Source organism: Miscanthus floridulus, chromosome 6, assembly GCF_019320115.1.
Source record: "Miscanthus floridulus cultivar M001 chromosome 6, ASM1932011v1, whole genome shotgun sequence".
Taxonomy (NCBI): Eukaryota; Viridiplantae; Streptophyta; class Magnoliopsida; order Poales; family Poaceae; genus Miscanthus; species Miscanthus floridulus.
Window position 1 is genome coordinate 126481407 of NC_089585.1, and position 66824 is coordinate 126548230.

General features: G+C 45.9%; 3 protein-coding genes and 1 pseudogene across 11 annotated transcripts; all 4 read right to left on the bottom strand.

The window, feature by feature from the left end:
• Nucleotides 1-626: 626 nt before the first annotated feature.
• Nucleotides 627-24680, bottom strand: LOC136456898 (serine/threonine-protein kinase Nek5-like). 8 transcript variants are annotated; one of them, XR_010759601.1, is made up of 17 exons: nucleotides 24379-24680; nucleotides 23826-24062; nucleotides 23674-23740; nucleotides 23513-23578; nucleotides 23384-23430; nucleotides 23254-23299; nucleotides 23087-23167; nucleotides 22968-23010; nucleotides 22828-22877; nucleotides 22554-22635; nucleotides 22429-22478; nucleotides 21239-21312; nucleotides 21017-21068; nucleotides 20301-20915; nucleotides 18802-20216; nucleotides 15386-15904; nucleotides 627-921 (listed from the first exon to the last, which is right to left on the bottom strand). XR_010759601.1 is itself a non-coding variant. In XM_066456899.1 (16 exons), the coding sequence occupies exons 2-16, from the start codon at nucleotides 23921-23923 to the stop codon at nucleotides 903-905; spliced, it is 2805 nt and encodes a 934-aa protein (XP_066312996.1). In that variant the 5' UTR covers nucleotides 23924-24062; nucleotides 24379-24679; the 3' UTR covers nucleotides 632-902. The 8 variants fall into 8 exon arrangements, 7 of the variants coding, with proteins under 7 accessions (XP_066312996.1, XP_066312994.1, XP_066312995.1 ...); XM_066456899.1 differs by lacking the exon at nucleotides 15386-15904 and having other exon boundaries at nucleotides 632-921; nucleotides 24379-24679; XM_066456897.1 differs by lacking the exons at nucleotides 627-921; nucleotides 15386-15904 and adding an exon at nucleotides 14859-15126.
• A 10778-nt stretch (nucleotides 24681-35458) lies between these two features.
• LOC136459511 (uricase-2-like) lies at nucleotides 35459-39303 on the bottom strand. Its single transcript, XM_066459358.1, has 8 exons — nucleotides 38965-39303; nucleotides 38762-38854; nucleotides 38585-38660; nucleotides 37211-37320; nucleotides 36650-36741; nucleotides 36178-36351; nucleotides 35985-36075; nucleotides 35459-35792 (listed from the first exon to the last, which is right to left on the bottom strand). Exons 1-8 carry the CDS (start codon nucleotides 39163-39165, stop codon nucleotides 35709-35711), a joined length of 921 nt encoding a protein of 306 aa, XP_066315455.1. The 5' UTR covers nucleotides 39166-39303; the 3' UTR covers nucleotides 35459-35708.
• Nucleotides 39304-42899: 3596 nt separating this feature from the next.
• On the bottom strand, nucleotides 42900-48638 carry LOC136459512 (uncharacterized). 2 transcript variants are annotated; one of them, XM_066459360.1, is made up of 9 exons: nucleotides 48503-48638; nucleotides 48145-48234; nucleotides 45965-46053; nucleotides 45666-45729; nucleotides 45174-45251; nucleotides 44074-44150; nucleotides 43929-43995; nucleotides 43734-43841; nucleotides 42900-43214 (listed from the first exon to the last, which is right to left on the bottom strand). In XM_066459360.1, the coding sequence occupies exons 2-9, from the start codon at nucleotides 48214-48216 to the stop codon at nucleotides 43185-43187; spliced, it is 585 nt and encodes a 194-aa protein (XP_066315457.1). In that variant the 5' UTR covers nucleotides 48217-48234; nucleotides 48503-48638; the 3' UTR covers nucleotides 42900-43184. The 2 variants fall into 2 exon arrangements, with proteins under 2 accessions (XP_066315457.1, XP_066315458.1); XM_066459361.1 differs by lacking the exon at nucleotides 48503-48638 and adding an exon at nucleotides 48443-48477.
• A 15757-nt stretch (nucleotides 48639-64395) lies between these two features.
• LOC136461195 (serine carboxypeptidase-like 51) overlaps nucleotides 64396-66824 on the bottom strand; it is a 6557-nt pseudogene continuing 4128 nt past the window's right edge.

Here is a 66824-nt window from a genome sequence, read left to right on the forward strand (position 1 = left end):
GCCTACGTAGAAATTGACACCATACAACAGCGTGTGTGTGGTATATAATAGTTTTCCACTTTGCCTTGGCTGGCCAGTGGCCAACGAATATCCATCCCGACTGAACATGCATGGATGCTTGGTCGTTGGGTGCACGAGCTGCGAATTAACGGCACGCAGGCCAGGCTAGCGCTTGCGGCGGTCAATGACAAACTCCATGACCATGAGCCTCATGATGGACTCATGATGTTGGCACTGAGAATTTTGGGGATGAACATGAGTTATGAATACATAACTTGTCAACAAACTCTATAATGGTGGCACACAAATACAGCTAACAGCTTGGAAAGAGATATCGAGGAATCCTCGACCTCTGTTTTTTTTCTTTGAGATTAGAAAGTTAACACATCGATCTCACGCGTCCCATTTCCCTGGAAGATCGATCAGATGAGAAAGGCTAGCTTGCCACCTTTGTTTGATTTTGTTTTAATATTATATAAGCACTAATAGTTAGTTGAACTGAGATATGAGTAGAGAGGTATCCATGAGTATCACCAATCTCAACTATAGTATTAGTCAGCCAACAACTGACGTTTATGTAACTGAAACCATCTAATAGGCCCATCATGCATGAAAGGCAGTAGTTTACAAGGACGGCGCATGCAGGGACGGATCTAGGGGCTGAAGTCCTCGTCTTCAACCTTCAACCTCTCTTCCTCAAAGCAACCATGACAAAAATTCTTGAAGGGGCTCTAGGGGGGCTTGAGCCCCTCCCGCCCCACCGTTAGATCCGTTCCTGGGCGCGTGTGTACACGAACTTCCCGTAGCGAGCCCCATTTCAAATAGATTGGAATGTTCATACATATGAGGCACCAATACTAGACAGTTCTTGTGTCAAAAGAAAAATACTAGACAGTTCCCAGCTACTTCAATCGCCATCTCCTGTTGCACAAATAAAGAAAATATATATTATCGTGAAAAGTAATCGGCAGCATGCAGTTCTAGATATCTCGGATGTCAACGAGGGTTGAAACGACAACGGAAACATAATTGCACGATCGAGCTATACATGGCCAGAAAAAAGAAATAGGCAACACTTCCTCAAAAAATTAAAAATAGCATATAACCATGCATGATGACCGATCAATGATTTAACTCCCTCCTATAAAACAGGGAATAGCTGCCACCATTCCACACACAACATGCACTCCCTCCTAAAGTATGTACACAACACGTACTTTGGGTCTAGAGGTGACATCACTAATGGTTTGGGAGGCGACATCACTAACATGTACTCTAGCTGCCACCATTCCTCAAAAAATTAAAAATAGCATATAACCATGCATGATGCTGATTGGGAGTGCCGTTGCGTGCTCCCCGTCGACTAGCTTCCCTTGTTAGGAAGGACAGAGAGTCACTTGTGAGACCACACACAAGACAGCCGCTCTAAAAGTGTTTTGCCTTTCTCCTCCCAATCGGCCGACGACGCGCTTGAGGAGGACGGTGAAGCTAGGACCTTCCATTCGGAGGAGCAAAGCTATTCAAGGTGAGCATCCCCAATTCTTGATTTTTTATGCTGGGGTTTTCTGGTCTCGCTTCTCATGAGGGTTTTGTGCTAGAGCTATGCTCTACCGTCACGGTGGCACTGGCGCCGGATGTGCTACTATCACCGGAGACGGAACCTCAAGTCCTCGACCATTTGGGTAGGGGCTAATGCGGCAAGTCGTGAGGGGTCAGTGCTCAGCGAACGGCGTCGCCGCGGCAAGAACGGATTTTATGTTTATTTTTGGACAGTAGAAAGGAGGGGTTTTGGGGGGGGGGGGGGGGGGGGGGGGGGGGGGGGGGTGTTATGATGCGACACGATTGAACTCATTAATTGGTCTGGAATGTGTTTGGTCGTCTACAGGGGTGGATCCAAAGGGGGGCTGCCGGGGCTACAGCCCCCTAGTGAGCCTGAAAATTTCCATTAATTGGTCTGAAAATTTCTTCATTAGACCACGGTTACTTACCCTCAAATTTCCATTAATCTTAGGTCTAGCCCTAAATCTTTATTATTTAGCCCCCCTTCGTTCCCATCCTGCATCCGCCACTGGTCATCTAGATTTGGAATCAAACATTCAATTCTGAATGCCCCATCTCTCTGTTAGCGCAGATTCCCCAGAAATCGAGCTCGCCGCCTCGCGCCCTCTCGCCTTTCGCCCCGACCGTCTCGACCCTTATGCCGCACTTGTGCTCCTCCGCTGGACGAAGAGGTCCTCCTCAGTGCCAACGAGATCGATGAGCCCCTCCCCTCCACCCCCCCTTCTTAATGCCTCGTCGGTGACTCCGCCATGTCTTGCACGGACACGGGACTTAAGCCCGTTGCGCCGTCGCGCGCGGCGCATTCAGGACGCCCCCACGAATCACGTCCAATCGTTCTTCTCTGTGATGTAGTTGTTTGCAAATTGCAATTCAAATTATTTCTTACTTGATTGTGCTATGGTGAATTGAATTTTTATTTCAATTCCAACTTGTATTTTCCATGGTTTGATTGATGCCATTTTTTTTGGTTTCTTCAGATGGATATCATGACTCTGAGGGTCACTGCACTTGATGACAAGTTTCTGAGGTTGCCATTCCAACTTGTCCCTTCAGCACTGTAAAACGAACTATCTTCATTGGCTTCAGTAAACTATACACCAAAGATTATTTTTTTGAAACGTTACACCAAAGATTATGAAAATGAAGAAAATAAGCTATAAAGATTATAGGAGACAAAGATTGCATTTCTTATCAGTGGAATTTCTTTTTTGTTATGTCCTTCAGGTTAGGAGGATTGCTAATTATCTGTACTCCAATGGCCAATGGCAACTTAGTTTTTCAGTTATATGGCTGCATTAGGTGTCATGGATTGGTGTGCCCGTGGTTTGCTCCCCTTTTCTGCTGACCGGGCAGATGCCAATTTGGATTCCTTTTACCTTATTGATCCTGTGTGTACTGGTATCAGTTACTTGGAGCCTTGTATGGATTATTTGTCGCAATCGTCTCTTAAATGGTTTCAGATCCACTTATTTGCTTGTCATATTTTGAGCAAGGAATGCCTTGTGGCTATAGTATGCTTGCTTCTAAATTGTGAATGGTATCAGATGCTGTTACTGGTGCTAGTGAGCCGGGGTTGTCAGTTAGATTTTTAACACTTTTTGTAAACTAATTTTAAATCTAACACTGTTTTTTTTTTCAAAACTAACACTTTTGCCGTGCCTATTTCCCTAGCGCCGCGAAATGCCTGTGCCGCGCATGCATGGTGGCGCGGCGAGAGGGTTGACGTGGCGACGACCGGGGCGCTGACCGATGACGTGGCAGGGTCTGCCGGGCCACCGATCTTGGCGCGGCAGTGATGCGGCCTAATCGGTGGCGCGACAGAGCCGGCTAAAAGGGCCGTGGCCCAGTCCTACCTGCCCGTCGCGCCTGCCGCTGGCCGCGGCCGCATGCTGCCCACGCCGAGCGCGCCACTCCCGCCACGCCCGCACACGCCGCCCGCGCCAGCCGCACCACGAACGTCGGAGCGCCACGGCCGCCGGCAGCCCGCCGCGCCCGCACGCCGGCGTGCCACCCCCTCCGGCCGCCCGCCGTGCCCGCCACCGCCCTCACTATCGCGCCTTCGCCCTCATTGCAGGGCCCATGACTGCCGCCGCCGCTGAGGCTAGTGCCCGCGCCTCCCGGCCCGGTCTAGCGCGCCGCCGCCACGAGGTACTCCCCTAGTGTATTTGTTGATTGAATCGATATTGTTAGTATTGTAAGTTAGTAAAATAAATAAAGTTAGTATAATTAGTAAAGTATAGTTAGTAAAGTTAGTTAATTTAGTTAGTATAGGCAATATAGTAAGTTAGTATAGATAGTAAAGTTAGTTAGTTTAGTTAGTACAGTTAGTGAGTCTAGCTATACATTAGTTGTTGTTGTAGTTAGCCTTGTATAGATGTTAATATTAGATTAGTTAGTATAGTTATAGTTAGAATATGTATTAATATTACTATGGACATTACGTACGACGTTTTCGATGAATTGATGAAGTTTCTTGAAATGCTTTTGTAGATGGTTGTGTTAGAGTTTTTTACGGAGGAAGTGTTAGGAGAGAAGATGGTATGTTTGAGGATATGGAAGAAGAATTAGAATGGTTTGATGAACCTCCTAGCTTCAAAGACCTTTGTGTCCGTTTGAATGCAAAGTTTGATGGTGATTTCACACTGAAGGGGAGGTTTGATACTGGGAAGACTAGGGCACATTATGTCGTCATGCCCTTGCGTGACCTTGCTCACTGGTCCCGCTACACTAGGGTGCTCCAAGATTCTAATGTGCCCATGGCTGAGGTGGTGGTGGAGAATAGGTATAGGATGCAGGGTGTCTAGGATGGGTCGTCCATTGACGGTGTTGGAGGCAATGAACAAGAATTGGGGGTCAAAGGGGAAGCAGCTCAGGGTAACATGGATTTGGATGGTCAGTTGATGCAGGAGCAGTTTCATTCAAGTCAAGTAGGCTGCATAAGCAATGATTTCGATGTGAACAAGTTCGAACTAGAAGAGGAGGAGCAGGAGGAGGACAGGATCGGTGATGTAGTTAGCAGTGATTCAGACGATTTAGATGGTGACCAGGGAGATAGACATGCTATGCCCACACCGGTTGATGCCATGGCAGTACCTGTTCATGGTATGCCATTACCAGTACCAACTGAGGTTTTGCATGTTATCCAGGCTCAGGGTAGACTAGTCATAGATTTGCCAGCACATGATACCCCCTATGATTCATGGGGCAGAATTAGCGAAGCGCAGTAGTATGTTCCACCACCACCTTACACAGCAACTAAGCTTGAGCAACTAAGGTCGATGAACATACCTTTCAGGGGCATTCCAAACTATAGGGATGTCAGCATGACAGATATGGCAGTTTGTGACAGAGGTCTCTAGATGTGTAGGAAATCATTGTATGACCATGAGAAAGAAACCCTTAGAAAGGGGATGATATTCAATGCAATGTCAGAGATGAAGCTCTTCCTTCAGGACTGTGATGTGTATCACCATAGGCCATATAGCATCACTCATTCAGACTAGGACTTCAGGTACCACGTGATATGCAAAAACGGTTGTATGTGGAGGTTAAATACACGAAAGAGACAGAGTGATGGCAAGTGAAGGATAAATAAAGTTGTTGAACCCCACACTTGCCTAACAAATAGGGGGAAGGAAAATCATCAGTAGCTCACTGCATGTTACCTTGCCTGTCGTATATTGGGCCTCGTTGATGACAATAATGACATTTCAGTGTCTTGTTTACAACGGTCCATATCTAGATTCGTTAAGTCTGATGTGAAGTATGGAAAGGCTTGGCGTGCTAAGCAAATTGCCCTAGCGATTCATTGGGGTAGTTGGGAGGAAGCATACAACAGGGTGCCCCGCATCTTATGTGCAATGTATTACTACAATCTTGGCTTGAAATGGTTTGTGGACACCGAAGGGATGTGTTTTCAGGACCCGTTGAGGCATGTCCTCTATCGTGTGTTCTGGTCGTTCTCGCAAACAGAACATGCATTCCAGTTTTGTCGGCCAGTCATACTTGTTAATGGCACTTTCCTGGCAGGAAAGTATAGGGGCACCTTGATGATGGCTGTTGTTGTTGATCCTAAGGACCAGATAGTACCCATGGCATTTGCTTTGGCAGAGAGAGAGAACAATGAATCGTGGTCATGGTTCATGTGGCTTCTACATGTACAGGTGCTAGGCCCATCTCAGACAATATGTTTTATCTCAGACCGTCACCCAGGGATTCTTAATGCTACAACTGAGCATATAGATGGGTTCCCGCCTCTAGTGCATAGATGGTGCATGAGACACTTTATTACTAATTTATGGCGGCGTCAGAGGAAGCAGGAGGTATGTGACAAGGTAAAGGCTCTATGTTGTGTACGTACAGAGCACCAGTTTAAAGAGACAAAGAGAGAACTAGACAAGATGGTAAATAAAGCGAGACAGGCCTGGTTAGAGGCGTAGATGGAACAGAAGGCTCAGTGGGTGTTAGCATATGACGAGGGGGTTTCAGGTATGGCATCATGACCACTAACTCCTCGAAGTCCTTCAACCATATATTCACCAGAGTTCGATCCTTGCCTATGTCTAGAATTTTTGAGTTCTCCTTTCATAAGTGCAACAAATATTTTGTCAAGAAGTGGGAACTTACGAAGAGGAATATAGCTGAGCAGGTGCATTTTGAAAAGGCCAAAGCAGATCATTTGAAGGAGGCCAAGGAATTGGCCAAGCAGCACACCACCGAGCCATATGGACCCAACCGCCATATCTTTAGTGTACGGGGCAAGGGTGGCACAAGCTTGGGTGGCGAACGTTATGGTGGATGAAACTATAGAGTTGATCTTGAAAAGGTAGAGTGCAATTGCAACATCCCTCAGATCATGCATGCCCCTTGCTCTCATATGATCATGGCCTGCAGGGTTTGTGGGTACAACTATGAGGATTTGTCATATATGTCACCCTTGTATCTCCGTTTGAACACCGTTAGTATTTAGGAGATGAGCTTCGAGCCATACCTTGACCTGACACAGTGGCCACCTTATAATGGTTATGTCGGGTTCATAAACTCAGGGTCCCTCATGAACCGGCTTCCAAGCAAAGGCTTGGCCCAGCAGACAACGTTGTGAACCAACACACAACTCTTGGTCTGGCCCAAGTACCTAAACGATAGGCTAGAAGGCGATCCGATCTCCGACCGGAAGGCCTAACCAAGGAGGAACGATGTCCGCTTCTGACTCCGACCTGCCTCTCTGATAGGAGCGCTCGCTTTGGTCTCCAGCCCATCTCCGGATGACCTCTCTGACCGGAAGGCCTGGCCAGAACACCACTTCCAACTCTGACCCGCTTCTCCGACCAAGAAAACACCGAACCCTTGCTTATAGCTCCTCTCCAATTGGCGCAATCAGAGCCGACTAGGACCAACCGACCAGGAATGCCCGCTCGGTAAGGACTAGGAAATAGAAGGAGAAAGTAAGGTAGGGCGCATAAGTTAAACCGTAATACCAGGGACCATACCCTATGCACCTACCAGATAGTACCCTGTGACCCTCCCTGGCATGATAGAACCCAAGCAGTGTTGTAGGCGCCGACATTTCCCCTATAGTGTTGTGGGCGCCATCAACTCCCATACCAGACAAATACGGTAAGGCTCCCCCACATGCCTTTGGGCATCAACAATGTTGTGGGCGTCGACATTTACTGTACCAGGAGAACATGGTAAAAACTCCATGCATGCCTCTGGATATCAACAGTGTGGTAGGCACCGACATCTGCCATACCTGAAGAAGATAACGCAACCTCCCACGTGCATCTGACATTAAATAGTATTGTGGGCGCCTACCATCATCTTGTACCCACCGGCATGGGCAGCAAGACTTAGCAGCATACGTACTCTCTCCCTCTCACTTGTAAGGCCATCCCCTTCATCTATAAAAGGGGATGCGCTCTCTCCCAATAGGAAGATCGATTAGTTCACCTACATTGATTCACCCTCTATAACTTTAGACGCTCTAAGGTTATACTGAGAACATGCTCGAACACTTAGCACATAGCAGGGCTCCCGTCACTCTTGGCCCTTCAGACCAGAGTCTGATCGAACCTCTTGTACCCCCCCCATCTTTCTCCTTCTCGTTTGTAACCCCACTGCAAACTTCGAGTACCTAGGCTCAAGAATAAAGTCACCGACCGACTCAAACTGGACGTAGGGCATGTTGCCTGAACTAGTATAAACCCTGTGTCATTGAGTGCTAGGCCACCTCCGATCACAACATACGGCAAAACTACAAATATTTACGTGTTGGTCACTTTCTGCACCGACAGTTGGCGCCATCCGTGGGAAAGATGATATACGTTCAACACTTTTTGGTCATTGGATGGCCCACTTTTCTGCCACCTTCGCCATGGCGGGCTCAAGCGATATGACTCGCTTTGGCTCACTGGAGTTTCCTGCACTCCCACCTGCTGGAATACGGGCTCCACCCATCTTTGAGCCATCCCAGGCCTTCCTCTTCAGAAGCCTAGACTTCGTCGCCGACCGGCTCAGCGTACTACACCTCCGCGAGGAGGCACTTGTTCCATGCGACCATCGGAGGGCGCCCTCCTTCGGCTCTGGGACGCACAATGACTTCAACGACGAGGTGCCTGTGCTTCATTCCGAGCAAACTCTCTGCTCGAACCCCGTTGTGAGTAATGTACATACTATTATTCACTCACTATTTGCTATCTTCCGCCGATTGTCTAGAGGGACCCCGTTGTCCCTACCGCAACCGCCATGCGATTGGTTCCCCTACGGCCTCATGTCCCCCGTTGATGCATACGCTCGAGGGCTCTAAAGGATGCCGATGCCGCCCCCTCTCATGTCTGAATTCGTGGGGATGGCGAGCTATGCTCCCACTTGTTTCCTCGACCTCACGGATGATGATATTGAGAGTGATGGCTCTAGCATCGGTGACATGGCACCTAGCCACCGTCCATCCTAGGAGTGCGCTATGATGGACGCTTTGGGACAACCACCGGTGGTAGCAGAGTCCTTGCAGACTCACACCCCTCTAGACTCTCGTACGGTGACCCTCGCGCTCACACAGGAGCATGGCGAGGAGCCATGACAATGGTGGCAGAACCAGCCGCCACCTGCACCGGCGTGCTCGACACGCCACACTGCACCCCATGCACATAAACCGGCGAGCGGTGCTCGAGGTCGCGCCCGCCAGGTCCAGCGCAACATCATGGATGGGCGGAACGATCCCCCATAGTTTGCTCGGGCTGACCAGAACATCGCTGATGTGGCAATGCTTCTACGTGGCCTTCCTGAGCCGAACGACCCCAGGAACAGGCGATCCACCGAAACCTCCGGGCACTGGTGGAAATCGTCGCTGTTCAATAGGCGGAGAGTTCTGCATCATGACATAGACTCGTGGCTTCTCTCCCCACCGGGGGAGTGGGGACACACCAGATGAATCACTCCACCCGCTCACCACTACAGCCACCGAGCGTGGCATAGGAGGCCGCATCTGTGCCCTGGTTTGACCTGGCGCCTGCTCTGCACCGACCACCTGTACGCAAGAGGCTCGAGCCTAACTAAGACGCTCGTAGCATCATCAGCAACCGATATCGGTCCCAGTATGATGATGATGTTCATCGAGCGGCAGTGATGGCAGGCGACACAGACCCTGGGCGGACCTTTGCGAGTGGTGAAACACACCCCAGGCGCGGTCACCGACCGGACGACCGGAGTCCTAGCCCGGATGGCCTAGGACCACGGGCCTTTGCTCAACGCATCCAGAGAGTGCCACTCCTACAATGCTTCAACAGAGGCCGAGGCAAAGGCAAGACCAAGCGCGAGGCTCAGGATGAAGGCCCCTCCATGCAGAGGGACAAAATGAATAGAAAAGATCACCGCCGGCCAGCCAACTCCGCGTTGGTCGCCATGGTTGATCACACGAGCAAGCAGCCCCAACAGGGCCTTTCGGACCACTTCAATGAGCTCATGGAGAGCCCGTGCACCAACCACACCTACCCCATCAAACACCTCTACAAGGACTGCGAGCTCCTCAAGCGCCTCCTACGACAGGCTGGTAGGCCGAAGGAAGAAAAAGGCGAAGAAGCAGTGGCCAAGAAAGAGGGCATAGCGGGCAAGGATCCGGATGACTGAAGGTCGAGGTGATCTAACTGGACGCCTACTGATTGAAGGACGACAACGAAAACATTCTCACCAACGCTTGGAACAGCTATGTCGTTTCTTCCCCTAAAATTTAGTCTTACCATTGTTCACTTAATGTTTGCCCCTCTAAAAGTGCCCCAACCCAAACACTTTTGGCCCGGGTTGCTCGGGGGCTCCATGGGGGTGCACTACCACCTCTCTTTTCGTTTACTATCATATGGTAAAACTCCTTCCTACCCGAATAAAAGGATAGTTCATTCCTTTAAATTACCTTATGTAGCTTTGCTTTAAATACTCCGACCGATCGCACCCCGCCTCTACCTACGGTTACGAGCAGCTAAGCCTCGCGGGCCACGCCCAGGCTCCTAAGGTTGTAGCCTATGGGACAAATGGGTAAGTGTGAAAAAGAAAGAATAAAAAACAAAATTATGCTAAGGTAAAACTAAGGAACGAATGGGACAAGCTTCTCTGAACGGAGTGATTCCATCACAAAAATGAAACTGATTGTATTCATTGAGTACATAAGAATGTTTACACGGGGGCTCCCTCACGAACTTAACTTTTTACATCTGCTGAACTACTTATACTTTACAAGGGCTGCCTGGCGGCATCTGTTGTCGGTGCGACCGGCAAAGGCATAGGCTGCTCGCTCCTCGGCTAGACGACATTTGGCTCTGTCGGAGGTAGGGCGACGTCCACTTCTGACCTAGGCTCCACGCCATCCGTAGGCTGGGCGACGTCCTCCTGACGCGTGCTTCCGACCATGTCCGCACAGTGAGCATCCATCACCCACTGTGCGGAGACTTGCTCGGCTACCAACTTTGCGTGTGGTAGCAAGCTCTCCCTGAGCGATTGGATATCCTCTGTGCTCAAGCCGTCGGCATACCCGTTGTAGATGGTGGCGAAATCCAGGTTCGGGCGGTACGTCGCTACCGAAGTCAACACCCTGATGCTCCGTAGAATAGCCCGTGGGTGATGAGGGTCTAGAACCTCTGCCTGTCGGATGGTGGGCGCTGGTACTTGGCGCCGACCCGAAGACCTCTGAGACAACAAGCTAGGCAACATTGCGGATCTGGTCAAGTTTCCCTTCGAGAGCACGTCGCTCTTCAAGGGACTTGGCCAGCGCCTCCGCATTTTGGCCAAACGTTGCCTTAGCCGTCTCTAGGTCCCGCTCCAATGACTCCACCCAGCTCTAGAAGAAGGGCGACAAGCTCAAGAACAAGATAAAGGAAGAAACCAACACGATGAAAAACAGAAAAGGTACATACCGAGGTGGGAGTTCTCGAGGGTGGAGAGTGAAAGGACCTAGGATGCCGCCTAGAGGGGGGTGAATAGGCGTTTATGAAAATTAACACCTTTAAATGTGGAAATGATTAGTAAAGAGAGTTTTCAAAATGGAAACTCCAAATTAAGTGTAGTACCACCCCTCACAAGTTAGCCACAAAGTATACAAGGTATAAAGAATATATATAGAAGTTACAATCCTGCAATACAAAGTTAGAACAGAGAATGAATATATTCAGTACAGGCAGGAAATACCGGATGTGTCCGGTATGCACGTGTTCTGCAGAATAGCCTGGCACAGTGATCAATACCGGACGTGTCCGGTAGCTATACCAGATGTGTTCGGTATACACGGTTTTAGTGGAACAGCCTTAAACTTGCTTCTTTTGATTTCTAACTTCAAATCAAATTGTAGGTACCTACTAGATATGACAATATACACAGATAACCTATACAAGAGCAAGAGCAACACAAATATCGAATGAAATGCGAATTGAGACACGATATTTATTTTACCAAAGTTCGGACTCGTTCGAGTCCTACTCTCCGTTGAGGGGGCTACAGCGACCCAGCAAAGGTTAGCCCTAGAGGATACCACGAAGGTCACTCTAGCCGGAGTCTTTTCCAACTCCTTTTCCTCCTTCCACTAGTTGATTCCAAGGCGGTGGAATCGACCGTTACAAACTTTCCGAGGCACACCACAATCTCTTGGGCGCTCTCCGATGACACCTAACCATCTAGGACCGAAGAGTCCAAGAGTAACAAATACGAATCACAAAATAGACAATATGCACAAGTGCTCGAGTGGTGGCTTGCTCTCTTTTTCAAATTCTCTCTTAACCCACAAATGGATTTTGCTATTTGGATCACACACTCACTAAGAGAGGGTTTGGGAGAGTTGGCAAGGCTCAAAACGTGTATGTATATCAGCAGAATCAGCAGCCTCCAAAGGTGGAGGTTTGGAAGTATTTATAACCCCCTTGGAAAAACTAGTCATTTTATAGCCGTTGTCATACCGGACACATCCTGTATGACTTACACTACGCCAACGGTAACTAAGTTACAGTGTCAATGTGAGGTGTCGGAACTCTCGATGAATGCCGGAACTCCCGACAGTCAGAACTCCTGACTCACGTCGGAACTCCCAACCCTCAACATATTTGAAAACTAAGTAACTAAGTTGAAGTTTGTGAGTTATCGGAACTCCCGACTCATGCCGGAACTTCCGACCATCGGAACTCCTGACTCTCAAGGCATTTGAAAACTAGCCGTTGGCCTCTGGTCGTCCATACCGGATACGTCCGGTATGAGTACCATAGTGAACTCTCCAAGTCAGTTAAAGCGTGAGACGTCGGAACTCCCGACCATTGCTGGAACTCCCGACCGTCGAAACTCCCGACGAACCAACCCGAGAACAATAATTTTACCATTGCTGGGCAAATACCGGACACATCTGGTATGAATACCAGACACATCCGGTATTGCTAGACCAGCAAGAAATCAGTTAGCTCTTTTATCTCTTAAATACTCAAAACTCACATGGGTTGGCTTGAGCACTTATGAAACATTATCTATCAACATGATGCATCTCTCTTAATAGTACGGCATACCTATTAAACTCAAAATTAAAGGAAAATGAATTTATACCGCTTGAGTTGACCTCTTTTGAATTAATGCCGTCTCTTTCAATCTTCATCAAGTTAGGGTGCCAACATGTTGATATTGATCTTGTCACTTGAGCATAGCCATCTTGAGCACATGACTTGATTCCATTCATCAAATATGAATAACTCCAAATGCATCAAGTCACTTCAAACACTTTGTCCAATATAGATTTGATCCTCCACATCAATAGTACCATCGTAGCTTGATTAGTACCTCAACTAAATGCAAGTACTTCCTTCTTCACCCTAGCTAGGTTCTTCAGCCACCAAGCCGTCGCTTGCCCTTCACCCTTGCTTAGTACCTCGAAGCCTTTCCTTGCTATCTTCACCATCTCAAGCCATCAAGTCACATCTTGTGTTGAATCAACCATTCATTTGTATTGTTATCTTTTTCATTTTAATTTAGCAAGCTTCAAATATGAGACTATTTCATATGCAATCCCTCATGTCTCATTAATTAATTCTTATGAGCTTGTTTTCACATAGAACATGGAAATCCCACAATAAATAAGCCTTTGCACGAATTTCATTTGCATTGTTGTATTATGCTTGAACTAGATTGTTTTATACAACAACGCATCATTTTGGCTTTCATTAAGTACCTGTGAGATAACCTATTACCTGTCCACACTTAGCAAACGTGTTAGATCTTTAATTACGTTGTCATTCAACTATCTAAAACCCACTAAAGGGCTAGATGCACTTTCAGAGAGTTCCTCCGCCTGTTGGGTCACCTACTCGCGCAGCCGGGTGTTCGCCTCCTCCGTCCCCTTCACCCGGCCCTAAAGCGCGTGCACTTCCTGATCAGCCTTCGATTGGGCCTTCCGCTCCAACGCCAGGGCGCTCCGCTCTGCCTCCAAGGTCTCTAGGGTACCTCGGAGCGCTGCCTCGGTGTCTGTCAAGGACTTCCACAGCGTTGCCTCTGTCTCCGCCTGACGGGTCTTTGCCGCCTTAAGCCCCCGCTCGACGGGGTCGCCCGCTCCACCGTGAGCTGCTCTGCCGCCCACGCCTCGGTCACCTCCGCCACCCGGTCCTAGGACTCGCGGTGGGCAGACTCCAGCTGGCGCTCAAACTCGGCCATCCGGGCATGCTCTATCCGGAGGAAACGGGACTTGCGGCACGACATCTCCTGTAGACCCTACAAAAATGAGAAGCAAGCATACTGAGGCAACCAATGAGAGACCAAGGGGTCAAGGACAAGCGCGGGAAACTCACCTCCGTGGCGTGGCGTAGGTCGACCATGACCTACCGCTGGATGGACTTAACCCGCTCCTGGGCAGCCTCAAGCTTCACCAACAGCTTGGCGAGATCGAACCCCATGGCGAGTCCTCTCCCCCAAGGATGTCCTAGAGCTGACACTCCTGTGAATCCCAAAGGACGAACTGAACCTTTGACGGGTCCTCAGGGTAGGGCCACTCTAGGTCGGTCTCCTCCAGCCCGCTGGAGGGCCTAGCCTCCGATCGGACCACCGGTAGCTCCCACGACAGCACCGGTGGCTCCACCTCGTCATCTGCTTCGTTGTTAGAGGTGATCTCCACCTCCTAGGTCTCACGAGCCACCGATAGGCGTTCCAGCTCCGTCTCGGCTGCATCTCCCCCCAGCACCTCCAACGCTGACTGGGAAGGTGAGCCATGCAGCCCTCTGCCTGGCGAGGTAGGAAGCCCGATCTCCCTCTCCTCTTCCGCCACAGTCGATGGAGGAGGGGCCGTAAGGGAATGACGGGGCACGTGAAGTGGTGGGCAGGCATGCGGGGCGTCGAGGTGGACGTGTGCGGTGCTGCCGAAGGGGACGCTCACGGCGACGCGGCAATGGTAGTGGCCGTGGCCGTGTATCTGCAAGGATGCGCGGTGCGGTGGCTGACGACGGTTTAGTCGCGACGGGGGCGGGTTTGCTGCTGCCGCGGTCACATCGCCGGAGCGCCACACTCGTGCCGTGTCGAGCTCGCCAAAGAATTCGGGAGATTTCGGTTTTGCAAAGGAGCGGGCGTAAACAAACCGATCCACAATCTAACGGTCTACATCACGAGTTTGCCCGATCTAATGGTTATCGGGTTTGCGAGCGACGTGGCATGATCTGCTAGCCTGGTTTTCGGGGCAGGATTCGTATAGTAAGAGATTGTTCCGGTTCCTTCGCGTTCTCTGCTTCCTCTCTAGTCTGGTCTCCCAACCTCTTATCCACCCTTACGTACGTGCAGGAGATGCCTGATTCTCTCTTCTTCCTCGTTCAGCATCTTCGTCCGTGGACTATGGATCGTCTTCCGGACCGAAAGTTTGGTAGGTTGCGTGGGCAACTTGATAGCTTGATCAAACAACCTGCACCACGACTGAACTACAGCTTGGTCCTTGGCATCCTGGCATTCCATTGCATAGCTTCAGCTTTGCAAGATACCAGTGATTGTCTTATGGTTAGAGCTTCATCTCGGAAGGGTTAGATCGAGCTTCATCTCGGGCCATGTTTAGTTCCCACCAAACTTCTCAAAAATGCACTATGTAAAAAGAAGATTCCCATCACATTAAACTTGTGGTACATGCATGCAGAGGCGGGCGCAGGATTTGGACCATGGGTATTCAAAATTGCAGGTGGCAAGAAAAAAAATTGACAGCCTAAATTGGTAGTATCATTGGTTAATAAAAATGATCACAACTTGAAATTGTTCGGCTACTAATGATCAACATATCAAAGTGGCAACATGTGAAATAAATAGAGGATAAAATAGTAAAATGGTAACAAAGCTTACAACTTACAAGCTAGAGGACAACTTTCTGATCCTTAATGCTTTGAAAATGAGTGACGATGTCCTTATCCTTAGCTTGCATGAAGAATTCCCTTTCAATCAATGTGACCAAGCAACCATTCAAATATTTCTGCCCTATCTTACTTCTTCTCTCGTTCTTTATCAAATTCATTATAGAAAAGACCCTCTCAACACCAGCAATTGCAACAGGGAGAACAAACATCAATTTGAGAAGTTTATAAACAATTTCATACTGAGGAACCTTTTCTTGTTTAACTAGCATCATAGACAACTCTGCTAGACTTCTCAAATTTTTGAAGTTTTCATCATTTCTGACATCATTGATATAGTGGTGCAACTAAAAATGAAGCTGGTTCATTTCTTGAAATTCAAAGTCATGTGGATAGAGCCCATCAAGTTTAACCAAGTTCTCAACATTAAAAGCAGAAAAGGAATTGGTTGGCCTGAATGATGCCATGAAAACCCTCAAATCAGTAGTGGCACTATTCTTCTTCTCCATGTTTCAGACCTAAAATAAAAGTTACACAAGTTTCAGAGAATGCTCACTACCTGCTACTGCTATTAGATATTCACATTGTCCTAAATTCATGAGCATCGGCATTTTGCAAGTTGTTGTGCTATCTCAATTTCACAAACAATTGGAAATGCTCACCTCAATTTCATAAACAATCAGAAGTTAGGACGCGGTCGGGGACGCGGAGGCCCGAGGCCACGCCCACGCGGCGGAGCGCGCCGCCGGCCGTCCAGTAGCGGCGGCACGAGCGGCAGAGGTGGCGTGGTTGCCGCCGCCGCCGCTCCACGCAGGCCGCGGCTCCATCTCCGACTTTTAGCGGCGCGCCGGCGTGCGTCGTTCGGCCGTTGTCGTCGATTCGCCGGGCGAAGGACGAAGGGGATTAGGGGCCTCCGAGCTCCGCCCTCCCCGCCGCCGCCGGCTAGGTTAGGTTTCGCGGACGGAAGCCTGGTCGCCTCGCCTGGATGTGTGACGTGGTCTGTGACCCAATGGGAGGCCGAGTGGGCCAGTTGGGCTTGTGACAAATTGGGCCAGGGAGAGGGAAGGTGTCCGGTGGGCTTTTTTGTTTGGATTGACGGTGTTAGCTTGTTTATTTTTGTTTTTTCCATACATATACCTAGAAATACACTATATATATATGAACTTTTTTTTGCAAAAATAATGGGTATTCAACTGAATACCTTTGAATACATGTGGGCCCGCCCCTGCATGCATGGAGTACTAAATATAGACGAAATCAAAAACTAATTGCACAGTTTGGTTGTACTTTACGAGTCGAATCTTTTAAGCCTAATTAGTCAATGTTTGGACAATAATTCACAAATACAAACAAAACACTACAGTAACACATTAATTATTTGGCTACTCCAAAATCCGAGAACTAAACGTGCTCTGGGAAGATAGCGGCGCTTCTCCGCTTCCAAATTTGCCAGGAGCATAGGGCGATGAATGTACTGTACTGGGCGAGTGGGCGTCAGGGATGCCACCGATATTGGAGATACATTGTAGGCTCCTGGTTGAGTTAGGCTCCGTTTAGATCCAAATTTTTTTGGATTTTGGCTACGGTAGTACTTTCGTTTGTATTTAATAATTAATGTTTAATTATGAATTAATTAGGTTTAAAAGTTTCGTCTCGCGATTTCTCACCCAACTGTGTAATTAGTTTTTTTTCATCTACATTTAGTTCTCCATGCATGTGCCGTAAGATTCGATGTGACGGATACTATGCAAAAAAAAATTTGGCAACTAAACGGGCCCTTACCTGGACTCTGCTGCATCCAAATTGCTGACCAGAAGGGGACCACAAGTATTGTTGTCTGAAGGTAGTACTCGTAGTCGTAGCTCTGCTAGAGGGGAAGAGATCTGGCACGTGCTGAACTGATAATATGAACTTGACGCGTGTAAGCGTGTTGTGATGTGCAGCGGGCAAATCAAGGGGTGCTGAACGGTCTGCATTATCAAATGCAGCGGTCACCCGCTGAATAGTCGTTCCACTTCCGGTCTACAAGGCTGATGATATGCGTGAAACTGTGATGACATTTGAAGACAAGACGGACGATACGTTCCAGAGGCCCTTCGGATCTCCCATAGAAGCCATCCGTTGATGCCGATTGCCTGTCATCAGGAATACTAAAATTTGGGCAGTTGGCCATTGCTCTCTGCCTTTTTTTTAGAGAACGTATTGGGCAGGGCACGCATTGCACTAGAAATACAACTAGAGAGCGGCCTTCACAAGAAGCCAAGGAGGCAGGGCCCAGGGCTACGGGGATGAGATGAGATTATTACTGAAAAAGAAACGGAAACGACGACGCCCAACAGCATGAAAACTGGCACTAGGAAACGACACTGTAAATGCGACAATGTGCAATTGCCGGCTAAGCTCCAGTTCTCAGTGTGCACTCTGATATTGGCTCCTGTACACTCGTCGAGCCGTTTTCTGACTGTTGTTCCTCTGCCATTGCTAACGACCGAATAAGGCTATCTAGAAAAGGGAAACTTGCAGTTAAATGGAACTTTCCCCTTCCAAAGGTGTTCTGCGCCAGGCAATGAGGTTTGACCATGAAAGAACCCTCTGTAAAAGTGACTACGAATCGTGACTCCTGGCCAATGTGTCCATCAGTCCATGATGACTAATGACATTACTCAGCACTAATACAGAGCATTTGGGCTTGGTAGCAGACTACCAGTAGCAGTGGTGGCAGGCAGCCATTCAACAGCAAGAGGTTCAAAGCCAGCGGGCCACACGGGCCGGCTGAAATAGCAAAGTTGCGAAGCTGCTTGGGAACAAATGGAGCTCCAACTGCAACCAGGTAGTAAGGTTACAGCTCGTGTGAGCATCACTTACAAGGGAAGACTTGTAAGCTTGTATGGTGTAGGTTCTGTGGTTTCAGTAGTCGGAAATGAAGGAATATAATTACTGCAGAAAAAATGCAACTCTGCCTGAACAAAAAAGAGTTGTGTGCGTCTGATGCTAAAATCAGCTTACTAAATGGCCACAAACTGTTATCAAAATGCCTATATGTGGGGTGTTCTAAGAATAGTTGATAAACTAATTATACTGACAACAAATGCAAAAACACAAATTTGTACATTTTCTTGGTAGAATTCGGATAGTTTCAGAAGAGAACGCAGGCAAAACAATAATTGATCAAATTAGTCTTTCTATTACTTCAATCGTGTAAATTTTAACACCATTTCTGGCATGTCTTATTTTCTGTTCACAAATCTGGGCTATTTACAACATGTGCTGTAAAGAATGAACAACTATCGATATGGAAACAGGGGACACACGATACCAAGAAGCCAAATATGGACAAGACAACCATTGCATATTCAGAGCACAAACAGAAATCAACCAAAACAAAAAGGGTGGCGCAGAGGCTATGTGTACTCACGTTGAACTGCGGCTTGCTTCGTCATTCATCATGCCTTTGAAACTTTTAGCCAACCATATTGCTGTTTCTCGAGGGGACACCTTGGCCTTCCCAAATGGCTTTAGAACAATCGCAAGCTCCTCCAGCCTACTGTGTTCCAGTAACTCTGCAGAAAGCTCTAAGAGCCCTTCGAGAGCCTCAGCTCGCTGCCTGAAGGATGTCACATCTAGTATTTCCTTAGCCGGAGCTGCTTCCTGCTTAAACCCATTGTTTGTCTCCAGAGTACTAAAATTTCCTTCCGGTATGGTGGGCAATTTTATCGCATCTGTACTGGCTGATTTCTGAAAGGTAGTATTAGCTTCTGCTACATTTGGATTCACTGTAGCAGAGTCTATAGGTCCAGAAGGTATCAGATTTGGCTCGATACTTCTTACACCTATCTCTTCTCTTACCATGTTAAGACGCTTGTCAACAGCAATGCTCTCTGATCCGGTTTCTTTTACTGCCTGCTCATCATTGACACGGAAACTGCTGTGGCTTATGACATGTATAATGTCCTCAACTGGAGAAGGGTTTAAATGAGGACCTGATGGTTTCTCTGATGACTGAGTGGGAGTGGATCCTCTGCCTGGTTCAGTGTTCATCGCTGTTGTTGGGACAAAGGAAGAAAGATCTGGTACTGATGAAAGCAGTTCCTGCACTGTGAACTTGTCTTCATCACTTGGCACAGTAACTGTGTCACTGCACTGACCCACTTCACTGGAGGGCATTCCATCCTTGCAAATAATCTCTTGTTCAGTAATATCAGAAGATTGCACCATGGCTGCGCTTAGACTAATAGCACCATTACTAGTAAATTTCTTCTCACAATTGGTTGTGTTGACCTCTGAACTTGCTTTACTTTTTATGTCATGCTTTTGTATGATAGTGTCAGGTATCAAACATTTGCAGGATGGGACCAAATAGGTTGGCGAGTCAGGTTCAGACTGGTTGGTATTTTCAGCATAACCCGTCGTAGAACTGGAGCAAGCACTGCTGTCTTCCTTGGTTGCTAAAGCCCTAGGTGGAGCAGATTTTGCTCGTGAATTGCCTGTTTTTCTCTGAAGATCTTCCAGATGACTTGGAGGAACAATTGGAACACTTGGAAGTTCCACAAGAGCATTGCTTGGACTATGGGTAGGCCGACAAGGACTCCTTGGATGCTCTGCCATGACCTTATTGTGAGCTCGCTTTACCCCAGTGTGTTGACGGCTTGGACTTGCTACTCCTTGCCTCCGAGCAGGAATACTGGTGCATCTAATAAAAATGGGTGGTGTTCTGTTCTTAACCTTCCCTGCAGCTGCATCAACAGATTCTCCAACCTGCTTGGCAGGGTGTGGATGTAGCAGCTCATCTACTTTAATTTTAACCTTCGGAGAATGCTCAACAATTGGTGACTGCAAGATGGAACCAGAAAAGAATTAGCAAACACAGAGAAGTGAATTTAAGGCTTTTAGCACAAGAAAACCATTTATCCTTACCAAATGCTTCAAGGGAGGAGATGTGTGTCCTCGTTTCACAGGTTCACAGCTTGCATTTGCTGATTCATGTGACATAACTTCACTAGATCTTGAACTGGAGGAAATATCACTTTGCTTTGAGTCGTCAGATGAGCGTTCTCTATTGCTAGGTGAATTTAGCTTTACACGGCTAGCTCTCACAGGAGAATTGCTTTCCCTAAACTTGCTCTCCTCTCTTAGAGTTGTCAGTATCTTCTTAATTATCTTTGGCTGCTTATTCTCATGTCTGGGATGATGATTATCTTGTACGGATTTTGATGAATCTTGTCTCTCGAGTTCAGGACAGGCAGTGTCTTTATGGCTCTGAAGATCAGTAGTTTCAGCACCCTCAGTCTCAATAGTGTTGTTGGAACTTGAAGCTAGTCCTGACGTATTTATTTCACTTGATTGTATACTATCCATATCACTGCCAGTTCCAGAAATGCTACTACACTGACTCCCAGACATACTTCTCTGACTGCTCCGTGAATTGGTGACAGGTTTCTCTGGTGATCGACCAGGATGTAATATATCAGCAAATGGACGGTACTGATTTACATAAGGTTGCAGGTATGGATTTTTTATAATCTCGGATGCCTGTTAACAAAAATGTAACAAATACTCTAAGAATCTTATAAATGTGCGTGGCAAACAAGTATTGCAGCTGCAGGGGAGGTATCTATTGCATTGTAGCTTACAGTAGGCCGATGTTCAGGACTCTTCCTCAACATGCTTTTGATAAGTGTTTTCCTGCATTCAACAGTAAAATGGGATCATTAGCTAGCCATACACTGGATAATGTTTCCAAACATTAGAGAAACTGCTATGACCTTGAATTCATGTCCAAACAAGAAAGATGGATGGAAAACTTTTATATATGACCAATTTCATTGCCAAATGTACAGTTCAGGTGTACTTACATAGATGAAGAATAGCAAGTAGGCAAAGGGCCAATGGAGGAGCGATTTATCTTACTTATCAGTCCAGCCATATCCTGAAAGAAACATGGAGTAATCTTAAGCTTACCTCAACTTCTATAGTTTTGAAATTAATAACACCACATAGTAAAATACGAAAAGGCTGAGAGATGAGATGAAACTGAGGCACAACAGCAATTTGATAAAGTGCAGTCGAAAGGAACTGGTATATACACCATTTTTTATTCAAAACTTCCATCTAATTTCATGCTCTAACATGTATTAGTTTAAATGCAAAGCACTCAAACTCTGACCTCTTGCATACATTTTGGAAGCCATGAGACATAAACTTTCAATCACTCACAGAAGTCAGGAATAAATTCCTGGATGGATCATGAAGAACTTTGATCCAATATGTTACGAACCTGAAAGATAAACTTATCCTTGTCTTATATAATGCTTCACATAGCAGCCCATGTAATGTGCATTCGCAAATACATAAAGAGGGGAACCAAGTAGGCAGAGAGAGAGAGAGAGAAGGTCTGAGGGTGACAAACGCCAAGCAAAAGCCAGAGCCACAGGCTGAAGAGGTCAATGGTCTTTTTTGGCGACTGATAAAATGAAAGTGATAGAAGAACTGAAAGCGGCATAGATGCTAATGCCACAACCCCTCAATGGAAGATGCTCAGTCACTCTTCCCTACTAAGGCTTAGTTCTAGCTTATCTTTCATTTTAGATAGCAGCATGCTTAGCTAATACCTTAATTTCGATGGACTCTAATCACTCTGATCCTTCCAGTAGGCAGCTTAGGGACTTCCTGCATTAATTGGCATGTCATCTTTTCTATACATCTGTGTATGACACACATGCTCATTTTCCTAGTTGATTGGCTTACACGTTAATAAGTTATAAAAGGATGTGATTTTTTTTTTCTCAAACATGCGTGAGAGCTGCGTGTTATTTCATTAATTGGTAGAAAACAGTCAGATTACATGCCGAATCCACGGCTTAGTTAGTGGTTTGTTACACTCGCACCCATGTATCTATGGAAAGAAGGATGTGGTTCAAAGATGGGACCTGAACACAAATTGACAGCATCCACTAGCAGACAAAATATTCAAATCATCTCTGTATAGAAACTAGTGTTAAATAATGGTACTGATGCGAGGAATATAAGCCAAATAGGAACTCACAAAAGCCTTGAAAGCAGGTCGATGAGCAGCCATCTCATACATACAACATCCTGCAAAGACACCAGTTAAAAGAGGCATCTGATTTAATATATTTAAACATTTCTTTATATGTAAGAAATTATTACCAAGAGACCATATATCTGACTTGAATCCGTAAGGAATGTCTGCAAGCAACTCTGGGCACATGTAATTTGGTGTTCCCACAACCTAAGAAGCATCATTATAGAAAATAAGATTCTGAGAACAGACAAGGCAGCTAACATAATGAAAGCAGAAAAACAGACAAGGATTAGTCAAACATGTGGTTCAAGTTTTCATTAGGACTTTAGAATAGAAACAAACAGAAATGAAGGACAAGTGTTGAAACAAGAAACAAAGGAAATAAGATAAAAAGACTACCGAAGAGGCCAAATCATCAGCTTTTAAAGTCTTGGCCAGGCCAAAATCTCCTGCAAGTGAAATGAGATATTAAAACCACAGAAATGAAGCATTGCAAAACATGTAGAGTTATTATATTTGAAATAGCATGGGAAACTAACCAAGACGAATATCCTGTTCTTTGGTAAGAAATATGTTTGAGCACTGCCAAAAAAAGGAAAGAGGTCAACACTGAATCCTGCTTCTTAAACTGACAGCATCTCTATTCTTTGTCACTTACCTTGAGATCTCGATGCAAAACAAAGTTTGAATGCAAGTAGTCAACAGCTAATGCCAATTGCGCAAACCATTTCAGTAGTTTCTGTAGGTCACTAAGAAACAGTTAGCACATATTTCCAAATTGTTTTCTTGATACGTGCAAAGAAGGAACTGAAAAATTATAGCAACCTCCTCTGGGAAGTATGTCCCATTCGCTTTTTTCATCAATTCAGCCCTGCCAAAGAGGAACATAATTAGACAAAAAGAGTCATCGCAAAGGCAGTAGAATAGCTAGTTCAAACAAGCACATGGCACTCACATATCGCCACCTTCACAGTATCCCGTCACAATGCAAACATAGCAGCCCTATCAAAACTCATGCGTTGAGGTAACAGAGGATGGAACCAAATAAAAGGCAAATACAGGAGCATGTTCCTGAAGAACCAACCTTCTCAACCCATGCCTCCTTGAACTCAACGATGTAAGGATGTTGCAAACGAGCAATGAGAGCCATCTGCAATTTCCATTTCCTCTGTCAATTCAGCAAAGACGGTGCAAACTAACAACAGACAAATGAAAAAAAAAAAACGCATGAAAAATTATGTTGACCTCTTGGTGGGCAGACTTGCGGCATCGCTCTGTCTGCCTTGCAAGACGTATTTTCTTCAGCACATACCTGCAGTAGCAAAGCAAACAGCTGTCGACTAGGCAAATTCACGGGGAAACAGACTCAGTAACTAAACTGAACCAAGGCATCATACTTCTTTTTCTCTGTCTTGTGGTTGACGAGGATGGCAGCACCAAAGGCGCCGCGACCAATCTGCTCCATAACCTCGTACTGATCCATCCGTGACTCCATGGCTCCCAACCACACAACACAGCTGCTAAAACACCACAGCAGCAACACGCGCTTGCAGAACTTCAGTCTCTAATACCAGAACCACTGGCATCTCCCGTACGCGCCACAGCTCCAATCAGCCCCGTACCCTCGGCGCTTTCTGCAAAAACCGTCGGAACAGGCGTGAATCAAGCAGCTTCAGTGCAGGCTCCGCAGTTCAAATTTGAACGAAACCGAGCCCCTGTTCCGTCCAATCCAATCATAATCCTAAAAACACCTACTATTCTACTAACTCTACCACAAGACAATCGATGGAAAACATTCGGCCACAAAAACCCACCCATGGATGAAGTTCAGGAACCGTACTACGCACGCACGGGAAAAGCGCACCCATCCCTCACAGGAAAGCTAGAAGTTTATCAACTGTACCGCGCACAGTTCCCACCAACCGCCACCGCTCGGGATAGGGACCTTACCGCTGGCGGGCCTCTCTCCACCGACATTGGCTACAGGCGGGGCGCTCCGGCCGCTGCTCCACGGCGACGGACTCTCCCACTCCGGCCGAGTCCCTCGCCCGCCGCCGGCGACGGGGTGTGGGACCGCGCGCGCGTCGCCGACGTCTCCGGCCTCCGCGGCTGCGCTCGTGGTGTGGTGCCTGCTGCCGCGGCCTCCGCTGCTGTGCTGGGGAGGAGGATTTGGTGTGGCCTTTGATCTGGCGTCTCGTTTTTGGTCTGGTGTGTGCTCTGTTGGTTGGTTATTTAAATCCGCATATGGTAAGGACTGAGTAGGAGGCGCTTATATATGCGCCTTCCGTCCGCCATAAGGCCATGACCGAGGGTTAATGATGAGAGGTCACTAGTACTGCTTGACAGCGACGCGCCGAGCGATCATCTCTTGCTATAAAATTACAGAAATGTTATACAACATATGTATCTTAACAAAAAAAAAACATATATTTTATTTAGCATAAAAAACACACGGCGAGCGTACGCAGCAGCGCAGCACCAGCAGTGCGCTTTTTGTGCCTCGACTATCCTGAGCAACTTCTGCGCCTCGACTGCCTCCTTTGCACATGGAGGACTGCCTCCTTTGCACATGGAGAATCGCGCCCGACTAAGGGCCCCACGACGCGACGACCCATGACGAACGGCCAAGCAATGAAAGTATGGAACCCACCGCTCTGTAATTTGTCCTTCTATAGAAACAAATTGTTTTCTGTGATATGTGATATGTGATCTGTGGATCTGTGATCTTGTGATTGTCTGAAGGAAGAAGAAATGGAGGTTGTTGGATTTTAATCTTACGATGTAAAAAAAATCATATGTTGAAATTGCATAAAACACATGGTTGTACAGTAGCCAATGCTGCTCACTCATTCAGGTGGGAATGGAGAGCATTTTTTTCTTCCATAAACAGTGTTGCTGCTGTGCCATCGAATTCGGCACAAATTCATTTATTCTTATGCAACCTGTTTGGCTGGGGCTGAAACGATCGTATACGATCGTGAATTATTACTGCTGGTTGGTTTGGTGTGAGAGAAAAATATTGTTCTGGCTGAAAATTTACGATCGTTTACGACCGCTGATGATATTCAATTGCCAACGAACATGTAACCTAGAATCTCAACCTGAATAATTTTGGCGTGCTCTTTAATCTTTATACTGATGAGATGTCCCCATCACGATGCCCCGTGTGGCTGCAGAGTCGTCTTCTTCGTCTTGCTTGCTATGTTGAGCCAAGCATTTTTGTGTGTGTATCTACGTTATTATTTATTTATTTATTTCTCTTTATTATAATTAAATTATAGTTTGCGGTAAGGGCTGCTCCAGGTGTTTTTGCCTCAAGGGACCGGCTAGTTCGTGATCCTGAGATTAAGGAGGAGGCCCGTTTGGATGATATCTTATAGGGAAATCTTCATACGAGGATTAGGTTCCTACAAATCTTATGAAATTTCTACGAAATAGCTTGTTTTATAGAAAATATCCGAGGAATTTTATCAAGAGGTCGAATCTCATGAAAAGCCTTCATGTCATGCTCTCTCACTGAATTTTTATATTTTTTCTACGCTTCATCCAAACATTAGGAACTTTTGTGTTTTCCTAATTAATATATATTTCAAGATATTAGGGTATTCTATTCCTACATTTTTCTTATTTCTGTATTCGTATAATCCTGCAATTCAAAGATATCCTAACTGTTGTCTGGTTGATGGCTAAAGTTAACTCAGTCTAAAGTTACACATGCCACTTTGAATATATGAGCTAATATACAGCACTCCTTCCATTCCAAATTTTAAGGTGTTTTGATTTTGTAGTTACATATATAGATTTTGCTATGTATTTAGCACTATATCTAGATATATAATAAAAGTATAGAAAAGTCAAAACGTCTTATAATTTGGAACGAAGGAACTACGATTTTAGATAAATGTCTCTTTTACTCTTTTTATACGCGTGTGGGGGTAGGTGGGTTGGGCATTTTGCTCTTTTTCAATCCATTGGCTCTTTTTAACCAGTTAATAGCCTAACAAAGACTGGCCTTAGCATTAGCATCCAAACAATGGCCTAAACTTGTAGACCAAATCTCAAATTTGGGTGCGGGACCTTATTAAAAAAAATACTTTGGGTACTTGAGCGGTTCGACACCAGCCAAAGATGTGGTACAGTACTTTAGTGCTAAATGAAAAATCAGTGGGGCTAATCTTATTATAGTGCAATAAAAGGAGAGCCTAATAATAATGGTAAAGGTAAGTTGGTGAGGTGATGGATCAACGTCCCTTGGTGCCAACGACGAATACTTGGCCACTTGGGGACTTGGGGTCCGGCTTCTTTTCCTTATTCCCTTCAATTAGGAGATAGCACGAGTGTTTTCTACGGTAGGTACATCGGTAGCTTTGCCTTTTAAAACATTTTCATGAATGTTTAGAGTTGGCACATCGAAATGATACTGGCATATTTGTCTCGGAGTATACTATATAAATATACAATTTTAATGCTGCCCATAGGATAGGATGTAAACATCTCAAAAGATAAAGATATGAATATTTCAGAATTCATAGACTATGGCCCCGTTCGTTTGGAGGAATTCTGGATGAATCTGAAGGAATTTGTGAGAGAAAAATACTGTTCCGGATGAAAAAAGAAGCGGATCCAGCCGAGTTTAAGGGCACGCGAAAAACACTATATCAATATCTAATACAGTGCGTGATAATTTACTGATGTGCACTATATACCTTGGCAACAACAGTTATTGCTTTACGGACAGCGGTTACACGATCTGAACTTTTGGTTGGAGCTGTCAAATCGGTTGCACGTACAGAGAGCTAGTACTTGTTTCCAGTTTGTCGGCAAAGCGAGACCCAGCTCATGCCTTCATCAGTCATCACATTCACAAGGGTCGAGGGATTCAGCGCAAGTGAGCTCTACAAATCAGGTATGGCCCTGATGGCTGTCAACGTTGTTAGCCGTTGCATTAGAAAAATCTGACGACAATCCACAGTTACTGTTCTGACTTCTGCAGCTTTTTCTACGTGTGGAGTAACAGAACTACGCCATATTCGCTTGGCTTATAAGCCGTGTTTTTCAGCCAACGAACAATATTTTTCTCTCACAACAAATCAGTCAACAGTACTTTCAGTCATGCCTTATCAGCCAAGCGAACAGGACACCAGTGTTGAGCGACAAATTTTAAACACGTGCGCCAATGATGACCTCTCATAGATGGCTTACATTACACCCTGTCCTGCCTGTCTGAAAAAAATACAATAGAATCAACGTGACGCGCCTAGTAGATTATCATCTGTTAAACTCAGCTATTGCCTGCCATTCACAGGGCACAGCTGGTTTATTCAATTGCTGCACCAAATAAAGCCTTGTGCTCCTACTTTCTGTATAGATTATTATGATTATGATCTTCTTTTTCAGAGGAATTGATTAAATGGTTAATAGAGAGGGACCGTTCCTCTTAATGGCAACTGCTGTCTGCTCACCTCAACAGTGACCATTCACCGGTTCCACACACACTGATCGACTGATGACGCTACAGAGCAAGACAGCTTGAGAAAAACGCAGTAGCAGCAACTAGCAGAAGTACAGGAACAACAGTGTGCGTGCGTGCGTGTTTGTCATGAGTACTAGTCTTGATACTGTTCTTGAGCACAGGCTGCAGATCAAGCATCAAGGGGCTCCAGCAGCCGTCCAGCGGGCACTGTAGGTGAGTAAGATGCAAGAACTGTGTGAACTTTGAATCAGGAACCGGAGATGTGTGAGCTGACTGAGTGAACAGGAAGCCAGGGATCACAGCCTGCAGTTCTGGGAAGAGAGGCGAATCAGTTCATTCACACAGGCAGTATCCGACCCGGGGATTGCCAGGGCCCACATGCAGTGCTGATACGCAGCATCTGCAGGGTACCGGACGGTCCAACCCTGACAGACTGTCGATCGGCCGGTTTGTTTGGGCTGAAACAATAGTAGATTATAAGTCAAAAATAGTGTTGGCTGGTTTGATATGAAAAAAATACTATTGTAACTTATAATCCACAATCATATAAGATGAAACGAACGGGCCACGGATTATCGAGACCAGCAAGGGTGCCATAAGGTGACTCTCCTAGTACAGCGCAGAGACGCGTCCACGAGTCAATTTGAGCTCATGGATTAGTCCTTCACGAAAATGGAAAAAGAGAAACAAAAAAGTGAGCTTCACATGTCAAGACGTACGTAAGCAAAGGCATTGCCGTGGTATGGTACTAGTGATCGGCAGCCTGTTCAGTTCGCTAGTTTGTATGGTCGCTGGTTTGTGAAGAAATACTAATTATTGATTTGTGTGAGAGAAAAATATTATTCCGACTAAAAATTTATGATCATTTACGATAAGTCACAGCCAAACAAATAGGCTGCAGATCCATTGCTCACGGGTCAGGTCACCGTCGAAAGCCACAGCTTAATAATTTCATGATGTGAACCATGATAGATTAGGAATGATGGCACTGATAACCTGCAGGAACCGGTAGCAATACAAAGCCTATTCTACAACATCTGCTAGGTAGCATCAGATCCTGGACTACGTAACCAACTGCTGACGATGCCCAGTGTCTACTGCTTGAGGACGACCGTAGCGTAGCAAGGACACCATGATTACTGTGCTAATCTCCTACAACTAAAAAGAATAAAGAGTGAACATTTTTTTTGTGCGACATTTATTTTGATTTGTCCGTCTGTCCATGCCTGCGATCCCACGACATCTTAATTAATGATTGATCGTGCCATTCTCCTTGATTGAATATTGTCTGTCATGTGATAGAGGAATCACGGCAAAATAGGAAGCAGAAAATTATTGTGCTATCCATATACACATTGCATGTTTGCATGCACCAGCATACATGGCAACGAGCAAAAGGAAAGAGAATTAACACATAAGGAAAGAGAATTAAGACAAAAGGAACCTCTATGCATTTCTGAAAACCTTGCGAAATCTGTCTACATTTAATTACTTTCCCTCTTTACATTTGTAAAAGGGACAGCTTTTTTCTCCTTTCATTTAGTTTCACGCTCACGTGTTTCATCGCTCTCGCTTGTTGTTTCTTGCGTGAACCATAGTTGATGTCATCTGTCTTCCCTGGCTCAGCCTCCCAATCCCAAGATAAGGTCTCTGCCTCTCCCTGACTGGAGATCTCGCCTGCCAGAGGATCTCCTCGAGTCCATCAGGCAGCGTCTCGCGTCAGGCCACGACGCGGCGTCCTTCCGATCCGTTTGCTCCCCATGGCGCGCCGCCGTCCCGTTCGCGACCTTCGGGCCGCTCCTGCTACTCCCGTTCGACCCTGACTCGGACCGCATCGGCTTCTACTGCGTCCCGAAGAAGAAGGTCTTGTCCAAGACGCTGCCCGACCTGCGCGGCAAGGTGGCGTGCGGTTCCTCGTGTGCAGCGACGAAGCCAGGAATCGACGAAGCCAGGGCTGGCTTCCTCTTCTTCTTCCTCCGGCCCCTCCTTGCCTTCTTCTTCCTCCTCATGGCAGTAGCCCGGGCTAAGCCCGGGCTCCATGTAAATCATGGCCGTAGGGGGGGCTGGAGCACGGGTAGCCCCCCCGCTGGCTTCGTCGCTGCTCGTGTGGGTGGCTAGCGCTCATGGACGAGGCGGCGTCCATGACGCTGCTGAATCCATTTGCCGGTGCCCGTGCCCCCGTGTTGAGCTCCCGCCAGCAGGGGAACACGTCGCGGCGGCGTCATGATCGGAACGCGTGTCTAGGGTCCACGACCAATGGGTCCTCCATCCCACCAACGGCTACGGGAACGCGGATGCCACAGGCAGAGCCATCAAGCTAGAAGACATGAGGGACGTGTTCTTCCGTGAGATCGTGCTCTCGGCGCCGCCTGATGCCGTCGGGCGCGTGTGTGGCCATGGCCATGCTTGGGTGCTCCACGGAGGTCGCATTCTGTCGGGTTGGAGTCGACAGCGCATGGACGATGCTCGACACCAAACTGGAGTTCTCCATAGGGTCCATCGTCCACTGCCAAGACAAGTTCTTTGGCGATCGACTGCAATGGAGAAATCTCCATCTGCAGCAGCAACGCCGCCGGCGCCACTCCAACCGCGACGCTGCTGCCATCGCTGTCGCCACCTGCGGGGTTCTTCCACCGCAGCTACCTGGAATCAAATGATGAGGTGCACATTGTGGGTGCCATGGTGAGCATGTTCCACGAGACACAGAGCTTCACCTACAGCAGTGCGATCTACAAGTGCAACATCCACGACTGTACGCCGGAGTGGTCTAGGGTGAGGGACATCGGTGATCAGACATTGTTCGGTCTAAACATTTCAATAAAAGCTTCAGTGGAACAAGTGTATCCAAGTACAAGGAAAATAAAATCTATATGTCTGAGCCATTGTATAGGGATCCATACGACTTGGTCCATCGACTGGTGATCGTTGATATTGCTACCGGCGCATCCGAAATGAAGCCTGTCCAGGAAAAGATGCAGGGTTCCAAGGCTCTAGGTTGGATTCGACCCAATCTCTGGAAGCTCTAGAGTTTGTGAGCCTGCGACGCCGCGCACTCCGTGACTGTGTTAAATTCATAAACTTTGCTTTTTGATTAAATATCACTTTAACGTTGGTATTTAATTTAACAGTATTATTATCTTATCGTGCGATCCGTATATTTTTAGTATAAATTGTTAGTTATTCCGTAGCAACGCACGTGCAAGCTACCTAGTAAGCTATTAAGATTCAGCGAGGCCAAGTTTTTGAAAAACCCCCCAGGGTCATCCGTCATCATGGCCATCCATGAGTTTATGGCCGGCACCGGACACCATGAGTCCATGAGTCTAATTGCGACGTTAACGTACGCGCGCGTACAGTACTTATCAGGACAGGCCGGGCCATGGCCGTCCCTTGTACGACTGGCTAAAGGCCACGGTGCCAACAGAAGAAAAAAGGAAAACTAACCATGTTCCTAACGCAACTTTTTTAGTTTTCCCATATCATAATTGATTTGCTATTACTCTTTTGATTGATTTTGCGAGAATCGGTTCGGTACTGGCTAGTTGATGATAGAATTGAATACTTGCATGATCGAACGAACGCTGCCGCAAAGGTTAGGTGTACCATTGGCGTCAACAGAAAGAAAAAAAAAGCGAGATAGATGCTGAAGTGTCTCCCTTCTCGCTTCCTCTTTATTCTTAGACAGACTAAAGGAAAGAAGATGCAGATGCGTAATCTTTTGTAGGTTGCTATTTTGATGTCTACGAAATGCTTAGCCCACTTAATTTGTGTTTTCCAGACACGAGGTTGGACAAGGACGGTACAACCACCAAGAGATGAGCTAGTATACGAACGCACAAAGGATACGTTCGAAAAAAGAAGAGTATAGGCACACAGATATCATGTACAGAGTATATGGACTATATATGGAGTTCGCGCCGTGCACCATACACGCTAGGTAATGATTTCTTCTCTCTCTTTTTTGCAAAAAAAAAAAAAAAATAGTAGCTTTTTATTTCAGCTAGAGATCTTGGATTGCAGCCTTTTATAGTCCCTAGTTCAAACAATCATGTAGTTTTAACACGATATTCCACGGTCCAACTTGTTCGTTCGTATTCCACAATTTATGAACAATTTGCTCAAACCTTACTTTTATAATATTGTGGCAGACATTATATTTTTAGACCCTCCCTATAAATTGCCATTTATAATTCCTAATAACTAGAATAGAAGGGGCATATTAGCTAACACTATTTGCATTAGCGGAGCCAAGATGAGCACCTCCGGGGGTAATCAATAGAGATTTAGAACAAATGTCGAAGATTAACGATGAAATCACGTTTTTACTACAGTAAATATAAAGGAAAATCACTTCCACAGGGGGGGCTGTTGTCCCCCTAGCCCCCCGTGGATCCGCCACTGACTATTTGTGATCTCGGCTGGACCGAAGCGTGGCGGGTAGCCCTCCTCGTCCTTTGTGGATGCATCAGCACCGAAGAGAGGTGGTTTGCTCTACCCGTGGTGATGTGACCTGTGCCTGGCCCGCTGAGGCGACACCGAAGGCGAGTTTGTTGACCACTGAGGAGGAGGGGGTCTGGAACCACCGATTCGGTGTGCTAAGTTGACATCAATAGTCTTCCTACAAGGCCGTAGGTGCAGGCACAGATCACCTCCGACGGGGCCACATCTGCCGGGGGAGCGAGCGCTGGCAGGCACCCAGTGAAGGGCCTCTCACCGTCCAACTAGTAGCGATTGAGGCTGCGAACTCTTTCAGCGTTGGGTCCTCTGTGACATCATGACCAGCAAGAGTGATGTCGTGGCACGACTTCAATGTCAACTGGTCAAGCTCGGCTAGGTACATCCCGTTGGTCGGCTAGCCGCGATTGGCCTGAACGACTGCAACATGGTCAGGGTTTTCACCCACGTCATGTATTTGTTATTCAATCGAGTATGTGAGAAATGCATTTGTTGGGATTTCACCCACCTCTCTGACCTAGAGGACCTCAGCCACGCCCTAGCCTAGAGGACCTCGGCTGCCATCACCCCAGCCTAGATGGGCTCCATAGCAGCCCTGGCCTTGTGAGAAGGAGTGTCAGCCAAGAGAGAGGCACACAAAGCCCTTGTTTAGTTCCACCCTAACTTACAAAAAGTTGCTACAGTACCTGTCACATCGAATATTTGCGGCCCATGTATGGAGCATTAAATGTAGACGAAAAGAAAAACTAATTACACAGTTTGGTGGGAAATTGCGAGACGAACGTTTTGAGCCTAATTAGTCCATGTTTGAACACTATTTGCCAAATAAAAACGAACATGCTACAGTAGCCCCAAAATCCAAATTCCTGGAACTAAACAAGGGCAAAGAGAAGAGAAGGGAAGGTGTGGTGGTGGAGGTGCCTGTCGGAGTGCCAGGTGAGAGAGAGAGAGACGGTGGGTGCAAGAGGAAAGAGTGAATGACCGATGAGAGAAAAGAGAAGTGAGTAGTGTGTGGGAGCCTGTTTAGACAAGAGAGAGAGAGAGAAAATATGACATTTGGTTTGAGAAATGAGGTAGTCATTTTTTTTAACCTTTTTATTTGGTATGTGGAATGGAATGGGTTGATCAATCACCGCTTCATTTCTCACAAGCTAATAATTAATATATGTACGAGGAATGAGCCAATTACACCAAATTTTATAGAATAAACTCATGATGCATCACCTCGTACAGGATGTGGCGACTTCACAAACCAAACACATCATTAGTATATTTTTTAGCTACCTATAAAACTATTAGCTATGATTCAAATATTTCTAGACTATTTTTAGCTAAAATCAACAATTAATTTTAGTTCATCCAAACAGGCTGCCGGTGGACCACCAACGGCACAACCTGACAGCCCACGGGCAAGGCTTACATTCCATGGAAGGACATCATGTCCTAGAGGCACTCGTTGTCAAAGAGAGAGAGAGAAGTACTAGAGGCACTAGGCAGTAGCTAGAAGGCATAGGCGGTTGGTCAAACCTTGTTGGTCCAGCTCCAGCAGTCCAGCTAGCTAGCTGAGCTGGCCGGAGAAGCATATCCCTTCTTCATGTGCCTGGAGAGCAGGAGAGGTCGAGAGTCGAGACGGCCGCCAGCAGCTAGCGTGCCAACTTGGAGCCAAGTACGCACGTCACAATCACAACAGAAATTCAGTGGCGCCAGGCTGCGTGTCGCGTGAGCGCCATGTGCCACGCCCGGGGCCCGGGTCGATGCCAGGATGGACACCCTGCCGGATGGCGGTGGTGCGCGCGCTTAGATCTGCAGCAACAACGCCCTTGTCTTGTTTCACATGGAGATGGAGTGTACTCAAACGACGCTGCAGATGGCGAGTTCTCGCCCGAGGAAATCGACCGCAGGCCCGCGGCCTTCGTCCAGAGCCGGCGGCACCTCGTTGAAACGCTGAAACGGGTGGCGGACGGGGAGAACCGAAGTGAGGCGGTGGGACGCCAGGTCATGATTGGACCAGTTCATAGGAGCCGCCAGCCCGCCACCCAAGATCGTGTATTCCCGTGGAGCGCCAGGGAACGTGCGGGCTCTGTGGTCCACGGCCCTGGGAGTCTGGGTTGCATCGAGTAGGAAATTCAACGGGGAGTGATCAAGTGGCGGCTTTCGGCGCGCACTTGGGCACTCGAGCGTATCGGCTCGTGTAGTTGCCCATTTTTAATTGTCACTGGTCAGTGCCAGTGCGAGCGAATTAGGCTGGGTTTAGTTCGCGAATTTTGAGAATTTAGCTATCGTAGCATTTTCGTTTTTATTTGATAATTAGTGTTCAATCATGGACTAATTAGGCTTAAAACGTTTGTCTTGCGATTTTCAACCAAACTGTGCAATTAATTTTTTTTCGTCTATATTTAATGCTACATGCACTTATCGCAAGATTCGATGTGATGACTACTATAGCACTTTTTAGGAAAGTTCGTGGAAACTAAACAAGCACTTAGCCGGAATTATCTGTGAGCTTAGGTGGCATCGGCCGCGCTGTAGCTTGGATAAGGTCGTAGCATGTGAGGAAACCGCACGCCACGCAGCGGCGGCGGCGGCGGCCATGTTCTGTGTCATTGTGCACATCACATGTGCCTAGATCACGCAGCATTGTGTCCACCAAGCGACCAGCGGGCAATCGCCGTGTTCGCTTGTCTTATAAGTTGTATTTTTTCAGTCAACGAATAATATTTTTCTCTCACAATAAATCAGTCAACAGCATTTTTAACCATGGCTTATCAGCCGAGCGAGCAGGGCAAAGTGTGAGAGAACGAATGGCCAACCATGTTCAATTCCTTTACTCGGAACGAAGGTAACTTACCGCCCAATGCTATACCGTGGAAGCGGCCCAATGCTCCAGAGTCCAATATACTTATGACCCATTAACATAACTGCAAAATCTCCAATGAATTTTATGAACGGATAAATCTTTGCCTGACTATAAAAATCACAAATCCTCTCTTAAAGAAACACAACGGTGTACTTGGTCGGGCTTACTGAGCGGAGCACCTTTACTGACGTTGGTACCTAAAGAGTTAAGACTACAAACGGAGTAAAATTGAGCAAGCTTTCAAAGATGTCAACAGGCTTCCATACAAGACAAGCAATGTACACATTTACAATGGCGAAACGACACAAACTGGACGCCTACAGCAGACAACATTCAACACAAGACTGTCCACTTATTACCTCCATTTATAGCATAGGGGTCATGACCTATGATAGTTTATCTTTTCCTTACAGCTTATTGTTCATTTTGGCCGGGGAATGCTGGGGAGACGAAACAGGAGTCTCATACCAGGCTACCAGCCTGATGACTACATTCTTACAGCTTTGACATGGGACGGCTCAAGGTTGCTTCAATGGTTCCGTGTGGTTCATCCGTCGGCAGGTACACATCATCAGCAAACTGATCAACACAAAATATATCTCGGTTTACGTTGATAAGATATGAAAACTCTGAATAAGCTTAACATGGAATAGAGCACAAGAATGTATAAACTACAACTGGACACTGTACATTTCTATCCTGGAGAGTAATTCAATAGGCAGAGAGGAAACAACAAAATTCATAAATTTTATACAGTAGAGGAAATTTTACCTTCACCAACGGAGTTTCTTTGCTCCCCAAGTTGACAGGCAGAAAGTGAAGGTTCGGCATTCTAAGCTGAATCGACGATATATCTGGGAACCTTTGAAGTGCACATGTATATTCAGTGCAACTCATCAAAGAAAATTGTGTACATATTTTAAGGGGCTGAAAAACAAGAGACGACCAAATCAGAGTTACAAACCTTGTAAGAACTTCTTTGGCCATGAGGTATAGTGTATTCTGTACAGATGGACTATACACACCAACATCAGCAGGGCCAAAGAACGTCTCTGCAAGAACTTTCTTTACATCCTGATATCTTTGCGTAAAGCAGAATGGCTTTGATGGTAGCTGCGAAACATGTTCAAAAGGATACCTGGATACAGAAAAAGGAAGTGCACGCAAAACAGCATGACCCATAAATAACTGGATATCCCTGTCTCATTTCTTGCTATTTTGCAAATTAGAAAGTTATGACTTCTGAATACATGACTTGTAGACATGTAGATGAATTCCTATCAGCTTGAATTCCCAAAAATAAAAGATAATCGCAACATCTGAACTACAGTAGTGGCTTGTCCAGAACATTGTAACAGCATTGTTTCTCAACTGTATGTAGATAGAACAATTTAAATTGAAAGATGGTCTAAGAACTCAGAAGGGAAGAGAGTTACCTCCACCAAGCAGTTACTTCTGTTGCTACTATCCTTTCCCTTGTATCAGGAAGAAGTCTATAGCGATCCGTCACAAACCCTTCAAACCCAGACTGAGAAGTAGCAGTCAAATTTTAGAATTTACTTCCGTGATACTGGAGAAAAACAACTCTAGTTCATTTAAGAATTTTATCAAGTAAACTTCAGCTAACAAAGTGGCAACCTGAGGAAATGTATTAAATCACTGGAAACATGACATGGTTTAACCCCCATCTTCTGAAGGACCATTTCACAACTCAACCAACCAAACCAAGAGGTAAAAAGAAGGAACAAGCTCAGCCAGAACACTGGCAACCCAGGCGCTGGCCTCCACCTGACTAGTTTGCCTAGCGCCTAAGAGAACACCGGCTATTATAGATCTACTAACTTATCACAACATAGTTCATAACTTATGCAGGCTAGGATGAACACACTAGTTTATACAGAACTAATCAACCTCGACCAGAACAGAAGAGTTAAGATAAAGTGGTAAACATGGTGAGTGATGGCCCAACTATCACGAAAAAAAAGTTGAAGAAATACCTGAGTTGTCTTTAGCAGCGAATACCCTTGGATTCCAGAATTTATAAGCAGGCTTCCAGATTTTTTGACAATGACCTCTGTGCTGTGCTTCTCAACACCAACTTTGAACCCTATAAATAGTGGTACAATATGCAGTCTGTTTCTCAGACATTGTGTGAAATTCGGCATTTGAAAAGTAAATAAACATGGGAGGTCGCTAGGATAAATTTCATTCAGCTATATAGTACTACATCCGTCCGAAAAACGTCATTCTAGTTTTCTCCTAAGTCAAACTATTTTAAATTTGACCAAATTTATAAAAAATATACCAACATTTATATTACCAAATAAGCATCATTAGATATATCATGGAACATATTTTCGTATTTATGCCTATTTTGGTGTCATAAACGTTGACAACCTTTTATATAAACTTGGTCAAACTTAAGATAATCTCAGTTTTATTTTTTTTGGGGGTGGGGGGGTGGGGGGGGGGGGGGGGGGGGGGGGGGGGGGGGGGGGGGGAGGTAGTAAAATAAAATTGATTCTTGAAGTAGATGAACAGCACTGTCAGAGTTACTCTTTCACCCCATGTACAAATATACAAATACTAGTGCATACAAATTGGAAAGAATCCAGGTATAAGTGGGATCCTGGATTCCTGGCTAATGGGTCAGTTTTTTCCTAATCTGTAACACATTTGGGGAGTGAATATATTACTTGAAAACAGAATGTTCTCATATTTAGTACTAAGGGGCAGAATTACTAGCCAAAAAAATGTTCAGAAAATTTGGAGATGGAACAAAGTTTTCTAATATATGTGTGCAACTGTTGGCTTCAGCATTGGTTCTTTCAAATCTCTGCTAAATGAATCTTGAGCACTGAATGATGTGTGAGTGTATTGTGCATAACTGGGCAGGGCGTCACTGTCACAATGTTTAAACCAGAAAAGTTGTTGATTGTTAGAGTTAGGTATTTCCATGTAAGTTATGGAAAAGAAAAAAAATTACGCTGAGCATATAGTGCATACTAGTGACTTGTCAGTTGTAATCCCAGTGCTATACCTCATGTCACTCAGACACTCACACATGGGGCCGCCCATACTAGGCTGTTCCTTGGAACAGGAGTATGGAGTAATTACAGAAGTGAGTAATAAACAGTCTCACATTGAAAGATGCCAAATGGCAATTGAAAATTTCGACAAGAGACACGAGGATGGGGGACCAAGGAAAAGTTTCCTTGTAGGCAGGCAAAGCTCCAAATTTGGCGGATACTGTATATCCTATCCTACTATCCGCAGGGACCAAGGAAAAGATTTGCCAAGGAAACGTTCACGACTCTTCCTCATTTTACTTCAAACAATCAAGGACTAAGATAGCCGATAATCTTTCTCACCGTGCGAATGAGGCTTTCCGTCGACAGCCACACGCTCCCATGGGCGCTCCACGATAGTCACCGTGGCCTCTGAAACCTGCCCCGAAACGGCAGCACGAAGAGATCCATAAGAATCCCATCTTGACCCCTCAGAAGCAAACAACCAACCCGGATACAACAAGTCTCGAGTCGCTATACCTGAGGGTACAACGACGTGAAATGCCTTCCAAGAATCACCGCGAATTCCTCCATGGACACCACTTCCGTGCACTCTTTCGCCTTGACATACACCTGCACAAGCGAAGCCGTACCAAATCAGTAGCCCAGAAGCTGCCAGAGCCGCTTTGGGGCGGCGGAGGAAGGAGGAAGCAAAGAAAGACTGGTGGAACACTGGAACGTACGGTGTTCTTGATGGAATCTGTGGCGACGATGGCGGAGTTGTCGCTGGAGGTGTAGGAGGGGAGGCAGTCGGAGACGATGCTGACGGCGACGTTCCACTCGACGATGACGTCGCCCCCCGCCGCGGCCGGGCGGCGCCAGACGCGGGAGACGCGGACGCGGGACTTGCCGTGCCGGCCCTGGAACTGGAAGTTCTCGGCCATGGCCGCCGCGGGGATCTGATCTGTGATGCTGAGTGTGGCGCGAGTGCGATGCGATCGCTGGGTCTGGATTTGCGTTGCGCTTGCGCCGAGAGGGATTGGCCTTTTGTAGACGGACGTGGGACCTGGCTGCAGCAAAAGTGCCGTGGGCTGTTCTTGCTCTGTTCGTTTACTGTGGCCCGTATTCTTGCTCTGTTCAGACGGCGTATCTGGATATGTTATTGAGTCGATGACAAAAATGGCCCGCACGTCAGTAGGCAACTGGAGCTTGTATCTACTGATGTCGTTTGGTGACAATGTCGTCAATCCATATCCATTTCCAAGAATCTTACGAAATAATATCAATCTTTCAACATACCTCAAATTTTATAGTGTTTCGATTTTATATTAAGGTTCCTTAATTCTATGTAAAATTTCATAGTACTACAATTGTATAAGATACTACATAAATAACTTTCTAAATAATTTAGTTACGATAAAATACTATTTAAAGTTAAAGAACATTTGAAATTTAAATATGAAATATATATATATATATATATATATATATATATATATATATATATATATATATAAAGTCAAACAAATTAATCAAAATTAATATTATAGACTTAAATCTTTAACACGTACTTATTACAGTCTTATCTTATAATAAAATATAATTTAGAATAATAGAATCCGATACTATCATCATATCAGTTAACAATCTTTGATGGTGACAGAGGCCGAACGATTCTTCGTGAATTTTGACAAGAGAATCCGATACTATCATCATATCAGTTAACAATCTTTGATGGGTTCAGCACTTTTTCATGGTTTCAGACTTTGGGCATGTTTTAATTCACCAGGGCTAACAGTTTAAAATTAGTACTAATATATTCAACGAGGTCTGCTAATAGATTAAATAACTATTAGCTAGAAGACTAGTTCCCTAGCAAGTCTAAGGATGCTAATAGGTGCCAACCATCAGTTAGTAACTTATAAAAAGGCAGGTCTAAAATGCCTTCTACTATTAGTTAACTAGCTAATAGTAAGTATTTCCTTCTATTCAAAATTATAAATATTTTGATTTTCTAGATACAAAGCTTTTGTTATACACTAGGCTACAGCTCAGCTGTTTGCTGCACTGTTTGCTATACTGTACTGCACTACTTTGCAGCAGCAACAGTGCCGCTGCTAGTAGGTGCAGCCAGCTGGGCCATACATTATGTCTAGATATACAGTAAAAGATGAAGATATCCCGTGAGGCCGCGACGAGTAGGCGATTGGGGACCACGCGACGCTTCTTCCTCCTCACCGGCGCCGCCCCCACTGGCACCCCTCACGCCTCCACTACCCGCAGCCAGCGGCTCCCACCGCCTCGCCACGCCACCCACCTCCCACCACTGCCCCTCGACCCCGCCCTACTCTAATCACAGGGTTGCCAGCAGACTACTTCAGGGCGACACCCCCGCTGCCCCAGCGGATGGCGCCCTGGCCGCCCCGCCTCGCCGTCATCTTGCCCACCACCACCGCCCCACAAAACCTCTTCTACACCCGCAGGTGGGTGAATCCCCTCCCGGAACCCTAACCCCGGCTCCGAGCGGCTCTTCTTCTTCCCCTCCGACGGGGCGCGGAAGGGTCGCACAAGTACGCGAAGGCGCGATCCATCGCGTGTTTGAGTTTGCGATAGTAAAGCAATATATCTAGAAAAATGAAAAGGTCTTATAATTTACAATAGATGAAATAGTTATGAGCTAGCTAACTATTAATGCCAGTGGATCTAAACAAACCCTTCCCAACTCCACCCGCCAAAAGAATGTAATTCCAGGTTTTGAGCCGGTCAAAGTTTGTTAAGTTTGGCCAAGTTTGTAAAAAATAGTATCAAATTTATATTTTCAAATAAGTTTATTATATAAGTATATTCTATAAGTAATACAATGATATGTATTTGGTATTATAGAAAGTAGTACTTTTATATAGATTTAGTTAAACTTAAATTTGCTTGATTTCTCAAAAGTAAAGTTATATATTTTTTGGAATGGAGGGACTACCATTTCGTATTTTGATCCTCGACCATTTTGGCGACTGAGGGTGGAATTTTATAACCTATATTAGTTTCTAAGATGTTGCTGTAAAACTTACGTAGTTGCAGCTGTACTGATATTGGCCTGAAACAAATGTTTGGAGTTTTAAATCCATAATATACCGCTTTACGTATCGTTTTTAAAGTGAAAAAAAAAATAACCTTGTACTGAGTACTGACCCGGCGGCGCGTCAAAGGCTGAAGCGAGGACACTGGACAAGTTCGTGCAGCATGCTGCAGTTGAATTGAGCTAGCTCCCCGCTCAGCAGAGAACCCCACTTCCTGCACATGGTTTTATTTTTGGACCCGCACCCTGTTTTCTGCAACAACTGCAGCCCATTGTTTTGCGCTTTGCTTGAGACGTGGGGTGGAAGGTATTTTTACTTCTGAACTATTCACGAGTGCTGCTTCCAACTGAAAAGTAAAATGCTGACGGATTAATTTACCCGTAAATAGCACTTGAGGCCAACATATGCTCAATCATCGGATGATCATTGACCCATGCTGATGTTATCAGGGGCGCCATATACTAGTTCCAAACTACGCAAAACAACCTGGTCTTATTGCCGTTTGGAAACCGAGGCAGAAGAACACCAAAGAGAAGTTGTTGAAGGAGAATGCTGATGATGACCATGCCATTTGTATAGTATAGTACTTACAATCTTGAGGATACTGGAGCTTTTATACTACACACACACACAAAAAAAGGGAGGATACTGGAGCTTCTCTGTAAATTCTGTGTGCTTCATTTTCTAGTTGTTCACTGTATGGATAGATTGTTTATATTAGCCTTAGCTTGCATTAAATCTTATGCAGCATAATTTAAGTTAGTATAAACGTATTGTTCTGGTGCTTGGTTGTCTTGCACAGTCCAACTGATGTTCTGGTGCAGTCACGTCCATACTAGACTAGTAGAGGTCTCAATTTTTTTTTTTTTTTTTTGGAAACTGGGTAATGTATTACTCGTGAGCTGACAAATCGTCAGCGACAATTACTTTGATACGTTCTGGGAGGGAGCTTAGGATTTGCTCGACTCCATCACGCTCATACCCACTGGCAGCTATTTCATGAGCCACCCTAGGGGTAGGAACGGTGAGAATATTTTATTTTGTCTTATCGGCTTGTACAAATTTATATATTGTCTAATATGACCAAATTTGACGTACTCCCTGAGTCCCTGAATCCGTGCTAGTCAAATTATTTTAATTTTGACTAACTTTGTAGGAAAATGTAACAACACCTATGATATAAAATGAGCACATTACAAAAATATATTATATGGCGTATCTATGATACTAATTTTATGTCATAAATCTTAACGGTTTTTTCTAAAAATTTGGTCAAAGTTTAAAAAGTTTGACTTAAGACAACTCTAAGAATCTATTTATTCAATGACAGAGGAAGTAACAGTTTTTTTTTTGGGAAGAAAACAGAGGGAGTAACAGTTAACGTTACATTAAGTCTGCTTTGAGCATTATACAAACCTGCATAAGAATTTTCATGGACAACCAAGCACAAACAAACTACATTGCACAGACCTGAATACATGCAAAATGCTAGTGGATTTAAGTATAGACTCATGCTATCTATTATTCCTAGACAAATGTTGGAAACGTGAAAAGTCATAAAAACATACTTTGTGGTTTTGTTTTTCTGAAAAAAACTTGACACGTCCATAATTCATCCATATCTATTTTTATTATAAAAGTTGAGGTTCAAAATCAATTTTGAAAACAACAAACCGTATGCAGGGATGCACCCATCATCAGCATAGCCTCTTAACTTAGGCCATGTTTGAGATCGCTTTTGCAATTGATTCTCAAGAAAAAAAGTAAGTTACACCCCCAAAACGATACGCTTCTAATACATAAATCAAATACAAGAAATCACCAAACTATCCAGTAACGATTCACCTTACAAATAGGCTAGTCAAAGGTTTTGTGTACATACACAAACCTCAGCCCAGTCTTGCTTCTCTGTGTAAAACCTGAAAAGAATATATTAAAATCAGCTTATTCAAAAGTATAGTCAAACGAACAGATGCAATTACAAAATGCATGCGATAAAATTTCTGGACCATTGACAAATAAATATGCATGGAATGCTTCTTTACTGTTGAAATCAAACGTCTTTAGCAAGGGAGGTAACACTAATTAGCTTATTGTAGACAGATGATAATTTTGACTTAACTAAGTCAAAGTTTAATCAGCCTACATGCCTGACAGAAAGAAAATTATGTTAGACTTCTAAATTTTGTCTAATTGGATGAAAAGTTTCTAAGTTTTTTTTTTTGTTAACTATACTATATCAGATTGTGGCCTGAATTCAAGTTAGTGACATGACAAGTGGTTGACTTACAGCATAGTTCATGATAATGCATGGTATTTGTATAATTGTTGTCATCAATAAGAACAACAGAGATTATTTAAATTTCTAAATTAGCAATACTATAATTTTCTATTCATTTTTTTCTGATCCAGGCTGTAAAAGAACATAAATCTTCTACCTCTTCAGCAAACTTTATCAGGATTGTCGTCCTTGGCCTTTGCTGACCTTCAATTGGCACAAAATGTGCAGTAACTACGGCAGGAAAGCCAGCATTATCTAATACACCCTACAAAAAGTTACAAAGTAATATTGATATATTGCTCCAGTAAAATGATAAGGTCAGTGGTCATGGTCACTAGTACTGGATTTCCACCTTTACAATTCCCGCAACAAAAGCTCCACAGTTGAATGCTCCCATGTCTTTTGGCACGGAAATGAAACTGTTCAAACAGAAAAGTATCGAACTTTAGACTTGTAGAAAAAGAAATGCATTATAAACTCCACGAAAGTTCAGAGACCGGTTAACAAGAAGCTCCTTTTCACTGATCATGTATTCATCCTCATGTTCTGTTCCCTTCTCAAGTGAGTCAGCCACCTGGCACATAATAAAGCAACTACGAGATTAACAAACAATCGTGTGAACAAAGTCCAGTCATAACAAGAATACCACAGGTTAACATTTACTGTCAACCATATTAACTTATTGAGAGGTATAAATTCTTATGTAACACAGCCATAAGAAGTTGGTTTACATGCGGAGACCAAACCTAAGCAAGCTGACTTGAGAGAAATATCAACCCTGTAAAACTATTATCCTGCAGGTGCTTAGAAAACATGCAACCACCCATATTAACTTCTAACATGAGTCCAAGAGTACTCATTGCATGCTACTGCACTATAAGCATTATTCAAGATATCCTATTAAGCATAATAATTCAGTCTTATCCTAAAGATGCTTGTACTAATGAGCATGCCTGGCAGTGTTCCAAAATGGCCTCCCTAATAAAGATTTAAGTGTTAATATATGATGACTGGTTAAACAGCAGGATCAGTTCGGTTAAGCCATATAGCCACCACCAGGCAGGTAATTAAATGAATATTACTAAAGCTTTTGAAACTATGGTATTTGGAAAGGGAACTAGATATTGTGCATATTTAAAAGGAGCGAGGCACAATGAGTGGTCACGCTAGTTATGCACAAAGTGGTATAAAGCAAGTGAGGGATAAGTTGTCATCTACGACCGTACAAGGAGATTTTGACATGTTTTGTAGTATATGAACATGTGTTGCCCATCTGACAGCTCAGAACAAATAGGTATGTTCTTGAACAATTCCAGTTTTTAGGCTTATTGCCTCTACGTAAGTTCAATATAGTCATAAAAAAGAAGCACAAACTAAGAAAGTTACTTAGTCAATATACTTCTTGATGTGGTGTAGCTGCCATCAGGGCATTACGTGCCACTTGAGTTTGGGGGTCCATCAGTCATCTAGTTCATGACATTATAATTTTACAATCTAGGAATCATTGGTAGTAAAGTTTTATGAATACAAATTGTAATCACCCAACTGCGAGAATGGACATGAATCAGAAAAGACAGTCACAGGCAGGACATAATACCTTTCCAAACAACACTTTCCAAACAGTACTGTGGATGAATGATAAAATACCCAGAAGTCGTGTCTCTCGTCTATTTCCCTGAAGTAACAATCTAATTATCTTCCAGACATGACTACCTCAAAACGAGAAGAATATATATAATAACATGGAGATCACGTTTTCTTTAATAAAAAAAAACTGTTCATTGCACATATTATACCAAATGAACCTTTTATCCTATAAAATTCAATAAAAAGCAAAGAGCTGATGCAGTGACCCTACATTTGGTATTGTTTGATTAGTCCAAGAAAATCCATAACTATGTTATATGCTGAATGTACAGTGCTTGGATACTCATATATGATATATATCAGATTTTAATTATCCAAACAAAATTATTTTTGTAAAAGGAAATATGACTATAAAAAATTATTTGCAAAAATGGAGCATCAAAATTGTTACAGTATTTTATAATGATCATTATATAACCAAGCAAACAAACAGGTATCAAACCTTCTCCCTGTGACAGAGTAGTTCAAGCACCCTTGCACCAACCGCATAACCAGCATCCTCCAGCCTGTGCATGAAATAAAACAAACAGGTGTAGCCCAGATGAATTTATAAATCAATTTACTGAAAGAGTTTATCTGATCTGGGTATAAGTTAGTAGCATCTGCAATAAGAGCTATACCCCATGTCCCAATATCAATCAAGGCAAGATAAACAAAGGCACATGACAGAAAATAATCAATCAACCGAAATACAAATACAACAAACAAGATCAGACAAGTATAAATACACAATAGAGATACCTCCGTTCCAGCTCAGTAATGTTGTCAACTTGAGTCTGGTTGTACTGAACCAACTCAGAGAACAAGAATGCAAATGCACTCAAACTGACCTACAAAAGGCAAAATACTCAATAAGCCTGTATGGTAAAGAAAAAGACCATGTGAGAAAGCAAACTTCCTAGAAAACCTAGAGATCACCAAGCATATCAGAAAAGCTTATCATATCTTTGACCTCTCAATTGCAAAATTTGGCAGGAACTAATTAACATCACCATAAAGAAATAATCATTTAATGCCTGGCCGTTAATAAGACCATCACCAGTAAACCTTGTACTACAAAAAATGTCATGGCTGGCAAAACATATTCCCGCAAAAAGGGAAAAATCTAAGGTTACAGGTTGAAATAAAAGGGTGGAACCACTCAGGCCCAGCGTGATAAAGTTTAGGTTTGACAGATTGAGTTGTAATTAGAATGGATTCTATCTATAAAGAATCAAGGAGTCAAATTTTGTTGCCCCTACAAATACAGAGAGAATAATCAAAGGTTAAGCTGAGTTTGGGTAATTCCCCTCAGCCTTCTCGTGTCCCCGCGCCCCCTTCTCCCAGTGGCTGCACGTAGCAGCCGCCTCTCATGTATCTCACCCACACGGTTACGTCTCAGGCCTAACCGAACCCTCCCCCCAAACTAAGCACATGAAAATTTGGTAGGCGAGCCAGCTCTATTTCCACTGCAATGGGGCCCAATTCTGATCTATACAACAAATGGCAAACTGGAGGAAGAAGATCAAAGAACACATGAAGCCTCTACTGGCATATGGCGCAAAAATCAAGCAGTAGATGAAACACGAACAAACCAACCACAACACCTCCAATCTATGTTCCACAGCCAAAAAGGGGAGTAACATCACCAAAGGAGCCAATTCAGATAGATCAGCTTCTGGTGGAAAGTGAAACAAACTCAGATGGATGGGAAGGAATAACAAATTTGAAGCCAAGGACCAGGAGCCACGGTGTAAATCCAACGCGGCAATCAAAACTTGAACAAATTATTGTTTCCGGAGTACGATGATAACGACAACCCTGTACCCTGGCTATATAGATGCGGAAACTTCTGTTATATCTCAGAAAATGAAAAAAATATGTTGCTAACATTCTTCCACCTGACAGGTCACACCTTGGCATGGTTTATGCACCTAGAAAGAGAGGATACAACTGCTTCATGGCCCCTTTTTTTCTGCAACTAACAAATGCTTCAGACTTTCGGCAAGAAAGAACTCTCTGGAGCAATTGTCAAAAACTCAACAACTGGGATGGCAGGAGGGATATACAGATCAATTTCTAAACTAGATCTCTCAGGTAACAAATCTATGACTGGCCCAACAATTAATGCTATTCACAGAAGAATTAACAGATCTCTTGCGTCTCTCACATAAGTCAGGCTCTGCGGCTGATCAACAGTATTCCATCAAACACATCCGTGAAAATGCAACTACATCTCACGCCACTGCTCCCGCAGGCTGCAATACTTGCCTACAGACTACAAGCTACACCCCTAGTGCCTTCCTATTAGAGGAGTCTATGTGGGAGCAAGGAACTAGGATGGCGTTTGGTTGAGCTAAATGTAATGTAATCGGATTACTGAGGGGACCCGATGCTGATACAGCTGCTTGGTTGGGTTCGGCGCGTAATCAGATAACATCCTATTCATCGCTAATACCGCCCATCCCCAAGCCTTTTCGGATTACGCTGCCGCCGCCCCACTAGAACGTCTCGAGCGCCTCCCTCTCGCGCATGGTGTTCCTCCTGGCACCTGCGCACGATAGCGCTCTCGCCCGCGGTGTTCCTTCTGCACACGACGGCAGCCCCATGGATCCTTGACGGTGACGCTCAGCCTCTCCTCTCTCTCCAATATGAATCATCGTCTCCTCGAGCTGCTGCACATGATGCAGAGGGAGATCTGATAACAATACGGAGTCTAACCAAACAAAGCAAGGTATCGCTGTTACGGCAACAAATATGCTGTGATCCGATTTCGTTTCCATTTGCATTACCATTCTACGAACCAAACAGCGTGTAGAAGGGATCGCCATCCCAGCGCAATGAGATGCATGGCAAAAAAAAGATCGACATCTCGAGGACTAATCTAGGGAGGCAGTGCGCGCACAGATCCGATGGGAATTCAAGGCAGAGACAGCACATACCTCCTGCCTGCCACGGCTGAGGGGCTTGTCAAGTACGTTGGCGTACTGCTTCGCCTTCCCCACACCGATCATCTTGCCAGCCCCTTCACGCTGCAGATAAATTAACGTACAAGTTAGAACAGCCCATAATGAAAAATCCCCATACCATATTCAAATAAAATCGTGATAGCTAACAGGGGTGGATCCAGTAAAGGGACACGGATGTACACATGTATACCCAATATTTTTTGCAAAAACTTCGAAGTTAGGAGACTTGTCAAATAGATAAATAGCTTTAGGTTAGGGTTTCGGTGCTCACCTTGAAGGGAATGGAAGAGAGGGGGGGGGGGGGGGGGGGGGGGGGGGGGGGGGGGAGTACCTGATGCAGTGCTCGTCGCCGGTACCTGGCTTAGGGCGGCGGGGCGGCCCACCAGTCGTCGGAGAGCGAGAGGGGGGGAGAGAGGCAGACAGAACGCACGAGTAGGGATGCAGCGGACGGAAGGGGAATCGAACGTTGAAGGGCGTCAAAAAAAAAAGAGCGCACCCGATGGGCCTTCTTCTGGGCCGTTTTTTTTTTCAAATTTCTTTAGAAATTTCTGTTTTCTTTATTTTTCTTTCTCTCTCTTTTATCTTAAATTTTTTATTTTTGTTGACTTCATATGTCTTCTCGTCATGGGACACCATAAATGGCTAGTACAACATTTGTTATAGCCAAAATAATATTGGTATTTATGAGTATATAGTAAATTTGTAAATAAGTAAATGGAACTTTTATATTTTTATTAAGGCTTAATATTTTCCTATAGAAGCTAGAAGCCATTTTCACAAGAACATATAACAATTTCAAGTGTTAAATGCACCAGCGGCTTCTTAACTCGCAAGCATGTGTCAATTAGGTCTATTAACTTCGAAAATGCATTTAGATCCTTGAAGTTATTAAGTGGTGCATCGTAGGTCCAGTCATGTGAGCATTTCTTGTTGATGTAGCATGCTAACATGGCATTTATTTTTCATTTAACCTCTTCTATTTATTTTTCTCTTGAAAATAGATCCTGCCTTCTCCTCGCTCTCCCCTCTCACGGCGGCATCGAGGCCACTCGCCATCGTGTCGATACAGAGCCAATCAATCGATGTTGTATTGTACGCCAAAACCAACGGATGGACCCAGAGCAAATTATCTATCAGTTTGTTCATCGATCGATCCAACTAGGCGGTGCCGCTATCGCATGCGGGGATTTTTTTTATTTATAACCCTTTTTAAAAAGAATTTCTAAAAATAACACCCCAAAAAATTTATTTCTAAAAGTAACCCGCCTGGCCGCGCCAATCTCCCTCGCGCGACCAAACGCCTACGACGCTCCAGCCCGCTTGGCGTGGTTGGCCTGCCACCATGGCTGGTCAGCAGCACGCTGACCGGATGACATGGCAACCGACGCAACCCTGCCGCGCCACCCCAACTGGCGCGGCATGGGGGATACAGAGCCTAACAAAACCAACTCATAAATGTATTGGTTTAGATGATTCATCACAAAATTTGATAATGGATGAAAACATGAAATTGATGAAAACATAATTGATGAAAACAAATTGATATCTCATTTCCATGATTAAATCCATAACATAATTGATGAAAACATGAAATTGATAAAAAAACACTAACAGTGAATCAATAAAATACAATCGATTATTCAACAAAATCACAAAAATGGTAGGAATGTGTCAATGCAACATAAGTACCACTTGCTTAATTTGAAATAATGGAGGTAACTTTTTCACTCCAGGCTTCAATTCTTTTAAATGGTATAAAATATCTTCAACTTTGATGCTTGCAAAGACCTAATCAATTAATCATTTATGGAATTTTTAGATTGGGAAGTTCAACATTGTGCAGCTCTACGAAAATTGACCTATCATTTTTTGAATTGTTAAATCTGGGATTTCAAAACTAAATTAGAGCTTAGATTTGAGAATATGAAATTTACCTAATTCAGAACCAGCCTGAAGTTAAGTGTCTACACCGCCCCTGCCCAGTGTCGATGGCAGCGTCCTGTGCTGCTGTGTAGCAGTGTCCACGTGGTCACGCCGCGAGTGTGGGATGCCGAATCACCACTTGCCACCCAGGCACCTAGGCAGCCAGTGTGGTGTGTCTGCCGGCCGCGACCTGCGGCTAGCCGCCCAACGTGGCAGTGCACAAGTGCCTAGGCCTCCGTGGGGGCCGTGAAGACCAGAGGTCCAAGACCTCCCTTGGTGGCCTGGCAGCAACGAAGAGCCTGGAGATCCATGTCCACCGGTGGTGAACGGCGGCTAGGGCCCGAGGAACGAGGAAAATAACGGAGGAGATTGGCAGACTCACGTTCTTAGGGTCGGTGGAAGTGTTTGCGCTCCTCTAGGCTGGTTGGGAGTATATTGATTTTTTTTTTTAAAAAATGGAAATATGGTTCCATTACTCAATGACCGCACTCTCGGCGGCAACCATGATCTGAAGACAAATTGAGAGATGATTCACAATCGGATCATCATCCTCCCCACACACACATCCTGTAATTTAATCTGCGGCTCTTCCATCTCTGAACGCGCGGCAAGGGCAGACGCTGTAGCTATGGCAGGGGCAGACGTCAAAAGGCTCCCCTGCCGCACTGTAGCCACAGCAAGGGCAAACGTCAAAGTCAGCCCTGCTGTCACATCTAGTCACTGTAGCAGTATGACAGCCTGACATATCTATGTACTAGGATTAGATGGGTAGAGTTGTATATATAGCTTTGCACTGCAACTCAGTAAAGAGATCAAGTTCAGTTTTGCCATCTCCTTTGCAGAGCTTCGGCCAACGCTGGTGCTTGTGTTGTGTATGTTTGCGCTCTGTTCTTCCTCTCTCTTCTACCTCCAGCCATAGTGTGTGTGCGAGAACGTCGGTGACCGGTCGGCTCACCCGTGCAGGAGATCCCGGGCCCAACAAGTGGTATCAGAGCCGTACAAGCGTTGTCGCCGGACTAACCGTTGGCGATGACGGACAGTTTGGAGATGGGCGACAGCAGCGGCACTGTTGTGGCTGTCCAGCTATGATAGAAGGTCGTCGTGCGCATGGTGCGGGAGGTCAGTGGCACCAGTTGGCCGACGCTGACTCGTACCAACTATGGCGAGTGGGAAGTGACCATGAATGTCAAGCTCAGAGCCCGATAGCTCTGGAATGCCATTGACAAGGACACCGACAACGAAGAAGACGATATGTCAACGTTGTAAGCTATCCTTGCTGCTGTGCCAGCGGAGTACAAGAAGCCGCTGGGGGCGAAGAACTCTGCTAAGGAGGCGTGAGAAGCCATTGCAGCGATGCGCGTCGGTTCTGACCGCGCAAAGAAGGCGACGGCCCAGCTGCTGAAGCAGAAGTACTCCAACCTCAAGTTCAAGGACTGTGAGTCGGTGGAGGACTTCTCCCTCCGTTTGCAGTCGCTCATCAGCAAGCTGAGGAGCCACGGAGTCACTGTAGCAGCATGACAGCCTGACATGTATGTGTAATAGGATTAGATGGGTAGAGTTGTATATATAGCTTCGCGCTGCAACTCAGTAAAACGAGCGAGTTTGGTTTTACCATCTCCTCTGCAGAGCTTCGGCCAACGCTGGTGCTTGTGCTGTGTATGTGTGCGCTCTGTTCTTCCTCCCTCTTCTACCTCCAGTCATAGTGTGTATGAGAACGTCGGTAACCGATCAGCTCACCGGTGACTGGTCGGCTCACCCGTGCAAAAGATACCGGGCCCAACACATCCCAACACCGCTAGAGCGTTGGCAACGCCATTACATGATCGAGGAACAGAACTAACCATAAAGGTGACACAATTCAAATGGGCGAGCTCTTGGATTTATTTAATCAGACCACCCGTCATAGCAAGTTCCCAGCTTTTCGACTCCACTGCCTGTTTCACCGCGCATTGCATCCGTCTCGAGCTGAACCCAGGAAGCACCCATGTCGATTGCTGCCTGCAGACCTTGCAGACACGCAATAACTTCGGCTTGGAAAGGGTCCAAGACATGCAGCAGGTTACCCTATTAGGTGGATCGGCCTTCTCATCCCTTCCTCTCTGATCTTATTTCTCTCTGACCACCACATCCACATCCCAATGGCTATCCGCAGTTGTGGTCTTTTTGGTAATTTCAGAATACATCGCACCACCTCTTGAGCCAATGAAATCACAGTGAGGTGGTCACTGTGTGCCGACAGACCAAGTGTTGTCCAAAGCTCCCCTACCTTTTCACATTTGAAGTATAGATGTCCCCATCTTCTCCTTCTAATTACACACTACACATCTGTTGTCAATGTCCATGCCTCTGACTTCCAAGTTTGATCTGGTGGAGTGACTATTATGCGCAACTCTCCAGAGAAAAGTGTTGAGTTTATTTGGACATTCCATACTCCAAATTCGTTTCCATAGATGCTCACCCAAATTGGCTGATCCAGAACTAGAAGCGCTTCCATTTTGCCTTTGCTTGTTCAGGATTTTCCTCCTACAGACTTTATAGGCGCTCTTCACTACAAAGATGCCCTTGTTATCATAATGCCACGCCACCACATTCTCTCTTACATTAACTAGCAGCGCTAGAATTAGGCCTGGTTTAATTCCAAAAAAATTTCACTCCAAACTATCGCATCGAATCTTACGGCACATGCATAGAGTATTAAATATAGACGAAAAAAACTAATTGCACAGTTTGGTTGGAAATCATGAGACGAATGTTTTAAGGGCAGTCCCAATGGTGTATTGATGATGGTTTCTATCCTCGTTAAATGACTTGCCACGTAGGCAAAACGCTGACATGGCAACATAATTAATGAAGAAAGAGAGCAAAAATCCTAGAAATGGTTTCCTCATGAAGAAATCAGGTCTTCTCTTGACCCAATGTATCAAGAAACCATGAAATCGCCATTGGAGAGAAACTACCAGTTTCTAGGGGACTCGTGCCGCACTCCTATTGGTGGAAGAATATAGAGTTGGAAGAGAGAAAGAGAAAATAATTATTACTCATAGAAACCATGGGTTGGAAAGTAGTACTTTTTTTTGTGCGGTATCCTATATTATAGAAACTACTAGTTTTTTTCATTGGGACTGCCCTAAGACTAATTAGTCCATGATTAGCCATAAGTGCTACAGTAACTAATATGCGCTAGTGATGGATTAATTAGGCTTAATAAATTCGTCTTTCAGTTTCCAGGCGAGCTATGTAATTAGTTTTTTTATTAGTATCCGAAAACCCCTTCCGACATCCTCGAAACATCCGATGTGACATCCAAAATTTTTCATTTCGCGAACTAAACATAGCCTTAGCTTGCATCTTCTTCTCAAAACGTCTCCATAACTAGCTGTGTATCCCAGTTTCCAACAATGGAATTTATAAGCTCTGACACATATCTCATCAAGTTACTACCTCTAGGGGTGGACGGCTTCCTTGTGTGATCCTTCGGTAGCCAAGGATCTCGCCATATCTCAATTCCATCACCATATCATCTCCCACTCTCCAAACCATGCCTTCTTTTATTACCTCAATTCCTTTAAGCATACTTCGCCAGGTATAAGATATCCCATCTTTTGGAACTGCAGCTAGACATGATGAATTAGGATAATATTTGGCTTTCAAAATGCATGCACATAATGAGTCGGGGTTTTGCAGCAGGCGCCATCCTCGTTTAGGTAACTTCGCCAAATTGAAGGCATACAGCCTGTTCGCTTGCTCGTAAACGATCGTAAATTTTCAGCCGGGAACAGTGTTTTTCTCTCACACCAAATCAGCCAGCAGTAAATAATCCACGATACGATACGGCCTCCCGAACAGGCTGATATCTTCTACAATTAAAAAGAACAAAGTGTGGACACCGTTTTGGTGCGACAATTGTCTTAGTTCGTCCGTCTGTCACCTCATGCGATCGATCCCACCTCTCATGCTGTCCAACAGGCGAGCGAGAAAAAGAAAGGCGCGATAGAAAAAGAAACTGTCATCCCTGCGATCCCCGTCTGCCTTGAAGGAAACAAATCGATCACCTGAGGCCACATGTATTGAAGAAAACAATAATCATGTATGGAAGGAAACAATAATCATGCATGAAATAATAATTATGCAGGGAAGGAAACAATAATCATGCATAGAAGGAAACATCAGTGGTGCCAAATAAAAGATGTGCAAGTTATACATGGTGAGACTGGTAAACCTTCTGTAATTTACTAAACGAATATTCCCACCATTAGTATATAGGTATATTCCTCTGCATTTCTTCGTGCTTCCATTAGCATATAATATGAAAGTATTGTTGTGTTCACCACCACTTCCAGTTGACTACTCCCATTAGCATATACTTCCTATATCCCAAAATATAAGTCGTTATGAGATGCGTGCAGGTCAAACTTTCTCAACTTTGACTAAGTTTATAAAAAATACGTGCAACATTTATATTTCCAAATAAGTTTATTATGAAAATATATTCAATGTTCTATGTAATGATACTAATTATGTATTATAAATATTAATATTCTTTTATATATAATTGGTTGAAGTTAAAAAAAATTAACTTCTCGGGAAGTGAGAATGAATTCTATTTTGGGGACAGAGGGAGTATATAAAAGCAGTGTTGAAAATATTTTAACAATCAAGTTCGTCTCTGTCTGATTGGTAAGCTTAAACATCATAATGGCATCAAAAATTTCGACTCTCATGGACACCCTCATGGATGAGTGCAAAGCATCCGAATCCTACATCATAGCAACCTTAAAGTTATGATATTTTCAAATGGTGGACAATAAAGACCATCTTAGACGTTCTAGCATTAGAGTATATACGTGCAGACACATAGGTATGGTGGTGCAAGTGAGCAGCCAGCAGGAGTCAGGGGTGTTTGGATCCTATGACTAAATTTTAGTCCCTGTCACATTGAATTTTTAGATATCAATTAGGAGGACTAAACATGAGCTAATTATAAAACTAATTACATAAGTTGTGGCTAATTCGCTTGCCAGCGTCGTGTACAGGATGGTATGGAGATGTGGTGGAACTTATTCGTGGATTTATTGGCGCACGAAAGAAATGGATATCGAAAATCTATTCCTGCCGGTATAAAAAATGATCATAGCCGCATCACGGAAAGATCTACACAGTAGAGTTTGTGAGCCACGACGCCACACTCTCTATGATTGTGCAAATTTCACGAACTTAGCTTTTTGGATTAAATATCACTTTAACGTCGGTCATATACTTTTACAGTATTGCTATCTTATCGTGCGATCCGTGTGTTTTTAGTATAAAAGTTTAGCTGTCCCGTAACAACGCACGGGCACGAACCTATTTGCATATATACTCGAACATGTGTGTACATAATTATATGGAGATGCAGCGGAACTTATTTATGGATTTATTAGCGCATGAAAGAAATGGATCGCTATCATCGCTGCTGTGCCAGCGGAGTACAAGAAGCCGCTGGGGGCGAAGAACTCCGCTAAGGAGGCGTGAGAAGCCATTGCAGCGATGCGCGTCGGTTCTGACCGCGTAAAGAAGGCGACGGCCCAGTTGCTGAAGCAGAAGTACTCCAACATCAAGTTCAAGGATTGTGAGTCGGTGGAGGACTTCTCCCTCCGTCTGCAGTCGCTCATCAGCAAGCTGAGGAGCCACGGAGTCACTGTGGCAGCATGGCAGCCTGTTATGTCTGTGTAATAGGATTAGATGGGTAGAGTTGTATATATAGCTTCGCGCTGCAACTCAGTAAAGAGAGCGAGTTTGGTTTTGCCATCTCCTCTGCAGAGCTTCGGCCAACGCTGGTGCTTGTGCTGTGTATGTGTGTGCTCTGTTCTCCCTCCCTCTTCTACCTCCAGTCATAGTGTGTGTGAGAACGCCGGTGACCGATCAGCTCACCCGGTGACTGGTCGGCTCACCCGTGCGGAAGATTCTTGGGCCAACACATCCCAGCACCGCTAGAGCGTTGTGGCAACGCGATTACATGATCGAGGAACAGAACTAACCATAAAGGTGACACAATTCAAATGAGCGAGCTCTTGGATTTATTTAATCAGACCACCCGTCATAGCAAGTTCCCAGCTTTTCGACTCCACTGCCTGTTTCACCCGCATTGCATCCGTCTCGAGCTGAACCCTGGAAGCACCCATGTCGATTGCTGCCTGCAGACCTTGCAGACACGCAATAACTTCGGCTTGGAAAGGGTCCAAGACATGCAGCAGGATGTTTGTGAATTATGTGGATCACAGGAAGAAGATGTCTTTCATGCTCTTTTGGTCTGTCCGCATGCAGTAGCTCTTCGTCAGGCCATGAGGAATCATTGGCATTTGCCGGCAGAAGAGGATCTTGTCAGAACTGGACCGGACTGGTTGCTTATGTTGGTACTGAACAATTCGTTGGAGGTATTGGCAAATTTTTTATGTTGCTTTGGCACATTTGGAGCATTCGAAACAAGGTGGTACATGAAGGTGCATCCCCGTTCATTGCTAGTTCGGTCACTTTCCTCATTCGCTACATGCGGTCACTGTTGGAAATCCGGCAACATGAGGATCATGTGGACCTGAAGGGTAAACGTACCTTAGAACCTACTGCTCGTATTGAAGTTTAGAATTCAGATGCCCAAGGAACTTTGAGATGGAAGCGACCGCCACAGGGTGTAACATCCCGGCCCAGGGCTTAACAGGATTAATAGGATACTCATACCAATAAGTTGCAACTTCTTTTCTGGAAGCCCATCTGCAAATAACTCTGAGGTTAAGCGTGCTTGGCCTGGAGCGATGGGTGACCGACCGGGAAGTTCTTCTCGGGTGCACATGAGTGAGGACAAAGTGCGCAGAAAAGACATGTGTTGGTCTGTGAGGGAAGTCTATATCCTAGAGAAGCTGTCAGATGTAAGCGGGCCCGGCCTCGGAGAGGCGGGACGTTACAGAATGGTATCAGAGCCGACTCTCGCGGTTTCACGGGCGCGTGTGTCGCAGTTGCGCAGGCATGGTGCGCATGGCTGGTGTGGATCCGTCGTGGTCACACAGCATGGCACATGCGCTGGCTCTGGACACACGGACGTGGCCAAGAGAGGACGCTCCTGGCTTGGGATTGATCGACGAGGACGTCGATCTCTTAAGGGGGTGAGGATGTAACATCCCGGCCCAGGGCTTAACAGGATTAATAGGATACTCATACCAATAAGTTGCAACTTCTTTTCTGGAAGCCCATTTGCAAATAACTCTGAGGTTAAGCGCGCTTGGCCTGGAGCGATGGGTGACCGACCGGGAAGTTCTTCTCGGGTGCACATGAGTGAGGACAAAGTGCGCAGAAAAGACATGTGTTGGTCTGTGAGGGAAGTCTATATCCTAGAGAAGCTGTCAGATGTAAGCGGGCCCGGCCTCGGAGAGGCGGGACGTTACACAGGGGACTCTTAAAATTAATGTTGATGCTGCATTCAACCATTCGTCGGGAGATGCCGCAGTGGGCGTGGCGATTAGAGACTGGGAGGGCTCCCTAAAACTAACTTCGTGGCGTATCATATCTCAGTGCAGGAATGCAGAGGAAGCAGAGGCCAGAGCGTGCTTGGAGGGCGTTCGATTGGCTCTTAGATGGCAGGATGCCCCGATGATTCTCGAGTCGGATTGCAGTTCGGTGGTCGCCAAGCTCCGAAGCAAAGCACGTGATCGAACTGCTATTTGGCAATTCATTGAGGAGACGCGTGAAGTTGGTGATTAGCTCGAGAGGCTGGAGTGGGTTAAGATTAGTAAAGTCCAGAATAATTTAGCTCATGAGTTGGCGCAATATGCCATTAGGTCTAGGTTGTGTGAGTGTTTTTTTGCTTGTTTTCTAGAATGGGTTCATACACTCTCTTGTAAGGATGCTACTTGAGTCTTAATAAAGTTTCTTTTTCGCAAAAAAAAAAAAGTTTTCTGCATCCACGTTTAAACAGTGGTCGCTCCTTCTTATGCAGCAGACACTGAATTACCGGTAAACAGGTAATAGACTTAGCCTAATTAAAGACAATATCATTTCTATTCAACCATAGAGCCCAACATAGCGCAGCCACACCTAACAAGTCATTCTTGCTAAGATTCCAAAGAAACACATCCCTCCCATTCGTGAGGTTAACTGGGACTACCAAAAGTCAAATTTTTGCTAACCAAACCTCTCTTGAATGACACATTACCGTACCATCTTTCCTCCTTAATATTCTATACATATTCGGATATGTCTCTTTGAAAGGCCTATCTCCTAGCTAAGCATCCTACCAAAATCTAATGTGTCCCCTATTTCACACTTTGAATCTTCCGCTGACCAAAAAAACATCTTTGATCTTCATAAGGCCACTCCAAGAAAGGGAATCTCTTTTTTTTTTGAAGTAAGGGCAGGAGCTCTGCCATTCATTAAGGGGGTAAAGAGGAGTTATATGTACAGAGTGGCACTAGGGTCAAAAGGGGCAAGCAAACACATAGCCAAACTGTGGAGGCAAACTATACACAGGGGAGCCTTACCGGTAGTAGAGTCTAATGACTAGGTGTTGTGAAAGCCCTTCTATATTGCACTAGATCATCTTTGGCTCGCCCGGCCACCTGGAGTGCTGTGGAGGAATTATTGTCAAAAATTCGACGATTACGTTCCTTCCACAAATTCCACATGATATGAATAGCCATTCCATTGAACTCCCGTCTCCTCTCTTTCTGGACTGAGGTCAATGTCGATTCCCACCATTCAATTAAGGTGTCCGCCTGAGTTTGAAGGGCTTGCTGGAGGTTAACGAAGTTTTCCCAGGCTGCAACTGTAGACCATACCTCCTGAGCAAAGGGGCAGTCCAGGCAAAGGTGAAGACCTGTCTCAAGCGGGGCATTACAGAGAATACAGTTATCTTGGTGAGGCCATCCCCTGAGAGCGAGATTGTCTACTGTTAGCAGCTTGTTTTGGACAAGAATCCAAGCTAACACTTTGCACTTGTTCTCCGCTCGTGCACGCTAGATGATTTTGGCCTTGTACCTCCTGTAGGAACCAAAGAATTGAGCGCGATAGGCCGACTTAGTGGTGTATTGCCCGTTGTTGGTCCATTTCCAAGTGATTTGATCTTCTATATCCGGCTGCAGCTGAAAATCCTGGATGCGTATCTAGAGTGAGACGAATTCTTGCAAATGAGACGACGTAGTGATTTTCCTCCCCAAAGTTTGCATCCAAGCATCTTGGCTTAGCTCTTGATGCATCGTTTTGTTTTTCATTCTTACCCGTTCAAAGAGGCGAGGTGCTAAGTTTTTGGGCGCCTCTCCATCCAACCAACTGTGGTGCCAGAATTTGGTCTTTTTGCCATTGTCGATGGATATGACAGTAGAGGCATTGAAGAGGAGGCGGTATGTTTCATTACATGGGACGGCGGTGTCCATCCATGGCTTGTCAGCTGCTGTCCATTCATGCCATAACCATCTCAGCCGTAGTGCCCTGCTGAACTTAACAAGATCAATCCCCGAGTCCTCGAAGGTCTTTAGGTTGGCAGACAGTCGGCTAGTTGACCAGGCAATGTCCGCCCTTTGCATTATCATCCCCTTTCCAAAGGGAGGAGCGCCGGATCTTGTCTATCTGCTTTCTTGCCCAGACAGCAATGGGAAAGACAGTCAGATGGTAGGTCAGGATAGAGGATAACACTGAGGTAACTAAGGTGAGTCTCCCTGCGCGGTTTAGAAGTCGCCCTTTCCAACCTGTTAGGTGTTGTCCGATTTTCTCAATAAGATGCTGTACATGTATCTTTTGTAATGCCCTCGTGTGCAGCTGTAGACCAAGGTAGCGGCAAGGGAAGTCTTTACAAGCGCCTAGGAAAGGTTCAAGAACATGCTGAAGGTCTATACCTTCACAGTGAATGGGGTGGATGGAGCTCTTGTCAAAATTGGTAATTAGGCCTCTTGCCTTGCCAAAGGTTTCTAGGATGCTTTTAACCGCCAGTAGATCATCCCGATTCGGGGTGATGAAGATTACCGTGTCATCCGCGTAAAGTGAAGTTCTAAGTTTCGTCGAAGCCAGCGGCAGGGGCGTGAGGATTCCATTAGTAGAAGCCATGTCAAGGATACGCTGTAGAGGATCAATGGCTAAAATAAAAACCAAGGGTGAGAGGGGGTCTCCTTGCCACACCCCTCGCCTGTGCATGAAACTATCTCCCAGCTGGCCATTTATCGTGGCTCTTGAGGACGCCGTGCCGAAGAGCATTGACATCCATTGTCTCCATCTTTCCCCAAATCCCAAGGCACGAAGGACCTCGAGGAGGTAGCTCCAATTGATAGTGTCGAAGGCCTTTTGGATGTCTAGCTTCATGAAAAGTGCCGGGATTTTTAGTTTTTGCAATCTCTGCACCGTATTTTGTACATAGAGAAAGTTGTCCTATATGCACCTCCGTTTGATAAATGCACTTTGGCAGTTGGAGATGATGTCATCCAAGAGCGGTGCCAATCTGTTAGCGAGCAGCATGGAGAAGATTTTTGCAATGTTGTGAATCAAGCTAATCAGCCTGTAGTCGCTAACTTTGATGGCATCTGGCTTTTTTGGGATGAGAATGATGTTGGCCGAATTTAGGAGGTCTAGGTTTTGGCTATTCATGTTGTATAATTGATTGAAGGCGGCGGTGAGGTCAAAGCGGATAATATCCCAACATTTCTTGAAAAAAATGCTTTTGTGAACCCATCCGGCCCAGGTGCTTTGTCACCCGGCATTGAGTCAATGGTCTGTTTGATCTCCTCCTATGTGAACAGGGCTTCAAGGGCCAACAGGTCATGGTGTTGATAGCCCAAGGAAGTCCAGTTGAAGGCGGACAACCTATTTATGGTCGATCCAAGATGTTGCTTGAAGTGCTCCGTGACCTCTTTTTCCTTGTCCTCTTGGGCGAAGAGAATTTCATTTCCCTTTTGAAGGCACTAGATGTAGTTTTTCCTCGATCTTGCATTTGCCCTTAGCTGGAAGAATTTAGTATTTGCATCTCCTAAACGGAGGTTGGTTAACCGGGAGCGTTGACGCATTCTCGATTTTTCAATGAGAGCAAGACCAATTGATCTTGTTTTGAGGCGCCTAAGGAGGTCAGCTTCATCTGGGCTGAGGGCTTTGTCTTCCTGAGCCGTTTCTAGGTGAAGAATTAGCTCTTTGACAATGGCCAATTGCAATGCAGCATCACCATTTTTTGTTCTTTTCCATTGCTTGATGGCTTTGGCGGTGCAGGCCATTTTGATGTGCAGCCGCCTGAGGAGCTGGGATGAGCTGACGGGTTTGTTCTAGGACGTCTGGATAGTTTGATGGAAGCCCTCCATGTTTGTCCAGATATTTTCGAAATTGAAAAAATTGGACGGAGTTCGATTCAACTCTCCTTGTAGCAGCAAAGGAGTATGGTCAGACATGGTGGACGGCAGTGAGTGAAGATAGCAGTAGGTGAATAACATCTCCCAATCCGGTGTGCAGAAGAATCTATCAATCCTTGTTAAGGTTGGGCTGTTCTGACCGTTACTCCATGTGAATCTCCTTCCATTTAGCCTTAATTCTTTTAGGTGCAAAGCATCAATCGTTGCTCTGAACGAGCCCATGAGTCTCCTATTGAGGTTGGAGTTGTTTTTATTCGTGGCCTAGTAAATGAGGTTGAAATCTCCCACAATGAGCCAACGTTTGCGGTCGGCTGCTACTAGGTCTTTTAGTTCTTGCAGGAAGAGGAGTTTGTCCGCATCAGATTGTGGTCCGTATACAATGGTGATCCACCAGGTTGATGCATCAGCCCTCATAGTGACCTTGGCTGTGACTGTGTTCAAGGTGTCTGAGATAAAAAAATAATCCTCTGATGCGACCAGGAGGATCCCACCCCTTGTTTGCGAGGCCGGTAGGAAGGCAAAGTTATTAAGGAATTTAGGTCCGAGAGTGCGAGCTATCACAGCTTGGTCGATGTTCTGTAATTTCGTTTCCTGCAGACAGACTATGGTGCACTTTGTTTCGCGAACAGTTAAATTCACGGAGTCACGCCTCTCGCCATCGTTGAGGCCTCGTACATTCCAGCTCAAGATTTGGCAGCTGCTTTGTGTCATCGTAGAACTGATTCATCCCAAGGTTGATCAACGAAGGACCAGCTAGGCCGACACAGGGCGTGGGGCAGCGTCATCAGAGAGGCTGCAGAGGGCAACTAAGGCCTTGATCACCATGTCAAAGAGGGGTCCATTGAAGAGGCTGAGGTAGTGCTGCAGGTTTTCCTCAGGCGTCATGTTGGCATCTTGGGAAATGCCGAGCTTCTTCATGAGCACCTGGCGTGCCCAGCAGGTAGCGTTGCCACGTGGCCAGGCAATGGCTGCCAACTGAGCACTGTGCCGTGACGGCTTGGGAGGATCCTTCCTTGACTTACGGCGGCGTATGTGTTGTTGATGAAAATGGTATGGATATTTTCCGACCGTATTCGAAACCGAATCTGTTTAGAGGGGTTGAGATCTGTCCATATCCGAGTCCAGATATCCAACATCCGATACCGTATCCATATCCGAATACTCAAATCGCATATTTATGATGTCGATATCCAATCGTATCCTATCCGACATAGTTGACACTATCCGTATTCGAATCCGAATCCGGACAGAAATATGAAAACAAATGTAATATCGGTGATATCCGTCCGTATCCGATCCGTTTTCATCCAGGTTGCCCAATAGGAGCAGGGGTGGGGTCACTGCACGTGTGATGCCCCTGATGAAGGATGAAGTTGGTGAAGCGATCCTCACAGGGCTTGATGGTGTCGGGGTTGCGTCCTCTCCAGTTGGCATTTCAGTAGGATGCTGAGTAAGATGCTGCGTCGGTGGCTCAGCTACGGAGTGGGGGCGCCTAGAATAGACGAACCCTGGGATGAAGCGGCGTTGTTCACGTGCCGGCAGTGAGTCGGGCGTTACCATCTTCGGTGATTGCGGCGATTGGTGGTGGATGTTGTCGCCGCCTCCTTCCCGGCCGAGCGATCTGCAACGCTCGCGCGAGATAGGAGACACCAGGCGTGCGAGGAGGGTCTTCAGTTCGGAGCGCGCCCTTCTAGAGCCACGCGTGCGTGCCGCGCGCTCCCTGCTTCGGCTGCGACACCCAGCTTCCTGAACTGGGCTCACGCTCCGTTGGCGCCTCAGGGGGCCTTGCCTGGCGTTGAGGCCCTCCCGCGAAGGGGCCCGTTCTCGGTCGGTCCTCCCGCCAGAGGCATCTGGGGGTGTCAAACGCTGCTGGGCTCCAGGAATGACGCCATCGAGTGTTGCAGATGCCCTGGAGCAACGGCTGGTGCGCGGTGGAGAAGTCGAGTTTGCTGCCATCGTGGAGCCAAGGGCCGCCAAGGCGACGACGTCGTTGCTGAAGTGCCGGTGATGTTCCCCATGGCACGAGCTGCCATCTCGACGATGGTCGTGCCTCGATTCCGAGTGCACCCGCTCCCTGTGGGGGGCGCGCGAAAGGCTACTCAAGAGTCGCAAACTCCAGCTATCGCCCTTATGTTCGCAATCTCCTGGCCTGTATTGCAAGCTAACAACCTCTTCACCCCCTATATAAGTGCTACCCCTGGCTCATTCCACCCCACTGCTTCCAGTACTTATAGAGATGATAGTGAAGCCTTTGGAGAGCCACCCACGCTAAGAAGTGATAATTAAGTGTTAGCCTTGAGTTCTACTAGCATTCTTGCTTGGGTTTCTTTAAATGGAAGTTGAAGACAAGTTACTCTTGGTGTTTGCCATCATTTAGATGTTCCAATGGAGGATTTGGTGATCTTCCTCGGTGGAGTTCCTGTTGAGGAGGCTCCAATTGGTATTTATGGTTTGAAACCTGCCATTCCAGAGTGGAAATGCGTATTCATGAGTGAAGTGAAGTTTGACCGAGTCTTGACAACTTTTGGCCCAGGACTATCTAGTGTGCTTAATTTTGTAGAAAACTTAGGTGCCAAGGTGCAAAGAGGGATAGAATCTTGAATAGGCCAAGGATGTTGTTTTAAATTTTGAATCCAATTCACCTTTCTCTTGGCCATTCGGTACTTAAATTGTCTTAATTTTTTTGAAATGCGTTGTATTACAGGATGGAGGGGAATATATGATGTCTGAAAATAATCCTTTCTAGATCTTGTTTGGTTGCACTTGTATCCACCCCATTTCACATTTTTTTTGGGAACTATTTTTCTCCCAATCCCACCTAAACATGTGACAAATGCAGCCAAATAAGGCATCATTCAAACTAAAAACACAGGGGAGTTACTCAGATGGTATTGCATAGTTCATAGGTTTGCTTTTTACACTTTTGAAGTATATAACGCCGCCTTCTGGTCGTTTATGAAGCTGGACATTGAGTTATGCTACTAATCGTACTGAGTGCAGTGCATGGTTGGTCAACGGGAACCTGCATGACACAGGGGCGCAAGAAAAATTAATTTGTCACCTGACTACAGATCTTGACATCCTAAATTTAGTGGCTTTTGTAACAAAATAGCCAGTAGTACTTACTAAAGAGTAAAATGCACGTCGGATCTTCAAACTTTTGGGACGTTCCCATCTGGGTCCTCGAACTAAAAAAGCGACCACCTAGGTCCCTAATCTACTGCCGTCGCACACCAACCGTCCAAAACCCACCATGTCAACACCAGCATCTGATGTGGCCATGCCACGGTGGCACTTGGATGCTGTGGCCACGCCACAGAGGCAGGTGGTGGGCCTACAGCGGGGCGTCTCGTCCTCCTCCTCCAGGCGTTCGTGTTCCTCGCCACGGCGGCCCTCCACGTCGAACCAGGCCCCGGGCGTCGTCCATCTCCGTGGCTCCCGAACCAGCACCACAGCCGCGACGCTGGCCTCGCGCTCCAGGCGGCGCTGGCGCTGTAGCCAGACATAATGCCCAGGCCGGGCCATCCCTGGCTTCGTCCTCGGGTGCAGCCTCATGTTCGTGCACCAGCTGCCGTCGGGCCCTGCGGGCTTCGGCCGCGGCACGCCGTCCGTGCCCTCGCAGCTCCGCCTCCCCAAGTTGTCCTACTCCGGCACTACGTTCACGTACCTCGACCCAATGTTGTTCCCGCCCGTGGCGGACGCGGTGGTGGCGGCGGTGCCGGAGCTGTCGCTCCACTTCAAGTGCGGCGCGGTGATGCAGCTCCCGCTCGAGAACTACTTCATGATCGCAGGGCGCGCCTCCGTCCCCGGCGCCAGATCTCCACGGAGCTATAGAGCGAGTAGCCGCCTCCAACGCCGTCGGCCCGCGTCCACTCCCCATTCAACAGGTCATCGTTGTTGTCGTTCTTTTCCACCGACGCCACCACGTCTGCCTCGGCCGCGACGGAGACCCCACCAGCCCAAAGCGTCCTAGCGGACAGCGCGCATCCGAAGGCCGGCGAGCAACGGAGCGAGGCGGCGCAGAGCAGCAGCAGAAGCAGTAGTGGCAATGGTGCTCCGTCGATCTTGAACGCTGAGTTTGTCGCAGGCATGGAAGCGGTTGGCAATAGGACGTCGAAGTTCTTGGTCCCAAACAGCTCGCTCATCGTGGAGACGGCCACCGACGTATGGCGCATGTGCACGTGCGGATCACGGCCGTGCTCGGGTACAGGAAGAAGTCGCTCGAGTTGAGCAGCAGGAAGAAGGCGCCGACCATGGGCGCCATCAGCGACGCGATGCCATGGATCCCGTCCTTGAGATGGAGTAGCCACTCCTGCACATGCAAATAAGGAACGAAACAAATACAGTAGTTGGCGGTGGCCACGTCCTCCTCCTCGCCGGCTTCTCCTGCGGTTTCTCCGTGATGCCGTCTATCTCCTTGCTCTCGGCGGCGACCACATCTCCCTCCTCGGCGGCGAGGGCATTGATGATGTCGTACATGACGACGACGCGACTGTGGTTCACGGAGAGCCCGTGAAGGAGCGCCGCGACCGCGGCGGGCGCGTCGGCGATGGTCGTCCCGTGCCTGGACCGCGACAAATGCGCTGCAGGCCCACCACCTGCCACTGTGGCACGACCATAGCATCCAGGTGCCACTGTGGCATGGCCACGTCAAATGCTGGCGCTAGCGTGGCGGGCTTTGGATTGTTGGTGTGCGAAGGTAGTTGATTAAAGACCTAGATGATCGCTTTTTTAGTTGGAGGACCGAGATGGGAATGCCCCAAAAGTTTGAGGACGCAGGGTGCATTTTACTCCTTACTAAATGCCCAGCTCCAAGGATCCAGTAGAAGTGCAAGTTCCTGTAGGATCTGACAAAGGCCTTGGTGGCTTTTGTTGGGCCACAATAGAGCAGCAGCCTTGGCAAGCTCAAGAAGCTCCTCAGCCCATCCCACCTGAAAACAAATGATAAGGGAGGAATTCAGAGACACTGTCTGAAACTCTGAATGATGGCATCCGGAAGGGAGAAAACAAACTCTCTCACTTGAGCTTCTCCACCCATGCTTCCGCACCGATCACCGAACAGATCACATCGAGCTGATTCGGATGAAGAAAACGTTACTGAACTTAGTGCTTGAAGGAAACACTGAATTTGTACTATATAGAACCAAGCACTGCGGAGTAGAAAGAAGCAGAGAAGCTGAGCGGCCATCACCAGTCCGTTGTACACTGTGACATTCACGCCAAGTGACAGCAGCTCATCGATCTGTAGCATCAACAGGCACATTACATTTTAGTCAGACAGAAGCATCAAGCATGTCACCTGAATGCTGATCAGACCGTCACCGGAGTGGAGAGACCAGGTGTGCTTGCCTCGTCGATCCTGGGCTTCATGAAATCGTTGAC

Coding starts and splice junctions, on each gene's coding strand:
- LOC136459512 (XM_066459360.1), bottom strand. CDS start 48,216: ATGATCGGTGTGGGGAAGGCGAAGCAGTACGCCAACGTACTTGACAAG. Junction 44,151..45,173: donor GGAAAGTGTTGTTTGGAAAG/GTATTATGTCCT, acceptor ATTATGTGCCAG/GTGGCTGACTCACTTGAGAA. Junction 43,996..44,073: donor AAGGAGCTTCTTGTTAACCG/GTCTCTGAACTT, acceptor CTGTTTGAACAG/TTTCATTTCCGTGCCAAAAG.
- LOC136456898 (XM_066456892.1), bottom strand. CDS start 23,923: ATGGAGTCACGGATGGATCAGTACGAGGTTATGGAGCAGATTGGTCGC. Junction 22,479..22,553: donor GTCAGATATATGGTCTCTTG/GTAATAATTTCT, acceptor GTGTCTTTGCAG/GATGTTGTATGTATGAGATG. Junction 21,069..21,238: donor ACTTGCTATTCTTCATCTAT/GTAAGTACACCT, acceptor TGTTGAATGCAG/GAAAACACTTATCAAAAGCA.
- LOC136459511 (XM_066459358.1), bottom strand. CDS start 39,165: ATGGCCGAGAACTTCCAGTTCCAGGGCCGGCACGGCAAGTCCCGCGTC. Junction 38,661..38,761: donor TCACGTCGTTGTACCCTCAG/GTATAGCGACTC, acceptor GTTTCGGGGCAG/GTTTCAGAGGCCACGGTGAC. Junction 37,321..38,584: donor CGGAAAGCCTCATTCGCACG/GTGAGAAAGATT, acceptor CACTATTTATAG/GGTTCAAAGTTGGTGTTGAG.